Consider the following 72,089-nt stretch of genomic DNA (forward strand, 5'->3'; position numbering starts at 1 on the left):
GCTGGCGTTGTAATGTCTGGCCATTCTGCCTTGATATTCCGCCAGGCGTAGCTGAGCCATTTCTCTTCTTTCTTCCAATAAGTCGAGGTTGAGGAGCAGCTCTTCCCCATTTACTGTGGGCTCGTAACGCTCTACTCTGTCAGATGGCATGCCGATCTCAACCGGGACAACAGCTTCGGAGCCAAAGGCCAGGGAGAACAGGGTCTGACCCGTCGACTCTCTTTGAGTGGTCCGGTATGACCGTAGAACCTCTGGTAGCTCTTCGGCCCACCGGCCTTTCCTAGAGTCCAGTCTAAGTTTGATGTCTCGCTTGATGATTTTATTGACTGCCTCCACCTGCCCATTTGCTTGCGGATGTGCAGGGGACGAGCTAAGGTGACTTATGCCAAGCTTGCTGCAAAAATCTTTGAACTTCACGTTGTCGAACTGCTTCCCATTGTCTGTCACAATGGCCTTCAGTATACCAAAGCGACATATGATATTTGTCCATACGAAGGACGTGATTTTGGATTCTGTTATGTGGGAGAGTGCCTCAGCCTCGGCCCACTTTGTGAAGTAATCCACAGCAACCACAGCGAAATTGGTCTGACCTTTGCCCAAAGGGAAAGGACCAATAATGTCTACCCCCCACTGCGCAAATGGCCACGAGGCCGAGATGGGGGTGAGCAACTCAGGAGGTTGGTGGATTACGTTTCCGTAGCGTTGACAATTGTCGAAAGTTCTAACGAACTTCTTGGCGCCTGGTTGAGAGTCGGCCAATAGTATCCTTGTCGGACCACCTTGGCCGACAGCGACCGGGCGTCTGAGTGATTGCCGCATACTCCCTCGTGGATTTCTCTGAGGATGTATAAGCCCTCTTCAGGGGTTAAACATTTCAGTAGAGGCAGGGAAAAACCACGTCAGTACAACGCTCCACCTCGGACTACGAACCGAGCTGCCTTCCTCGCTAACTTTCTGTGCTCCTTGGGGTCTTATGGTGACTTGCCCCTAATGAAGTCCATAATCGGGTCCATCCATGAGGGCTCTAGAGTGCCAATCTCCATCAGATCTGGCTCCAAGATCGAGGGATTATCCAAGATCTCAACGGGGACCGACCTAGCCAGGTCGGTCTCGTACGCTGATGCTAATTTGGCCAAGGCATCAGCATTAGAATTTTCTGCTCGAGGAACCCGGCTTACTTCGTAAGTTCGGAACTGGGTGAGGTACGATCTGACCTTGCCCAAATACTTCTCCATTCGGGAGTCTTTGGCTTGGTACTCTTCCTTGATTTGGCTCACAACCAGCTGAGAGTCGCTGAAGACCTTAATACAAGAGGCCCCCAAAGCTCTAGCGATTCGTAGACCGGCAATAAGTGCCTCGTACTCGGCCTCGTTATTAGAAGTTCGGAAGCCAAACCGCAAGGCATATTCAAATCGCTCACCTCCTGGTGCGAGCAAGAGGACCCCGGCTCCGCACCCCCTCTCGTTGGAGGATCCGTCGACATAGATTGTCCACGCGAGGTTGGACTTGCTCAGCTCGGAAGGTGGTGTGAGCTCGGCTATGAAATCTGCCACTGCTTGTCCTTTCAACGCAGTTCTAGGTTCGAACTGGATGTCATGCTCACTCAGCTCCATTGCCCACTTCATCAGACGTTCGGAAGCTTCTGGCTTATGGAAGATGTTTTTTAGGGGCAAGTTAGTGAGCACCATCACAGTATGGGCTTGGAAGTATGGTCTAAGCCGTTGGGCCGAGGTGACTAAAGCGAGAGCCAACTTTTCCATTTGAGGGTATCTGGTCTCGGCCTCGGTCATAGCCCTGCTTGTGTAGTAGACTGGGCTTTGCCACGTTTCCTCTTGCCTGATTAGAGCCGAGCTGATGGCGCTGTCAGACACTGCTAAGTACAACTGGAGCTTGTCCCCTGGCAGGGGCTTGGCGAGCAAAGGTGCCGAGCAGAGGTAACTCTTCAACTGCTGAAATGCTTGTTCGCACTCCTCTGTCCATTCAAACGGCCCTTTCTTTCGTAGGACTTTGAAGAAATGAAGGCACTTATCTGTCGACCTTGAAACAAACCGGTTCAGGGCTGCAATCCTGTCATTGAGGCATTGAAGCTGCTTTAGCGTCTTGGGTGCTTCCATCTCGAGCACGGCTTTAATCTTTTCGGGGTTGGCCTCGATCCCCCGATTGTTTACCATGAAGCCAAGGAATTTCCCCGAAGAGACTCCAAAGGCACACTTATCTGGGTTGAGCTTCATTTGATATGTCCTTAGAACCTCAAAGGCTTCAGTCAGATCGGAAAGATGCGACCTAGACTGTTTGCTCTTGACAAGCATGTCGTCCACATACATTTCCATATTCCGGCCGATCTGCTTGGCGAACATTTTGTTCACCATTCTCTGGTAGGTCGCTCTTGCGTTCTTTAAACCGAAGGGCATAACCTTGTAACAATACAGACTTTGGTCTGTTATGAATGCAGTATGATCTTGATCTGGGACATGCATCTTGATTTGGTTGTACCCAGAGTAGGCATCCATGAAGGTGAGCAGTTTGTGCCCGGCTGTGGCGTCCACGAGCTGATCGATCCTCGGCAGTGGGAAGCAGTCTTTCGGGCATGCCTTGTTTAGGTTCGTAAAGTCTACGCACATTCTCCACTTCCCGTTAGATTTTTTAACTAATACAACATTGGAGAGCCACTCGGGATACAAAATTTCTCTTATATATTCAGCTTTCAATAGTTTGTTTACTTCCTCAACAATTACATCACTCCTCTCCTTGTTTATAGGTCTTCTTTTTTGTTTTACAGGTAGGAATGACGGGTCTATGCTGAGGCGATGCGTTATAATATTCGGGTCAATGCCAGGCATGTCCTCATGAGACCATGCAAAGACGTCCGAGTTGGACCTCAGGAAGTGGATTAGCTCCTCCCTGTCGGTGGCCCCCAGCTTAGTTCCTATGCTTACCTATTTCTCGGGACTAAGCAGAGGAACAAGCTCGAGCTCCTCAGTAGGCGCGGAAAACTCCCTTCTCGGCAGGTCGACCTCGAACTCGAGCGGCCCATCCCCACTGGCTTAACCTTCGAGGGCGCATACCGATGACCCTTTGACTGCGGAGGCATAACATTCCCTCGAAGCGGTTTGCTCTCCTCGGACTGTGCCCACGCCATTAGGGGTGGAATACTTCAAAACTTGATGAAGTGTTGAGGGAACGGCCCGAAATGAGTGGATGATGGGTCTCTCAAAGATGACGTTATAGGCCGATCTACCGTCAATCACAACGAACTCGGCCATTTGGGTGACCTGTGTATTGTCTTGCCCGAATGTGACCGGCAAGTCGATGCAACCCTCTGGGGTGACCGACTCTCCACAGAACCCAACTAGCGGTGTCAGGCTTTTCTTCAATTGCGACCTTGTCCATCCCAAGGCGAGGTATGTTGGTAGGGACAGGATGTTAGCAGACGCGCCCCCGTCCACTAGTACCCTTCTGACCACTACATGGTCAATCAAAGGAGCGATCACAAGTGCATCATTGTGGGGCAGGTGGACCTCCTCCAAGTCTACACTGTCGAAGGTGATTGGGCAGGTCGGCCTCTGTTCCCTGATGATGCACACCTCGCGCCTGGCTGCACGGGCTAGCTCCTTTCTTTTATGTCCGGACTGTCCCCCGCTTGGCCCTCCGAAAATGTTATTGATGACCGCAGGTCGGTCAGTGCGTCGAGGCGGCGTCCGCGAACGCTTCCTCTCTTCCTTCTTTTCTGCCGAGCTGGTCCTGGGCTTCCCCACGAATTTCTTGAAGTAGCCATCTTGAATAAGATCCTCAACTTGGCGCTTTAATTCCCAGCAATTCGACGTGTTATGGCCGTGCTCCCGATGGAAGCGACAATACTTGTCCTTGCTGCGCCTCTCCAGGGCCCTCCGAAGCTTCTCAGGTCGTTTGAGGAGTTTTTCCATTCCAGACTCCTCGATGTTCGTCAGGATCTCGGAGATTGGAATCGTGGTCGGAGTGAAGCATTCGTAAGGTCGGCTCCTGGTGGGTCCGTTCTCCGCCCTTCGATACTCAGCTCGACCACTGGAGAGAAAGAACCCTTGTCCTTGAACTTGGGATCTGCCTTCCCTGTATCTTTTCCACCTCTGCCCCGGTCGATCTTTCTCTCTGGTCGGCCGGTTTTGGTTCGGAGGAGCTCCTGCCCGTCGATGACTTTCTTCGCCTTCTGTAGCACTTCGGCGAAGGTGGCTGGAGCCTCCTCTCCAAGCTTCATCGTGAGAGCTTCGTCAGCCAGGCCGGTGAGAAAGTAGCACATGGCCGAGTCGTCAGAGCAGTGTGCGACCTTCAATTGTTCCTCCTGGAACCTGGTGACATACTCCCGTAGCGTCTCACCATCCTTCTGCTTGATGGTGGCGAGATGGGTCGCTGGTTTTTTGTCATAATGCCGAGAAGAGAACTGGGTGAGGAACTCCCTTCTCAGCTGAGAGTAGGTCGAGATCGACCTGGCTGGCAGTCTCCGATACCACAAATGCGCGCTACCAGTAAGCGCGATCTGAAAAGCGCGGCATTTGATTGCGTCTGATGCCGCTTGAAAATCCATGAGGCCCTCAAAAACCTCAACATAATCCTTAGGGTCCTTCGACCCATCATAAGGTTTCAAGGTAGGAGCTTTGAACTTCGGAGGGATCGATGCTTCCAAAACGTCCGAGGTGAATGACGATTCTCCCAAGTCACCATCGTTCAGTGGATTTTCTTTCTGCTCACATTTGAATGTTCTATAGACTAAAAAATAAATTTGATTTATCCCACTCGAATAGGATGTAATTCATGGCTTTTTAGTTCAGTTTATAATATTTGACCAATTTTTTTTAGTCTATTAAACATAGGTAGAGATTGAAATCATCGATTTTTCTACGAAGTAAGAGATATTCTATCTATGGAACCATACCAAAGTTGGGAGTATGGAATGTGCTTCTAGATAGTTGCATCCTAAATTTAATTTTGATTGAATTGAAACAATAATTTAAAAAAATTATTTCCCAATAATTATTCGTGTATCACATTAATTATCTTTCAATTTAAAAAAAAAATTTGTAAATGTGTGACAAAATATTTTCCTATGTCTATCTATCAGTCTATCATTGATGGATATTTCTTAGTATCTATTAGTAATAGCCATTTGTCACGCAGGACGTACAAAATCTAATACTTGCAAAATCTTATTTTTTCGATATAATATTTGTAAATATAGCAAACTATTTCCCATCTATTATTAACTCTCCAATTAAAAACCAGGATATTTAATAAGTGATTGTATAGATGTCCAGAGTATTTATTTAATAAGTGATTCTATAGATGTTTACATTCATATTATTTATTGTTATTTTAAAAAATCTTAAAATAAATTATCACAAAGATTTTCTTGGTTACATCTATTATTTAACTTAGATCATTTGAGTTTGAATAATTTTGTGGGTAAGGTGTTTATAAAGTTTTATATATATATATATAACAAACATAGAAAACATTATAAATATAGTAAAAAATTTAAAAATATATCAATAAGAGATTGTTATGCTTTATAATCAACAAATATATATTGGTCAATCATCAATTCAATAAATTAGCGATAATCATAAAAAAATAAAATATACTGATAGAGCCGATAATTTTTTTTAAAACTCTATATTGAAATTATCTTTATAAAAAATGTCAAATTTGTAATTATTTTGTGTAATTATTCTATATACTCTGATACTACTATTAACTAATTGTCACAGTACCTGATATTCATATTCGTTATTTTTCTTATGAAACATGTAATGGCAAGTATCACTAAATCTATTTGGAGTAACATACGTGCAAACTTGATTATAGTTCAACTGGTTAAGACATATATATGTTCAACAAAAATTTGAAAAATTTTGAATCCTCCACATTCACATGTTGAATTATAAAAAAAAAAACTAATAATAATTATGATGACGTACAAAGGACTTCTGAAATAATCATCATGGTGGCTCATTGGTCCAAAAGAGATAGAGTCAATTGAGAGGAAATGAGTTAAAATCTCAAAATGGCTATCTACCTAACGAATTAATTCTAACTGATCCGAACATTTATGTATATAAAAAAATAAAAAAATAGAAAAAAAGACAAAGGACTTCTAAAATAATTGAACAATCACGTGGTGCTCAAGTCCATGACATGTTTACATCTTTTAGGTTGTCGCAAAAGGACAAGCGCTTGGCAAAAAGGATGAGACAAATAACCTTAATAAACATTTATCACTTTATTTTTTGGATTACTTAATTTTCAAGATAAAGTTTAGGAACAATTTGAGTTCACTTTATATATAATTTTTGTTTTTCCTTTAGGCACATTCTTGTTACTTAAATACCAAAAAAACTTTTTATATTACTTTTCTTTTGTTCTCTTAATTTAATAAATTCGTTTATTACTACTAATATGAATATAATTAATTTAGTGATTAAAGAAATTCTACTTTCCAAAAGAATCTATATATTAGATACTTCACCCTTGCATTTCTTTAAGTGAATATTTCTCAAAAATAATAATAATAATAAATAAATGAAAATAAAAAGTTATGTTGCCTTGTTTTGTTTGTACCAACATCTTTGATATTACTCTAATGCTTGCTAAGTCAAAGGGTGTCTATTTTTCCGTAGGGACATGGAATTCCTGGTTAAGCAGGGAATGGGAGTGTGGGAGGGGTAAAAATTCCCCATCACCTCAGTGGTGACGAGAACGGAGAATATGATTACCATCCCCGCCCCGTTACCCATTTCCACCTTGTTTATTTTTGTTCTACATATAATTGTTGGGAAAATTTACTCACGAATAATATTTTCCCCTCCCACAGTTTTTCAGTGAAAAGTCACGAGAACAAGTTGTCGATAATGCTCTACAAGCCAATGTTTCTCTTCTTCTTCCGTGCCAAATAGCACCACGGCCGCCACTCCCACTTTTGTGCACCAACACAAAAAGAATTCAATTCTCAGAGCCAAAATTGAGATAAAAAAAATAGGGTAACATAAAGAGATTTAGGTTTTTTACTTGGCCCAATAAGCTTCAATTTTATTATTCTTTTGTCTTCAATCCCAATAATCTCCCACACAAAATAACAATCTCGCCTCCCACTGCAACAATAGGGTCCCCCATAACTCAATTCTAACTACACCAACAGCTTTCAACTGAACGACGTCTTCTTGGCACCAACCAAGGCTCCATCTTGCCTTGAGACTGAGCAATCCTATATGGTCTTGTCTCCCAGACGTAAAAGACACAGCCATGTGCTCCCACTCGAACTAAGTGGTCCCTAACACTTCTTTCTTCACTCGCACCCAACGACTCTTGAAGGAAAGCTTATTCATTGGGGACTTGGCACTCCCACCCAAGTCTATTGCCACTCTAGAAACACCACCCTCGACCTCAGCACCAATTATAGTCTTTCTCAATGCACCATTTCACCCGACTTCATCAACTCGCTAATCTGTCTGACAACTAGGGCTTGAAACTGACAATTGGTTGAACGACTCACTGAGCTGTTCCTCTTTCCCTTCATTCTACTTCCTAGTTGTTGTACTTGAACTAATGGCAGATTCTCCTGATCTGTCCCGACTATCAATGCTGCTAGTTCTTTCAAGTTTGCACCTGAACTATCTGCAGCCCTGTGCTAACTTGTCTTTCTGATCCTCTGGCAACACCAAACCTCAACACATACACTGAAGCTTTTTTGTGGCCAACAACCACTACCTCGAATCTCCTTATGAGTTTCCATCTATTCTCTGCAAATTCACTTCTGTAACCTTCGTCATCCAGCTTCCCCGTTGATATCAAATTCATCCTGAAACTGGGTACATACCTGACATTATGCAGTATTAACTCGGTCCCACTGTCAGTCCTCAAATGCACCTCTCCAATTCATCTGACCTTGGAGAGTCTCCCATTCCCTGTTCTCACCATGTCGTAACTGCCCGTAGTGAGAGATGTGAACCAACTCCTGTTTGAAGATACATGCACTGATGCTGCACTGTCCACTACCCATTCTGATGATTGGTCTACAGGTTTCGTGTTACCCTCAATACAAACTAACACCTCCGTTAACACGTAATTTAGAGTGTCATCATTTTTCTGATCCTCTTTAAGCTTCCTGTAGTGTTTCTTAAAGTGACCCTTCTTATGGTAGTAAAAACATTCAACCTCGGAACTCTCACTACCCCTGTTATTCCTATGTTGCTGCTTCCATTGTACTTCATCTTGCCATTCCTGTTAAACTGAGCTACCAAAGCTGATTCAACCACGTTTTCTACCCCTGAAGTAGATGCAGACATTTTCCTTAATTTTCTTCGGGCTTCCTCAGATAAGACGGCATCACAAGTAGCTGCAAATTTCAAGCTATTTTCCCCTAGCGAATTCGACACCGCGATCTTCATCGTCTCCCAAGTGTCAGACAAAGATGTCAACAACCTCATAGCCTTCACCTCTTCCTCAATCTTGACACCCATTCTCTTCTAATTTGTTCAAGATATCGGTGAGCTCATTAATGTGGGAATTCACCGAGGTTTCCTCCTCCATGTGGATGTTAAAATACTTCGTTCATATAAATATTTTTGTATTGACAGAAGGTTTTTCATACCTATCTTGCAAGGCCTTCAACAACCCTTTTTTAGTAGTCTCTTTCGGCACGAGACTGCATACCCCCATTGATAGTGTCATTCTGATATTTGCAACGGCCTACTCATCCATCTCATTCCAAGCCTTGTCTGACATATTTGCTGGTCTCTCCCCCAAAGTCTTGTGTATCTTCTTGCACGTAAAAACATCCTTTACTTGCATCTTCCAAAAATTGAAATTTTGTCCACTGGACTTCAGAACCCTTTCATAGTAATGGTGTGCTTGATATTTGTCTCCCATGACTTTGCAACCTACACTCTGATACCACTTATCGGGAAAATATTATTCGTGAGTAAATTTTCCCAACAATAATATAATAAAAACATTAAATGACTTTTATGAGGTAGTTGAACAAATTTTTTTTCCTTTAAATGATATTTCTTACAAGGATTTAACCATGTAAATAGAGATTCTTATTGGAAATTAAGGATTTAATTATAAATTTCGTTAAAAAAGTTATTTAATTGAGAAATTATTTAAAATATAATAATACTATGTCGGGACTAATTCTGCGTGGAAAATCCGTTCCCGTGAATTCCTTCCATGGAATCTCCGCTCGAATGAGGATGTGAAAATTTTAACGAGGATGGAGATTGGAATGGGGGTAGAGACGGAGAAGACTTCTCCATCCCTTCTCCGTCCCTGCCTCATGAACACTCAAAGCTATCATAGGAATCAATCAAGGATTAAATTAAGACAAACGCGAGGTCTCTTTTACCATCTTTTTTTTTTTAATGATAAACATATATTTTGTATGTAAATATTTAATTTAATATTCAATCTAAAGACAAGTTCTGGTTCTAATAATAATATGAAATTATGGTTATGAGTAATCATGTATTTATATGCAATTGTTAAGTTTGGAAAAAAGAGAATGAATATCGTATCAAATTTGGATTAACAAAAGTAAGGCACTCGTGACAAAAATTGTATAGTTTGTAATAATCATGGGCTATTATTTTCAATAGTTAATTGGTTTTGAGATGAAACCTCATGAATGTTGTTGGAAATTAACTGTATAATTTCTCCTTCCACAGAAAATATCCAACACAACCAAGAAAATGAAAATAGTTACAATATTGTTAAGGATTGGATACAATAACACTCCCAAAATATCATCTAGTGGTCCCAGCAAAAACCCCTAACTTCTAAGTATTTTACACGATTAATACTTAGGAACAGGAATGAAAAACTCAGAAGAATCAAGATCTAATTACCCCAATATGTTGATCTTGATGATCCCCAATGCATCTGCTAATGCTCGAGCCTCTCCCTTGAAACTGCCACGAAACCCTCTGAAAAAGGACTCAAAATCGGCTGCAAAACCCTAAACCCGAACAGCAGTATTTATAAACATTGAAATAGTGCCAGGGCGCTATCCCTAATGCCATGGCGCTACGAACAAAGAAAATCGGAAACGCCACCATCTGGACAGCGCTGCAGCGTCGTGATGTCCTATAGCGGTGCCGCGGCCGTGTCTTCTTGCCCCGAGTGGCCTGTAGCATCTCGCTTCCCCGTTTTTCATCCCCGCTTCGACCCTGACGCGTCTTGGCTCGATCCCGACTCATCCCTAGCTCGTTCCGACGTCGTTTTGACTCCACCAATCCCAACAAAGGTTGATATGACATCGGAGCTTTTTCCAAAAAACTCAATCGAGCATCCAATCCAATAATGAGATCCGACCAAGATTGTTGAACCCAAAAAGAGACACCATCTTAAGAGATCTCACGTTGAATTGTTACGTCCAATTTATCTTTTGAATGTAATATATTTTTAACACCAAGTACTTAATTGATTTTGAATGACTAAAAGATCTCAAAAGTTGGGGATATTGTTGTTCACTCACAATACAATATGTGGTCCAAACTGGGATCATCAGTATTATTACTTTTGTCCAATTCAATCTCTCCAGCTGTGCTTCTTTGTCTATTTCCACCACAATAATTTATCGACTTCTCCATATAGTTTGAAGGACACAAAGTTTTCTCCACGCCCCATAAATATCAGAGCTCGACGGAACTGAAAAGAAGCACCCAAAAGAAAGAAAAAAAAAAAGAAACACCATTAATCTTTCAAGTAGCCATGAATGAGTCGGATGAAGAAGGCAGAAAGTCACTGCCCAAATACTTCACCCTGAAATCGAGGATGAACGGGCGATATCTGCGGTATATACGTGATGATAAGGTCATGAATGGCTTCCTCAAGTTCTCTGGAACCCATGTGGTCAGTCCATTCGCAAAGTTTGAGGTTGAAGAAGCTAAGGACAAAGCCACCAAGAAGGGTCTCGTTCATATCAGGTGGCTTACATTTTGTTGATGAATTTTTCCATATAGTTTATTTTAGTCGCCCAACTTTGAGAAACAATTGGCTCCTTAGGGCTCTCATTTGCTAACATTTTTGTTTCTTGTTTTTTTTTTCTTTATTTTTAATGAAGAAAAATGTATTGCATGGTTCCAATCTTAAGAATTGAAATATGATAAAACAATTTTTTTATTTATGTTTTGAAACAAATTGGAAAATGGAAACAAGAAAGGAAAAACTAGTTTTGGTTGTTTCCAAAATTTCTATACAATTGTGAGAATGTTCCAAAAAAAAATGAGAAAGAAGAAACAAACTTAGTTGAAAAATACTTAGATTTCTTAAGAAAATTGGAAACAAGAAACAAGAAACCGAGAATGTTACTGAACGAGCCCTTAATATCCATCCATAGTTAACAAAATAGAATAAATTAAAAGTTGATCGATGTTAAAATAGGTATTTAAAAAACGTACAGGGACTAGAATGGAACCATTTTGAAATTTTGAGAAGGAAATCTAAACCTAAATGTATTATTTGAATTAAGTTATTTTTAAGTAATTTATTTTGTATTCTAACGTGACTTTTGAGGGAAAGGTTTATAATAAATGTGACTTGGGAGGAAAAATATTTAGTTGTTTGACTTCTAACCACCTATTACTATTACTATTAAGGGTCGGTGATAATCATTTTATTTTCAGTTTTTGGTTTTCGATTTTTAAAAAACAGGATTGTTGGTGACCTATTCAATTTTCTGTTTTTAGCCATTTTGAAATCCTATGTAAGGTTAAAAAAAAATAGTTTTTAAAAACTGATTTCATTAAAATCTAATCTTTTATTGTAATACTCAACTTTTTTTCTTTGTTATATTTATCTCTTACGAAAATCTTTCTCACTTATGGTTTGTCTCTCTATTTTTTATTTTTTTCTAATAGATCAGTTTCATTTCTCCTTCTAAAAATTTAATATTTTCTGAATTTTTTTCGCTCTAAAATTTCATCTTTTATAATTTTTCTTTCTTTCCCTAATCTATTTTTTCCTCTAAACATTATATCTTCTTTTCTCGTTCAATTTTCTTTCACTGTAATTTTTATTTATCTCTGTATTTATTTATTTTTCCTAAAAATTATATTTCGATTATTGTTTTTATCTCTAAATTTTTTCCACTATAATTTTTCTTTTTCTATCTAATTTCTTCATTTTTTATTTATATATTTTTTCCTCTCTACCTTACTTTTTTTTTTCCTAAAATTTTTCTCTTTTTTCTTTAACTAATTTTTCACTAATTTTTTTTTCTAAATCTTTTTATTTATGTCACTAAAATTTATCTTCCAAAAGTTTATTTACATCGGTCTAAACTTGTATTTTCATATCTTTACATCACGGATGACAAAAATTTCCGTAGGGTCAGGTGCCAAAAATAGATAATGCATGTCCGGACTCCGACCCCATCATTATAAAACCGATAATTTTTCACGAGAACATCTCTCGGATCGAAGAACGAGGTGGAGACGGGGATTACAAATTTTCACGAGCACGAGAATGGAGGAGAGCATCCTTACTTGCACCCACACCATTGTTATCTTTACTCTATATAGTGTTTGGTTTTCTATTTTTTAAAAATAAAAAACAAACATATGTGATTTTTGTTTTTTAAAAACAGAAAACCAAAAACCAAAAGCTAAAAACAGAAATGACCAAAAACCAAAACCAAAAATATTATCATCGGGTCTAAATATTTGATAACTAGGAGAGATAAATGCAAAAAAAAAAAAAAAAAGAGATATTTTGGTGTAAAAAAACATGTGCTGTCATTTTTCTAATGGGTAAGCATGAAAAATAACCACCTACCTCTGTTCACACCCTATTTTTTCATTCATCAATAATTTCTTTATATTTTGTTGGATTCCAAATTATCCATTCACAAGCCGTATCCTTGTTAAATAATGCTATCGTGACTACTAATTTTGCTTACAAGCTAACAAAACTACGGATGGTGAAGGTGTTGTTACAACAATAAATACTGGGTTCGTTGGTCAGATAAGTCCAAGTACATTGTGGCGACCGCCAACGAACCCGATGAAGACCGATCAAAATTCTCATCCACGTTGTTCGAGCCCATCTATGATTACGATGAAGAGGTGTACCGTTTCAAACACGTACAGCTTAATGAATTTCTTCAGCTACGAGAACATTTATTGAACCAATTTCAGGATGCTCTGTTCGCCAACAATGACGGATACGGAATGGACGAGTCATATCAAACAACGGTGGTGGATTGGTCCACGCTGTTCATACTTCCCAAACACGTGGCATTCAAAGGCGACAATGGCAAATATCTAAAAGTCCATTCTTCTGGGACTCGATATCTGGAGTTTTCAGGATCCGATGTGGCAGATGCTGCAGTGGGGAACCAAATCTTCATCACTTCCGATGGCCACGTGCGCATAAAAAATGATGATAATGGCAAATTCTGGATTCGTGATCCCAATTGGATCCACGCAAAAGCCACAGAACGTGATTTTGATGATCCCAACACACTGTTTTGGCCCGTCCGAGTTGGCAGCCGCAACAGCGTGGCGCTTCGCAATAGAGGAAACAATCATTTTGTCAAGAGACTGACCAAAGATGGGAAGACTAATTGTCTCAATGCTGCCGAATCCACTATAGTTCCGGAGGCCAAATTTGAGATGGAAGAACTTGTGATGTCGAGGTCGATTTACGACGTCAATTTTCGGGTTTCAGATGCTCGAGTCTATGATGAGACCCCCACGACAATGACCACCAAAGAGGTTAGTGATCAATTGCGTTCGATTGTAGATTTAGTTTATGAACTTTTAAAGTTCTAAGTTACTAGCATGTTACCCTTTTCAGTTTGAACCTATTAGATACAATGGTTAGACCAAAAAGAAGAAGAAAAAAAAGGAAAAATACACATTGTATCTAATAAGATATTGGCCTTTACTTTTTTCAATGATGTGTTTAACAGTTTTGTGAATTAAAAAAGGGATACTTGTAAATAGATCAAAAACATTTAATAAAATTAGCAAGATAGCAACCACATTTAATTTTTTCAAATAGAGTACTTTTTTTAAAGTAAAAAAATTGAGGTCCAATTTTAAAATGACAAGTTTACCGAAATGATATATATATGTATATATCTCTAATATATCTAACTACTGATATATGTATGTGATATACATTGATATATTACTGATATGAATTTCTGATATACTTGCAATATGTATGTGATATACATTCGATATACTACTCATATGAGTGTCTGTACAATATGTATGTGATATATATCTAATATACTACTGTTACTGATATAAGTAAAAATTTTTGCTAAATTGAAAAATTTTAAAAACAAGTGACCATTTTGTAGAGAGAGGAAAAGAGATGGAGGGGAATAGAGAGCCAAACGAGAAGGATGGAGAGGGAAGAAAGAGGGAGAGAAGGGGGAATGAGTAGGGAAGATAGGGAAAATGAAAGAAAAATGGAAAAAAATGACAAATAATTAAAAAAATATAACATTAATAAATATTAGTGTCACATCAGCCTTCTGTTAGTAAATGTTAACTCCAAATACCTTTTAGAACTATTTTCTAAAGATTGAAGACAAAAATGTCACTTTTTAAAAGTTATGGATCGAATAGAAACTTATCTTCAAACTGATCAGACACTAAAAATATATTTTACTCAATAATTTATTTATATTCCTTGAACTATTTTGTGTGGGTTTGGAAACTAGCACAAAAGGTTACGTCCTATTTTGATGCCATGATAAATCACTACTCAAAATTTAAAAACTTAAGTTGATAGGGTTACATTATTAATGATCTCATGTTGAAAAGAGAGGGGACCTAATGTAGGTTTATTATAGACATTGGCTACTCCTTTTATTGTCAATTGGTTATGAAATGGAATCTCATGAATATTAATATCGTATCAGAGCGTAAAAAGCTCAAACGAGCCATCTAACAATAGTTTGTAACAAATATGTGCTTTAATGGTTTATCTATATTGTCAACAGACGGTGAATATGAATAGTGAACCCCAGAAGCAGAAGCTGAAGCTACGGTTCGAAGACACGAAGTCATCGACATGGACGAACTCTGTGGCGACAAAGATAGGGATGAAGATCACGGTCGAGGTCGGGAATCCAGAGATCTCCAGCTCAGCACTAGAAGTGTCAACCGAGTTCAGAGAGGAACGAACGTGGGGAGAAACTAAAGAGACGAAGACTCGGAGGGAGATCGAGCACGAAGTTACGGTGCCGCCGATGACAAAAGTGAGAGCCAAAGTGTTGGCCACAAAAGGGTTCATCGACATACCTTACTCCTACACTCAAAGAGACGTTCTCACCAATGGCAAAGTGGTAATTCAACACTTCGACGATGGGGTCTATATTGGCAGCAATTGCTATAACTACACCTTCTTGGCAGAACAAGAAGCTGTGTGATCCAAGAGATAATATGCAAAATGAGACTCAATCTTATGGAATTAATGTATTGAATAATGCTTGCTATATGCAGCTTTCATTTCCTCTGTGGTTTTTGCTTTTATGTGTGTTGATAAACTCTGTTTTCAACTAAATAAAATTTATGCTCTCTTTTATACGTTGGGATTAATGATTATTGTCCTAGTTATTTCTATTCTCGGTAGAGTTTGATTTTCAATTGCATTATTCTTGCTAAATTTCTTGAAGAAAATAAATTGTTCAATACACTCCAAACCTCTTTGGAAGACTCACATTCCAGTATGTATGAGAGAATTGTAATCAATTTATCTTGTCGATTCCCACTAAAAAATTTGAGATTTCAAAATGGCAGTAGATGAAGATTCATCTTGTGATTGAATAAATTCTTGTGGAATTTCACCATCTGTAGTAACTTGAAGACCTCATAACAGGAAATTTTCATCATTCAACTTGATATCTTGTTTCCAAGATTTACAATAGAAGATTCCTTATTCATCGTGGTTAATTCAGAACTTCTTCCTAACGATGAATGGCATTGAATCGAGTTTAGGTAAAGCTCTGATACCATCAAAGGATTTTGTACTCAGTAAAGAAAACTATTCAGGAGAGAAAATCTTATCACTGAATATCTGACCTCATTCTCATTGAATAAATTCCCAAATAGACCACCATATATATAATCTGTAAATTACAGAAAGAAGATAAATAGCTGCCACGTAACCAAAACAGTTCTGATTTTAAACATATCTTAACAAACTAATGTGCTCTCTTAAACATTGAATAGGGTACTGAATTTCTGTCCACCGTTGGGAAAGGGAGCCAAAACATTAAAAAAGAAGTGAAAGCTAACGGGCCTGGAAAACAAAACAAGTCCAACCTAATGTATTTCATTCTTCTTCAACGAGTTGCACTGCAGCAAATGTTGGGAAATTGATTGACCTGAATGATTTTTCCGAAAATATCCAATATAACCAATAATATACAAATAGGAAGAATAACAGTAAACACAAGTAAACGTCACAACAAATTATACTGGTTCACCCCTAAGGACTATGTCCAGTCTTCCATTCACATGTGGGTAATTTACTAATATTGTTTAGGATTGGATATAATAACTCTCCCCAAAATATCCTCTTGAGGTCTCAACAAAAGCCCTAGCTTCTAAGTATTTTACAGAATTAATACTTAGGAACACGAATGAAAAACTCACAGAATCAAGATACAATTACCCGATAATATTGATCTTGATCAACCCCAAAGCTTCTACCAATGCCCGAGCCGCTGCCACTAATTTGCTGCCAAAACCCGCTCCAAAACGGCTGCAAATAACCCATTGTTTGGCTAGTAAAATCCTAAAACCCAAGGCTGCGTATTTATAAACATCGAAACAGCGCCATGGCGCTACGGACGGAAAGTCCGTGTTGCGCCCCCATTTGGACAGCGTCGCGGTGCTGTCCCCTAGCGCCGCGGCGCTGCCTCCTCGGTTCGAGTGGCCTGCAGCGCTCGCTTCTCTCCTGTTTTCATCTTACTTCGATCCCGACACATCGCAGCTCAATCTTGACTCTTCCCTAACTCGATCTGACGTCGTCTTGACTCCACCAATCCCAACATCAAATTTACAAGAAAAAAAAGAGAAATCATTATAGAAGTATTTTTTAAAGGGATGCGGCACTTCGCAGACTGAGAGAAGAAAGAAACTCGGTGGTGGAAATCTTCGGTAGAGAGTAGAGAAAAGCGAGATCTTGGTCTATAGAGCATGGACAGTATGTTCTCATAGCTCTAGTGAGGTTTTTAATTATGTATTCCTAAATGATAGTTGTTGTGATGTTTAGAAGCAAGGTAACCATTGCCATGATTTCTACAGAGCGGTGTAAAGCGAAAAGAGAAACCCAATGTAATCTTCCTATCGTAGTGGAACCTATACGTATTGCAAAAGACTGGACATAATCCCGAACTTGGGATGAACCAGTATATTTTTTGTTGTTTGTTTTTCTATCCCTATATCATATTTTCTTTATTTCTACTTTATTTTGTGAAGGTAAAACTAGTTACTCTTATTGGAGGACTTGGCATATTTTTCCCAACAGTTGGCTTTTTTGGTTTAGAGTCATTAGATATAGTGAGCAATCAAGCTTCGAAGTAATTATGAGATTTGATAGAGCCAACTTTGGATATTGGGAATGCAAAATGCAGTTAAGGATTTGCAAAAGAGGTGCACAAAGTTTTGAAGGAACAACCAGCTCGAATGGAGAATGAATATTGGTAATAATAGATTGATGAATAGGGCGTTGCTATCATCAGATAGTGTTTGTCAATGAATGTGGCAAGTCTCGTTGGAAATGAGACAACGGCAATAGATCCGATGAATGCGTTGAAGAACATGTATAAAAAATCCTATACAAATAATAAGGTATATCTTGTTAGAAGATATTTGAATGTTTATCTGAAAATTCACATTCAAATGAAGTCACTAATTTAATATCCAGTTAGCTTCTCTTAAGATTAATTTTAGTGATAAAGTGAATGTTATTTTATTGTTACTTATTTACCTAAAAACTAGGAAACGATGCAAATGACTGTGTCTATTTCATTAATAGATTAAAGTCTGAATTTTTTAGAAACACGTGATACTGCAACAGGCAAGGAAATTTGGAGGAAAAGGAGGAAAAGAATCCATTTCTTGTCATTGTTGTGGTTCAGCCTTTGTCATTTCAAAAAATGTAAATAAAATATTGAATATGATGATAGACAACCTAGAAATAGTCGGAGGAATGAGAATGAAGAAATCGAATGTTATTACCACCCCAATAAGCCGTTTCAAGAGGCACTGTAGAAAATTGAAGGAGCATTTAAAAAAAGATAAAGGAAAATGCAAATGTAGTTGTGCACGATGCCCTTATTTGTGTTGAAAGTACCAAGTACTAGAAGACCGATCATTATAAATGAGTAATAGACAACACAGCTTCAGTACAAATATTTTAAGACAATAGATTGTTCACATCTTTCATGGCAGACAACTAATGTCTAGTGATGATGGGGAATTAAAGACTTTCCATAAGACAAAAAGGATTGGAAATGTTAGTTTGAAGATTGACAATGGAGCTGAGTTGGTTATGCGAGATGTCGGACAGTCTTCATGGGACCAGGGGAATATATCCGAGTTGTTTCTGAGGAACTCAACCAGGCGCTCCTTGTGATCGTTGGGCAAAGTCACCCCCACATTGGTGGTATTTTCCGACCCTTTGATGGGTATCGTTTCTAGCTCTTCCGCCGAGGGATGCTCTTTTCTTGCTTGGTAGCTGTGATGGCGATATCGGGATTCAACCCCTTCTGGGCGCGAGCCCTAACGTGAGTGAACCCAGTTTGGACTGTTCGCCTGGAGCACAGATGGCACATACCACCTTGGGTCCTTTCATGGTAGTGATGTAGCATTCCCACGAGGCCCGCTACTGTTCGTCCACAGTTCCTATCCCGTTGGGGGTAGGGAACTTCATCATTTGGTGGCAGGTGGAGAGGACAGCCCTAAAGTGATGTATGGCTTGCCTTCCCAGGATGGCATTATACTCTATGGGGCCATCTGCTACTACGAACTCCTCGACCTGGGTGACAGCCTCCTTTCCATCCTCTGAGGTAAGAGGCAGCTCGATGGTACCCTCGGGGTGACTCGCTCGCCTGAGAAGCCGATCAGTGGGGATGGACATCTTTTAGGTTCTGTGCTGTCCCACCCAAACGTGCGTAGCACTCCTAAGTGAAGGATATTGGCCAAGATTCCGTCGTCCACCAGTATTCGATGCATAGGTACATGGTCTTTTCCTACGACGATGACAAGTGCGTCATTATGCAGCTGAAGTCGGGTGCCTGCCTCCCCATCCAAGAAGGTTATTGCGAGTCCCGACTCTATCAGCTTCGCCCTTAGAACCTTTTACGCCATTGGTGTGCTTCTAGCTTGTCAGGCTAAGGCCTTTCGCTTGTTACTAGACTCCCCCCTACTGGGGCTCCACTAATGATGAGGATAGCCGGCGAGCGTTTTTGTTTTTTTGGGAACTTTGACTTTACTTATCCCCTGTTTCCGTTGTACGTTCACCTGCGATGCCCTGGCTCCGAGCCTTCGCCCATAAACTCCTTCGAGTACCCTCTTTAGACCAAGGATTAGACTTGATCCTTAAGGTCGGGCCAATCGACAATGTCGTGCCCATGGTCACTGTGGAATTTAAAATACTTGCTCTTATCCTTTTTGACATGCTCTTATCCTTTTTGGCGCAGTTATTCTAATAGTGCTCCGGCCATTGCAGTAGGTTGTCGACAGGGGTCCCGTCAATTTGATCTAGTATCTGGTGTAACGGGATGCATGTGGAAGTGTACTTCCAATACCTTTGGGGTCGATCAGTTTTAGGGTCTAGGCGAGCTTCGCCCGCCTCCCTTTTAGAGGCAGCCCTTTCTGTCGACTTTCCCTTTTAGAGGATACTATGCCGTCGTCGAGTAACTTCGCCCGCCTCACCTTCAGTCACTCTGCCTTCGATTGCGTTCTCGTTGGGGGGGAAGATCCCCCCAGTTTAGTCGTCCAGGACGACCTCCATTAACCTCCTTACCTGAGAGGTCATAGAGCGTTAGTGGCTCACATCTCGTTGCGAAACCCCGAGCTTTTGCAGTGGGGTGCCCCACCTTTCGTTTGCCAATATAGTGTTCTGGGCCCCCTTTATTTTTTGCGGCGCAGGAGGGGTCGGAGAGGGCTTGTCAATGGGTTGGTTATGTTGACGGTCCTCGTCGACGGGGTTCTCGTAGGATGCTCATTGTCGGAAATTGTGTTGACAATAGCTTAGTGCGAAGAGCTAGTTTTCATTTTGGCTTGAAAACCTCGTCCCCACAGATGGCGCCAACTGTTGGCGACGAATTCCGATCACAGCCTACATGTCACTCGATGAACAATCCGACCAGGGAATGGGTGAACTTGAAAACGAAGTTACTCGACGACGGCATGGTATCCTCCCTAAAATGCTCCGACGATCAAGTTAGTCATTGAATAAGAATTAGAAATAAGACATCTCAAGGATCCTTCCTTTTATAGTCTCGGGTGGCTGACTGGGGAGGTGGACGGTTAGAGGTGGCAGAGGTACACGTTGTTGGGTGTATTGCCCTAAACTCGTAGTTTGTATTTTGTAAAAACAAATGTCTATTTAATAAAGTTTTATTCAATAAATTTGTTGTTGAATCATAGCTTTGTATTGTCCAAAATCCAATAAACTAAACATCCAAGGTTATTTATGATGTAATCGGGACAGTATATATACTGGGTATATAGTTAATATACGGGGTATATATTTGATATATGAATGGATAATGTCCCGTGAATAACCTAAAGGGTCTATAGTATATGGATAAGGCTGGGTACCTTATCCTGGCAACACTATGGATACGGCCCACTCTGTAAAGGTTACAGACGACTCGATCCAGGTCATTCGTGTGGAGACATGCGAGTGGGGATATCCTATACAATGAGTTTGTATAAGACCGGACCGCAAAATAGGCAATATTTAGTTGTAACACCGTTAACTAATAGATTGTCATTTCTTAGGATGACCAGACAACTCATTCTCAATCCTGAGTGAGCTATGGACTCCTGCCCGTGAGGGCTCGTTCTTTGATCTGTATGGGTGAGAGTGGCCCGAGTCGCCGACTCAACATTCCTACCATTTTGGGGACGAGACCGAGTGGGGAGCTGGGAACATAACTTCACAAGATGGAATTCACTCCTCCCCGACTTTAGGGAAGTAGGTGAGTGTTCCCTTAAATGCTGACTCCGGGACTTGAACAAGGGGCCCCACCCTCTCATTGGCCGAGAGGGACTTCCGGTTATTGGTTGGACCATAACCGGGTTGTTCATTAGAGGAGCAGTGGTGTTTAAGAAGTAAGATGTAACTCAGGGGTAAAACGGTAATTTGACCCAACTTGAGTTACGAACACTTGTGAAGGATTGACTCGTCATTAATGGTCGTATATCCATGGACACGAAAACATTCTGCAGTGAGAAGAGTGCAACTGCGGGTCTTTAGTGGAATGACTCGTAGTTAACGAATCTAGATTAACTCGGTCGATGAGTTTGACCGATTAATCTTGCATCGTTGGAGCTTCGGATCTGTAGGTCAATTAGGTCCCCTTGCTAGCTCATAACGGGTAAAACGAGGATCAAATTTTTGGAAGAATTTGAATTGTTCAAATTACTTAAGGGATTATATGTATATTGATACATTATAATATATATAGTTAAGAGGATAGCGAGGAAGATCCGGTGGTGGTGTTCGAGGGGAATTCACTGAAGAAACGTTCCTCAAAGGTTTGTTTTTCCCCTGTATTTTTCTTCTTTAAAATTCGATTTTCTATCCCAAAAATCAGCAACGAAGATCCGCTTCCGCTCCGGGAATCACATCCCTTCACACGTGCCATTCGGGAAGCCTCTAGGGACAGGCTCCTCCGACAGTAGTGGGTGGTAACGCCTTCTGTGGCCCAAGGACTCCTTCCTTACAACTATAAGGTGTGCCCCTTGGTACCGACAATGCGCGCCTTCCTCTACTACGATTATGAACGGGGCATAACCGCATTTGGTCCCTTGCTTCGTTCAATCGGACGTGTGTCCTGTTCGGTAACAAGGAACGGTAAGAAGTGATCGTATGTGGCCCCGCTTCCACTAGGAGTGGGCACTTGTCTTGCTCGGGTTTTATCCTCAACATTTAATATTTTTCCTCAATATTGCAAAAAAAAAAGAAACAAAAAAACAAAATATCACTAATATGGACCAAATATTAATATTAAGAATTTTAACATATACTTAAAAGTGTGAAAGGTTTATTTGTTAATTTAAATATTTTTTAAAAAATTATTTTTATTTTTAATATTTTTCTTAAAAATATTTTATTGATATTTCTATTTATGGGTCTATAAAATTGAGATCTTGACATCACATGATCAAACTAAGAATCAACCTAAAAGTTTAAGTTGATGGATTGGCTAAATTTAATTCATATATGAGATATCTCAACACTCGCCCTTGTGATCTTAGAAAATTGCACAAGACCCAACAAGTAGAAATCATAATTAATAGAAAAGAAAGAACAATGCAATGGTTCAAACAAGACGACCTTCTACTCCGATACTGTATTCTAGATTAATAAATTACCAATGAACCCATGCACGCTTAACTGCGTAGTTCCAAGTGTATCAGTGTTGATATGATTGCACTCTTGCATTGTTATTTCCATATTATTGATATAGTATTAGAGCCCAAAACTTTAGTTAGCCTCTGGGACGATATCAAAGTCGTGTTTCCTCTTGGTCATTATGACATTCCACCATCTCTCTTAACTTGAGTGCTTTTATCTAGCATCCTCTCTCTATATGTTCTCACATACTTTTTGAATGAACTGTATGATGTATTTTATTAAGAAAAAAAAAGTATCAGAGTCCAAAATGCTCAAACGAGTATCTGGTTAAAAAATGAGATTCGACCAAGATCGATGAGTAAAAAGAGTCAAGATTTTGAGAAGGCATGTTAAGGATTCCACACTGAAAAGACAAGAGACCTTACAAAGGCTTACACTTCTTTCATTATGAATTAGTATCGAAACAAAACACACATGAATATTAATAACATCTACATTGGTTTTTAAAAGCTTGCTTTAAACTAACAGATGAAGTAGGAGAAGATTCCTCGAGCTTTTTTTTTCTTTTTTTAGTTTATTATTGAAGATATTTCACTTCAAGCTGAATCCTCGCACACCCATGTGATTATATATGTTAAAGATGGACAATGAAATTTCATGGATTCTAGTGGGTACCCCTAAGAAAGAAGATAAAAACCTTCCAAACACTAAAAAATAAAATAAAATAGAATAGAATAGAGTAAAAGTGCACTGGTCCTTTTATAATAATAGTTTAATTAAATTATTTTTTTCGAACAAATTTTAATTAAATTAATGAAATCAACTTTTTCACCAATTTCCTACAAATCATACATAAAAATGTTTATAGGTCAACTAGTTAAGATATATATCTCTAACAAAACAGTTGAAGTCTCTCCTCTCCTCCCCTTATTTTTTAACTCAAAGGAAAAAACAAATGATATATGAAACATTATTGAATGTTCATACAATTAAAAAAATAAAAAATAATTAACCAAACTCAAATAATGTCATATTTGTGATATAAAAAAATAATGTCATATTTGTTAATAGTTTTTAGAAAACATATATTTATAATTATTCTATATTCCATGGTACTATTAACTAATTGTCAAAATGCTTGATATTAATATTGATTATTTTTCTTATGGAATACGTACTCACCTGGTACAGGGTACTTGTCAAATGTCAGAAGTTCAAATACCCCATCGTCACGTGTTGTTGAATCAAAGAAAAGAATTATGGATGACAAAGGACTTATATTTGATACTTAAATACCAAAAAAGCATTTTACATTACATTTCTTTTGTTCTCTTATTTAGCTTTTGTTGTTACTACTAATATGATTATAATCCATGTTTTAGAAATTATACTTCCTAAAAAAAGTTATATATTCAAATAGTTCACCTCTATATTTCTCAAGTGAGTATTTTTCAAAGAAAAAGGAAAGAAAGAACTTTTTTTTTTTATTGCTTGTTTTGTTTTTACAGGCAGCTTTGTATAATTCAATAGTTTTTCATGCAAAGGGTGCTCATTTTCTCTATGGAGATCCCATCCCCCAGAAGGATAAATTTTTTCTTGGGGATGTGAGTGGTGAAAAAAAATTTCTCATCACCAAAATGGAGACGGGAAAGAGGAATATGGTCCTCGTCAGGTTCCCAGTCCCACCCGGTTTGTTTTTATTATCTATATAATATATATAATAAAAATATTGTATTGTTTTGTTAGGTGGTTTTGAGCGGGTTTTGGCAGCGGCTTGGGCATTGGTAGAAGCTTTGGGGTTGATCAAGATAAATATTATCAGGTAATTGTATCTTGATTATGTGACTTTTCATTCTTGTTCCTAAGTATTAATTGTGTAAAATACTTAGAAGCTAGAGGATTTCTGTTGAGATCTCTAGGGGATATTTTGGGAGGTGTTATTGTATGCAATCCTAAACAATATTAATGAATTACCCACATCTGTGTGGAAGACTAGAACGTAGCCCTTCGTGGTGAACCAGTATAATTTGCTATGTCGTTTACTTGTATTTACTGATTTTCTTCCTATTTGTATATTTGTGGTTGTGTTGGATATTTTCTGTGGAAGGGAAAATTATTGAGGTAAATCAATTTTCCAACCGATTTCGTCACTACGAATTAAGTTTTAAAAAGTTATTTAATTGAAAATTTATTTAACTAATAATAAGTGAGAAATAATTTTCGTTGGAAAATTGGATCCCCACGAATTTCCCATGAGGAACCTCTGTGTCAATCCGTGCAAATATTAGTGGAAAATTTCACGGGAACGAAAAAATGATAAGGGGTGTGTGGGGACCGAGAAGGCATCGTTGTCCTCGTCCCCGCATCGTGAACACTTTAGCTATGGTATGAAATGGCCAAAGATTAGATGAAAACAAAGATGAATTATTTTTTACTGGTGTCATCTTATTTTATTTATGATAAACATATATTTTGTATGTAAATATTTAATTTATATGCAATCTAAAGAGAAGTTTTGGTTCTAGTATTAATAGTGTTTTTATGGAATGGTCTTAAGTTTGAAAAAGAAAAATGAATATCGTATCAAATTTGGATTAGAAGAACAATGGGAAGCATTCTTTACAAAGTTGAAAGTTGAATATGGCAGGCATTTTTTTGTATCCAATAGACACAAGTACTTATGCACCTCTCTTTGACAACATTTTCTAGACCACTTAAATAAAGATGAGTTAAGGCATCATTTTAATGAGAGGATCGTTAGCCTCACTTATATTATTAAACCCTTGTTAGATTCCTAGTCTTTTTAATGTGGGATCCTTAATAATTATTTCATACCTAATTTCAAGAATTTGATCGAGCTCCAACCTACTAACTCTTGTTGGGAAAATTACCATCTGTTACTATGCGCACAACAAAATAGCTAACTACGAACTATTTTCCCTTCTACAGTTATTCAGTGAATTAACAATAAACTACGCAATAAGGAATAAAATGAAGCACATAAACGACACAAGATTTATATTGGTTCACCCAACCACGGACTACGTCTAGTTTTTCTACTAGGATGTGGGTTGTGCTATATTTGGGATGATACAATGAGCCTCACAAAACATTCTACAAAACTTTTTTAGATGCCACAACAATGGTCATCTAGCTTCTAAGTATTACACTAATAGCTATTTAAGAATACAAGAAATAAAACGCCTCACCGTAACACGAGAATGAGTTGTCGATGATGCACCATAGCCCAAAAGACTCGTTCTCTACACTCTGCCCACGTTCTGCCACTGTCTCTACTCAAAACGGCGCTGTCCACTTAATTCTGCCACTTAGAAACCTAAAAGTCCATAGAATGGACTTTTTATAATTCACGACGACGCTGTGGCGCTATCCCTAGCACCACAGCTCTGCCTCCTCAGCCAGTTTGGCTTGCTGCAGCCCGCTTCAATCTTTTCTTCATTTTTGCCTCGTCCCGACTCATCCTGACTCGTTCTCGCCCCAACTCATCCTGACTCATCCGGACGTCGATTTGGCTCCACCAATCCCAACAATACTAAAAAGCAACATTGGTATTGGTTTTGAATGACTAAAAAATCTCAAAAGTTAGAGATTATTGTTCACTTACTCATAGATCTTCGCTCACAATGTGCGGTCCAAACTGGGATCATCACTCTTGTTACTTTTGTACTCCAATTCAATCTCTCCAGCTGTGCTTCTTTGTCCCTTTCCACCGCAATAATTCATCGACTTCTCCATGAAGTTTGAAGGAAACGAGGTTTTCTCCACGCCCCATCAGAGCTCCACGGAACCGAAAAGAATCCCCCAAAAGAAAGAAGAAAAAAAATAGAGAGCATTAATATAATCTTGCAGGTCTAGCCATGAATGAGTCGGATGAAGAAGGCAGAAAGTCATTGCCCAAATACTTCACCCTGAAATCGAGGATGAACGGGCGATATCTGCGATATATACGTGATGATAAGGCCATGAATGGCTTCCTCAAGTTCTCTGGATCCCATGTGTCAGTCCATTTGCAAAGTTTGAGGTTGAAGAAGCTAAGGACAGAGCCACCAAGAAGGGTCTCCTTCATATCAGGTGACTTAAGTTTTTTAAGATGGTTTATTTAAGTCCCTCCACTTTGAAAATTTTTTCTTTATTTAGCTACCTAATCTCCATCCCTAACCTAGGTGACTTCAATACATTTAGAGAGGATTATGCATATTTGAAGTCTCATTTATATCTTTATCATTTTTTTTAAAGCAAAATAATGGTAATGGCTAAAATGATATCTTTTTAAAAAAGTTTGTGGACCAAAATATAACAAAGTTTCAAATTGAAGGTTAAGAAGATATTTTTAAAATGCATATGGATAAAAATGGAATAATTTTGAATTTCGGGATTATAATGAGATATAAATGGAGGTAAATTGTATTATTTGAATTTAAGTTGAATCGAGTTTATTTTTATTTTTTCCTTTTTCTTTTTCAATCGAGTTAAAAAATATTTTTTTTTCTTTTAGATGGAGGTATCATTCACTCTTTTGCTGAACACTATCATTAAATTTTGTAGTAGTAGGGAATATATATATCAAATTTTTTTCAGCTTGTAAAAAAAATATTTATATATTTTTTGCATTTCTCTTGTAAAAAGAAATAACCAACAATTAATTATTTTGTGGTGGTCATCATGACGTACCTATCTATTATTCCTACATTACTTATTCCATCTGTTTTCACACCATATTGCTTTAATTTATATAAATCATTCTTTAATTTTGTTGGATTTAAAATTATCCTACAAAATCATATCCTTGTTAAATGATGCAGCTACCGTGACTAATAATAAATGAGAATAATATCTACATATACATATACTTCTATTGAAGTAAATTTTTTCTGGTGACTACTCACATCTTGTCCAGCATCTGATCAAACTACATATGTTGAAGGTGTTGTTACAACAACAAATATTGGGTTCGTTGGTCAGGTAACTCCAAGTACATTGTGGCGACCGCCAGCGAGCCCGACGAAGACCAATCAAAATTCTCATGCACGTTGTTCGAGCCCATCTACGACTACGACCGAGAGGTGTATCGTTTCAAATACGTGCAACTCGGCCGAGTTTTGCAGCTGCGACAACGTATCTTGAGCCAATTCCAGGATGCCTTGTTTGCCGACAGCGACGGATACAAACTTGACGAGTCAGATCTAACAACAGTGGTGGATTGGTCCACGCTGTTCATACTTCCCAAACATGTGGCATTCAAGGGTGACAATGGAAAATATCTGAGAAATGGAGAATATCTAAGAGTCCATCCTAGGTCTACAATTCGGTATTTGGAGTTTTCAGGATCCGATGTGGCAGATCCTGCGGTGGGGAACTAGATCTTCACCACTTCCGATGGCCACGTGCGCATAAAAAATGATGATAACGGCAAATTCTGGATTCGTGATCCCAATTGGATCCTTGCAAAAGCCACAGAACATGATTTTGATGATCCCAACACACTGTTTTGGCCCGTCCGACTTGGTAGCGCCAATGGCGTGGCGCTTCGCAGTAGAGGAAACGATCATTTTTGCAAGAGACTGACACTCGATGGGAAAGATAATTCTCTCAATGCTGCCGAATCAAGTATAGTTCCGGAGGCCAAATTAGAGATAGAAGAACTTGTGATTTCGAGGTCAATTTACGATGTCAATTTTCGGGTTTCAGACGCCAGATTCTACGACGAGACCCCGACCACAATGACCACCAAAGAGGTTAGTTTTTTAACCTATTAGACACAAAATTGAATATTATACTTTAAAACGCAGAAACTCAATCACAAACACAGAGATAGAGGGAGATTTTAGATACACGATTTTAAATTAGTTCGACCAATTTTGGTCTACTACATCCCCTATGCAATACTTGGACTCAATGATCTTATTCATCAGAAAGATTGATATACAAGGAGAATAGCATACAAACGAAAGAGAGTTAACCCAATGTGATTAATAATATCTTGTGTGTCACCCTTTTAACATGTATAATAAGACTTTGACATTCACTTATTAACTTTACGATTTTGTGACTATGGTAGGTTTCTAACCTATTAGATATCTTTCAAAAGATGTATTACACACAATTATGAAAATTTAGGGATTAAAACATATAATTTAACTTAAAATCGTTTCTTTATATTACTTAAACTCTTTCTAATTGGTGAGCTTGAAAACTAGCACAAAGTCCAACACACTACTACTTCCTATTATAATACCATATTAAATAACCTCTTAATACCTAAAACCTTAGGATTGCAGTAGATTTAACGATTTATCTATATTCTCAACAGACAGTGAATATGAACAATGAACCCCAGAAGCAGAAGCTGAAGCTCTGATTTGAAGATACGAAGTCATTGACATGGACGAACTCCGTGGCGACGAAGATAGGGATGAAGATCACGGTCGAGGTCGAGAGTACGGAATTGGAAGTGTCAGCCAACTTCAGAGAGGAACGAACGTGGGGAGAAACGAAGGAGACGAAGACTCGGAGGGAGGTCGAGCACGAAGTTACGGTGCCGCCGATGACAAAAGTGAGAGCCAAAGTGTTGGCCACAAAAGGGTTCATCGACATCCCTTACTCCTACACTCAAAGAGATGTTCTCACCAATGGCAAAGTGGTAATTCAACACTTCGATGATGGGGTCTATATTGGCAGCAATTGCTATAACTACACGTTCTTGACAGAACAGGAAGCTGTGTGATCCATAATAAATATGGAAAACAAGACTGAATCTTATGGGATTAATGTACTGAATAATGCTGCTGTATGCAGCTTTTATTTCCTTGGTGGTTTCTGCTTTTATGTGTGTTGATAAACTGTGTTTTCAACAAATAAACTCTTTTATGCTTTATATAATTTTAGAGTATTATTTCTCTACTCATATGTAATTCCCCGGTAAAAACTTGAGAGCTGTTTTTCTTTTGAGACAAAGCATAAATCTCGATGTTTGATCTATTTTCTTGTAGTTATAAAAAAAGTTAATGGTGGTGGGTACGTTATATTTAATATTCATAGGTTTCATCTCGAAACCAATTGACAATGAGAGGAGTAGTCCACTTATATTATAGACAGTTATTAGGTCTTTATCTTTTCAATGTGTGATCTTTAACACGCTACTAATTAATTATAGCTATGTATGGTTCATAATTTTAGGAAGAATTTATGCCTTTTTTTCTTCATATAAAGTACACATCTATATTTTTATAGCATTGCAAAAAAAAAATCTATAAAATTGTAAGAAAAAATACAACATTATTGGTATGCTTAGAAGAAAAATAGGAATGGTAGGTGGTATCTTGTGTAAGATCTCCTCAGGGAGAGAGAAATCTCCATGATAATTTTTTTGAAACATAGTAGATATGGTAGGTGGTAGCTTGTGTAAGATCTCCTCAGGAGAGAGAAATCTCCATGATAATTTTTTTGAAACATAGTAGAACCTACCAGAAGATTGAACATAGTCCCAACAAGATTGGGGCGAACTAGTAGAAACCCTCTAGTATGTGTTAAGTTCTTTAAACTTGTTATTCGAATTCACAAGTGTATGAATTATTAGATATCTAATATATGAATTAAATTTACTCAATCCATGAGTTTAAGTTTTTTGGTTGAGTGGTGCATCCTTAACATGGTATCAGAGTGCGAGGTTTTGTATTTGAACCCCTCATATCTCTCCAGTCTTCTTTTCTCCCCTCTACGGCTGGGGCTAACATGAAGCTTTTAAAAAAATAAAAAGCAAATTTTGTATTTTCAAAACCTCACTTTTCTTCTAATGCTCAATTTCTTTCCTTTTTTCTTTCTAACAAATTTTTTTGTCACTCAAAATTTTTACTACCCAAATTTCTCTCTAACCAATTCAATTTTGAATATTTATTATTATTTATCTCTCTCGTAACTTTTCAAATCTCTATCTAACATATCACTCTTATTTTTCTCTCTCTAAAATTTTAGTTTTGTCACAAACTTTTCGTTCTCTTTATAATCTAGCTCACCAACTTGCTCGTCTTGCTTTCTCGCATCATTTGAATCTCTTTTGGTTTGAAGAAGTGCCTCCTGTCATTTCTAAGATAGTTCTTTTTTATTCTACTATTTCTCTTGTTTAGTTTCTGTTTGTTGTTTCACCTGTAAAATATATATATATATATATATATATATATTTTACTCAATCTTTTTCTCTATCTAAAAATTCTCCTTCAATTTTCTTACACATATATTTTTCTTTCTCTTTTTATTTATTTATTTATCTCTAACAAATATATCTCAAATTTTTTTCACTAAATAAACTAATTATTTATACAAGTAAATAATAATTTTGATATATTTATTGCTCTTCTTATTTTTTAAATTCTAAAAATAATTAAAATTAATTACTAAAACAGTAATTTTTTCCACGAAGATTCCGATCCCGAAACAATGACTCTCGGCCTAGACCTAGATTCCCAGAATTGGAGAATCAGGTGGGGACGAAAAACTAAAAATTTCAATGAGGATAATGATGGGAGGGCCATAAAGGTTATCAGACTTTGTCTTTCGATGAAACACACATTTCCTCTCTTTACTACATTTTTGTGTTTGCACCTTTTCTTTGTCTAATTTATGAGTTACATCTTCTATTTTTATGATATGGTTCAAAAAGTCGTTTCGATAATTTCTGTCGTTTTTAGTTTTTGAAAAATATATTTGTATGTTGGTGTTCTACATTATTTAATTAAGCTCTTCGATTTTAATTTGTTTTTACTTTATTTATTATTATTTTTTTAGTACAATAAATTAGGGAATAGAAGTTTAAACCTCCCACCTAAAAGAAATGAGTAGGTATCAAATTATTGCTGAACTATGTTTCATGTTAGGCGTTTTTAATTTATTAGAGGCATGTGAATCTCATTATTTATTTAATTATTGGTTTATCTAAGACAAGATTAGTTGGGAGTGATTGTTTTTTATTCGTTTCTTATTTTTACAAATTTTCTCTAAAATTTATATAAATTTTGAAAATGAAAAGTTATTAAGTTTTGTTTGTTTCCCTACTTCTAATATTTTCAAAATAATTAATAGAAGCACTAGAATATTACTAGAATTAAAATAAAAGAGCAAGAAATGTGTTTTAACTCTTGTTTTTTAGATTAAATTACAACTTAAGCATTGGTTGTCTATTTTAGTACAATTCAAAAGAAAATAACATGAGTTCTTACGCTTTTGAATTTGATTCTCAAAAATTATTATTTGCATCGTTGCTTAAATGTTAACATATATTAATTAGATTAATGAGTGATAGATATTTATAGGTTTCATCTCAAAACCTTGTTGCATGTGAGATTCTAGTGTAGAAGAACAATATGAAATTGACAGAAATGAAGAGCAATCCGTCTAGGCTGAAGCTAGAACTGCCGATGCTTTGTAATATTTCTTTTTTTTTTCTTCAAAAACTGCTTCATCCATCTCTATCGACGGCTTAAAACTAGGGTTGCCAAAAATATTGGGCCTACAAGAGATTCCAAAAGAAAACAACAAAAAAAGACTTACAACCAAAGAAAGAGGCCCAAACCTTCAGGCCCAAACCTTCAGGCCCAGTTTAAAAGATAAGAAACATAAGGAAAACATAACTTTAAACCTAGATCTTAATTAGATCCCGAATCAGGGAAAATTGACAAAATAAACCTTCTGTAGGTGCCTCTTAAGTTTTCTAATCGCCCTCTCCAAAACAAAGTTTTCTAGTCACTGCTGACATCACATACTTTGTCAAATGACATTTCATACCCCTCCTTACTTTTTCATCTCTTCCAGACTCCATCTCTCTTCTCTCTCCCCTCCTCTCTCCTCCATTTCTTAGATTTGCTTGATCTTGTCCACGATTTCTACACAACACACACCAGTTTTTGGCGTCTCCGCTAGGAATTCAACGAGTGGAGGTCCCGTTCGGTTGTCGTCCGCTGCTTCCATCCCGAGCTCTTGCGCCTCCCTGGTGGCCTCTCCGGCGACATTGTTGAACGATGACAACATTGCCGGCGGCGAGAAAGAGGGAGAGAATAATTTGCATATGAAATAAGATAAAACTTTCCTTATTATTTTTCCCAACTCTTTCACCCGCTCTTCTAAAATCAAATTTTCAAGATTTCAAAAACTTTCCTTCTATATCTCTTGCACGTCCCTCTTGTACAGACTATCTTCTTCTCCATGAAACCAAATGCGTCGAGGAGGGAGGGGAGAAGAGAGAGAGTAGAGAAGAGAGAGGGACAAAGCGAGAGCGACGTCATCGATAGTGAGATCGAGAAGGACAGAGCGAGAGCGAGATCGAGAGAGCGGAAGAAGTGGTGATAATAACGAAAAAAATGGGATGGTTAGGAAAAGAAGGGATTGTTTTCTTTTTCTTTTTTTTTTTCTTTACTCCACCAAATTGAGTTAAATTAAATTTTAAATTTATGATTAAAGGAGCAGATTTATATTATGAGGAAGAAATAGAAAAAACAGGATTTTTTTTTTATACTTCCACCTAATTAGATAAAATTTTAAATTTACTATTAAAGGAGGACTACCTAATTAAATTATAAATTTGAATTCTAATCCTAATCAAAATTAGGGTAGATATTAAAAGAGAGATTTATGTTAATTTTTCAAATGATTCGTTCAAATAATTAAATAGGAAAAAAACAATTAAGAAAACAAATCTAAATTAAATTTCAAATTTGAATATACTAAAATTAATGCGATTTTATAATTTTAAATTTTAGTTAAAAAAATCTTCAATGATTAGTATTTTAAATTTGAGATTTCGTCTCTCCATTCCAATTTTTAAAATCGTTTCTCGCTCAATCTCGCTCTCGCTCACTCATCTCTCGTTTTCTCTCTCTCGCTCAATTCTCTCTCTCTCAACTTTCTCTTATTCAACTCTCTCTCTCTATCTCCTTCCCCATCCCATCATAACTTCTTCCTCTCCTGAGCCTCTTTCTTTGACGAACGACCTCCCTCGTCGGCTTTGATGCATCCGTTGCCGGCAATTGTTGAAGGTCACGAGAATTATGGAGGCTGCTATTTAAAAAATGGTGAGAGATTTAGGTTTTTTTTTATGGTTTAGTAAACAAGAAAAAACTCATGCTTGCGGAAGACATGGAAAAGAGAAAGAAAGAAGAAAAAAATCTGGAAAAGTAGGAAGATGGAGGTAGGGAGAAGAAATAAAGAAAAAGATAAATAAGGGAGGAAAAGGACGAAAACTAAAAACTTTTGGCAATAGAGTAAAGAGGGGCATGGAAGGTCATTTGGCAAAGTAGGTGATGTCAGCAATGACTAGAAAAAACTTAAGAGGGCCTCACAGGAAGCTTATTTTGTCAATTTTCCCGAATCAGCTTGTCTCCCACTAAAAGAAAAAAAAAGCGTCCTCGCTTTCTGACTCCCACAGCTACAACTTCGGCGCAATTCTAAATCTTCCACAACTGCATGGCCTCCTCCGGCGTCGGATCTTCATCTAGGGCGGCTGTCATGTAAGCGGCGTATGGTGCGGCAGTATGGGGTTCGTCAATGAATGCCGAACTTTCACCGTCTTCTTCGATTGTCATGGCAGCATCCGGCGGGTGATAGGCGAATAGATCGGCGACATTGAAGGTAGGTGACGTGTGTATTTCCTGTGGTAGCTCGATAACATAAGCGTTGTTGCTTATATTTTTTACAATTTTGTAGGGACCAATTTTGCGGGGTTTCAACTTCGAATATGAACCAATTGGGTGTCTCTCACGTCGAAGGTAAGCCATGACGAGATCTCCAATCTCAAATATTTTCTCCCTTCGTTTCTTGTCGGCTCGCTCTATGTACTGTGCATTTGCTTGCTGAAGATTATGTTGAACAGTATCTCGGATGTGTATCATTTCATCTGTCATGGTAATTGCCTTTTTACAAGTCTGATATCTTGGTTGTATGAGATCGACGGTATGATTTGGCACTTTTGTATAAACAATCTGAAATGGGCTGAATGCTATAGATCTGTTGGGCATATCGTTATATGAAAATTCTGCTTGAGGCAAAAATAGGTCCCACTGTTTAGGATTGTCCCCAACCAAGCAACGTAGCATATTTCCAACCGTTCGATTTACAACCTCGGTCTGTCCATCAGTTTGTGGATGATAAGCACTGCTGAACTTTAAGGTTGTGTTAAATAGACTCATAAGACTCTCCAAAAGTGACTAACAAATTTTACGTCCCTATCCGATGTTATAGATTTAGGGATCCCATGTAGGCGCACAATTTCACGAAAAAATAACTTTGCAACAGCACTAGCATCAAATGTCTTCTTGCACGGCAAAAAATGTGCCATTTTTTAGAATCTATCAACCACCACAAAAATAGAATTCACACATCTTTGTGTTCTAGGCAACCCAAGAATAAAATCCATGGAAAGGTCCTCCCAAATGTCGTTAGGAATGGGCAAAGGGGTGTAAAGTCCTGTATTTTGGGAAGCTCCCTTAGCTGATTGACAAGTCCCACATCTTTGCACAAATTTTCCAACATCCCTTTTAAGATGTGGCTAAAAAAATCGAGCTTTCACAAGCTGAATTGTTTTGTCTCTTCCTGTATGGGCAGATAATCCACTAGAATGCATTTCCTAGATAAGTTGTGTCCTCAAGGAAGTGTTTGGGATACATAGCAAAGTTCCCTTGAACAAAAATCCGTGGTGAATAAAAAAATCTCCACATCTTTTGTTTTTTATACACGAATCCCATATTTTCTCAAAATCACAATCATTGACATATAAATCCTTCAGGCAATCAAACCCAATAACTTCAGTTTGCAAAGTAACAAGGAGATGGGTCCTCCTACTTAATGCATCAGCCACAACATTTTGCTTACCGGGTTTATGCCGAAAAACAAACTGAAACTTCTGCAAATACATTACCCAACGAGCAAACATTCTTTTGAAGTGCTTTTGAGAGTCAAGGAACTTAAGAGCATGGTGATCACTATGAAGAATGAACTCTCTTTGAATTAGATAGTGCTCCCAATGTTGAAAAGTACGAATAATAGCAAACAATTCTTGCTCATAGGTAGACCAATTTTGCCTAGCTTCACTTAACTTCTCACTAAAAAACTCTACTTGTTTTCCTTCTTGCATCAAAACAGCTCCAATACCCGTCAAACATGCATCAGTTTCAAGCTCAAAGACTTTATCAAAATTTGGTAAAACAAGTATGGGAGCTGAAACTATTTTCGATTTAATTAAACGAAAACTAGCTTCTTCCTCACTCTCCCATTTAAATCTACCTTTCTTCAAACAATTTGTCAAGGGAGCCACAATACTGCTAAAATTGCGAATGAATCTTCTATAAAAAGTAGCTAAACCATGAAAGCTACGTACCTCAGTGACGTTTTTAGGTGACGGCCACTCCGCAATAGCTTTAACTTTAGCCGGATCCATTTGAATTCCATCCTTCCCAACAATGAATCCCAAAAACAGCAACTGTTCAGTACAAAATTCACACTTTTTCTGATTTAGATATAGTTTATATGCCCGAAGTGTCAACAAAATTTCCCGTAGGTGATCATAGTGTTCGGCCTGAGACTTGCTAAAAATCAAGATGTCATCAAAATAGACCACTGCTATCCGACCGATAAACGGTTTCAAAACATGATTCATTAATCTCATAAACGTGCTAGGGGCGTTGCTTAACCCACATGGCATCACCTTTTACTCATATAACCCTTCTCGGGTTTTAAATGCCGTCTTCCACTCATCTCCTTGTCTAATACGAATTTGGTGGTAGCCACTCCGTAAATCCAAGCGAGAAAACAAGCATGAACCCTCAAGTTTGTCAAGTAAGTCCTCTAAGCGGGGAATTGGGAATCGGTATTTCACCGTTATCTTGTTCATGGCCCTACTATCAATACACATGCGCCATGAACCATCTTTCTTTGGAACTACTAAGGCCGGGACGGCACAAGGGCTCATACTCACTTTAATAAACTATTTTTCCAGCAACTCATCAACCTGTTGTTGTAGTATTTCATGCTCTTTTGGGCTCATTCGGTGATGAGGTAAATTAGGAAGACTCGCCCCCGATACCAAGTCAATACAATGCTGAATATCACGAAGTGGAGGTAATTCTATAGGTAAATCAGCAGCTAAAACATCTGAAAATTCCTCCAATAAGCCTTCTATTCTAGTGTCAACATGTTTCGAACCCACATGTTCCTCTACCATGAGAATAAATAGGGGAGATGATATATCATTGAGTCGATATGAAAAATTACTTCCACGAACAGCCAATAGTAAAGGCTTTGGTTGCATAGGTGGTGGGTTAGGTGGCTCAAATGTAGGCAACAAAATAATGCTTTTATTTCCCCACTTGAACTTATAAGTGTTCTCCCTTCCATCATAAACCACCCCTTTATCATATTGCCGTGGCCTCCCTAGCAACAAGTGACATGCATCCATACCAACTACATCGCATTTTATAGAATCTTGGTAAGATTTTCCAATAGAAAATTGGATCTTACACACATCCAATACTTTATGCTCTCCTCCTTTCTTAATCCAACCAATTTTGTATGGTTGGGGATGTTTTTCAGTTGGTAACTTTAGAGCCTTCACTAAGGAACGAGCAACAATATTTTTCGTACTACCGTTGTCCACTATTACATCACAAACTTTTTTCTCAATAGTGCATCTTGTTCTGAAAATTTGATTGCGTTGTGATTTCACCGATTCCTTTGGTAGGAGAAGAACCCTTTGAACAACACATGACACTCTATCCCCTTCATCACCAAAAACCTCCTCAATGTCATTTTGGTCTGGGGTTTAATTACCTGTTGTTCTCTGTAGGAGTCTCAACCTCCTCAACTAAGTGGCCTCACTTGAACGATGGCCTTGTTGGTTACATTTATAGCAACGAATTGGGTTGGCTTTAATATACGGGTTATTACTTTTCTGCTGCTGTTTTCCTATATTTCCATGCTATTTTGGAGGGTCTCCCAAAGTTTTCGCTGCTACTTGCTGATTTTGATTGGCAATTTGTTTTCCTTTATCACTGACACCTTCTCCGAAACCCTTTTTATGTTGAAAATAACGATTGTTTGTTCTGGTGCTAGTTTCCTCTACTTTTCGCGCAAGTGTCACGGCTTTGGACAGGGTGTTCATGGACTTTAAAGACAATTGATCTTGAATAATTGATTTTAAACCCCCAAATATATCTTGCTGCTACTTGTCTTTCTGTTTCATTCAAATTATTTAATGCATTTAGTCGATTAAACTCAGCTGTATACTCACGTGCGCTTCTGTTTTTTTGTTGGCAATGTTGATATTGTTGATACAACACTTGATCATGATCTAATGGCAAGAAATGTTTCCTCAAATAGCGCCTCATCTTTGGCCAAGTACGTATTTTCTCCTTACCATCTCTTCTTCTATTTGCTTTAAATTGTTCCCACCATGCTGATGCTCCTCGTTTGAGTTTATATGCAACAAGTTTAACTCTACTCTCTCCCGGTATTTCCATGTACTCAAAAAAATTTTCCACGTGTTGTAACCAATCTAGAAATTTTTCAATATCTAGTGTGCCATCAAAATAAGGAAGATCAATTTTAATTTTATACTCACTGTGCTCTCCCCTCCTTTGTTGTGCTTGTTGACGAAACTCTCTTCCTTATCGATTTCCTCTTAATATTGCTTCTTCAACGAGATTATCAGATTCGGTACCACTTTAATGTAGAAGAACAATATGAAATTGACATAAATGAAGAGCAATCGGTCTAGGCTGAAGCTAGAACTGCCGATGCTTTGTAATATTTCTTTTTTTTTTCTTCAAAAACTGCTTCATCCATCTCTATCGACAGCTTAAAACTAGGGTTGCCAAAAATATTGGCCCTAAAAGAGATTCCAAAAGAAAACAACAAAAAAAAAGATTACAACTAAAGAAAGAGGCCCAAACCTTCAGGCTCAGTCTGAAAGATAAGAAACATAAGGAAAACATAACTTTAAACCTAGATCTTACTTAGATACTGTATCAGATTCTTAATATGGCCCCTCAAAATTGTGGCTCTTTTAGTATATCGATCTTGGTCGGATCTCATTCTTTAACCGGATGCTCGTTTGAATTGTTTTGGCTCTGATACTATATTAATATTTATAAGGTTCCATCTCAAAACCAATTGACAATGAGAATAATAGTTCGGGTCTATTATAAACCTTGTTACATCCTCTATCCTTTCAATGTGCGGGATCCTTAACACCATGAACCCAAGGAAAAAAAGTTATTAGAAAATAAACGATAGAATAGGATAAAAATTTGATAGGACATTGCTCACCTCTCTTAAAAGTTATATGTTTAAATCCTACCTCCATCTATTACACAACTCTATAAGCCACTTTGTTTCATTGAAGAATTGTTGGATAAATATAAAAGAAACCATATAATTAACAAAGTTATTTGAATATTTGTGAGGTAGAGACGTACAATTATGTTGGAGAAAAAAACATCTTGACAATATGTAATATATAAACTTGAACATATCTCCAATGATTCAAATACGTTTTAATTCATGCATGGTGATCTTCCACACTTGGATCAAGAAGATTATGATTTTGAAAAAATTCTCTCTTAAAAATAAATATTTCCATATCTCCAAAGCATTATTATTTATTTATGTTTTTGGTTTATTTATTTTGATGTTTAGTGGCTATTTTGGTTTATCGATCTTGACTGGATCCCATTTTTGAATCGGATGCTTGGACTCTAATACCATATCAAAATTCATGGGATTCTATCTCAAAAGCAAATCACAATGAGAGGAATAATTCATGTCTATTATAAACCATTATAAGGTCTATTTTATTCAATGAGGGATTCGTAACATTTACGATAAAAGATATGCCCAAAATCTTGATGCATATTAATTAGTAGGGTGATCTTTCTTCTTCTTCTTCTTCTTCTTTTTTTTTTTTTTGTGGAAAGGTACATGCTGATCTCGAACACATGGATCTAGGAGGAAATGAATTTGGACAAATTCTCCCTATAAAACAAATATTTCGATTTCCAAAGCATTATATTTTTCATAAAACTTATCCAATTTCAAAATTATATCTTCAAAACATGTTGAAATCATATGACCAACTTTCTACGATATGATGCTTCAATGATTGACGCACACTAATGATTCACCTTTTAACATTTGGTAGATTGTGGATGTGAAGTGTAACAATTAAAGTCATTCCAAACCTTTCTACTCTACCAAAATATAAAAAAAAAATAAAAAATTAAGTCAATCTGAACATAACTTTCTCTTGAAAATTTACCCTACAATAATGTAATATTTTTATATTAAAAAGAAGAAACTCATACAAAATTAAGCCAAAATGTACAATTTTTTAATTTAAATGTTGATCTCTAAATTTTTAAGTTGGTTCTATTTCTTACTTAGAAGTTTCAACATATTCAGGTTTATCTCTAGGTATAAAATTTTCTAAATATATTTTGTGATTCCAAAACTACAAATATCATAGTCATTTTTATCCCTAACTTTATTTTTCTTTTAACAAATAGATAGTATGTTTAATTTAAATGTGTTGATGTGCTCGTATATTAATACCAATAATTGGCAGAAGGGATTAGGTGGCAAAAGAATAACAAAGAACTAAAAAATTCATTTTCTAAATGTAGGGACTAAATAGTTATTCTTGAAAATTTAAAAGCTAAAATAGACGAAGAGTTGAAGGAGTTTGGGATCCACCGATTATCATTGTAGAAAGGGAGTGGTAATCAATGTATTAATAAACTATAATCTCAGTAAATCTCTAATTGATCTATATATTAAAGTTTATCTGGGTAAATCAGTAATTAATTTATGCAGTGACTGATGCGAATGTCTGATATTTTTGTTTTGGAAATTGTTGATAATTAATGCATGCCAGTGTTTAACTGTAAAGATTATGTGACTGATGCGAATGTCTGATATTTTTGTTTTGGAAAAAGTTGATAATTAATGCATGCCAGTGTTTAACTGTAAAGATTATATTACTGATGACATTTTTGTCTCACAATTGTCTAAATGAAAGTATATATCTCACCGTCAAGAAAAAGGAAAAAAAATTGTACGGTAGGGTGACGCGTTTGAACGTCATCGAAAGTTTTTCCAATGACATTGTAGTGTCACAAAATCTTTTTTAATGATAATTCTCACTACCATAATCCCAAAGTATAATATGAGATTCACATTAAAACTATAAGTCATGAGAGAGATATTTGAATATGATTAAAATAAAATATTAATTAAATATGTGACATTTAATTAAAGTTAATTAATTAATTAGATTAATTAATTAATTAATTAATTAATTAAATATATTTTGATTTAACTTAATTAAATAACACATGCATTTTGCAACGAAATGTGAACGGTGTGAGTGGGGAGGTTACTCCTTCCTCCTCACTCCTCCCCACCCCTCCATATTTCTATAAATGCATTCAATTGAATTTTGAAATGGTTAATGGTTTTAGTGATTTTGGCACAAAATCATACTCTCTCAAACTTAGCTCTCTCTCAAATCACTATTTTCCTCACTTTCAAAATAAGGGTCCCACAAACCGGTCCTTGCCAAGAGAATAGTGGGGAAGGCTTTTTGGTGGCATCTTCGTTGAAGAACGGTCTTCAAAGGAAGGTTTCTCTACTTCTTTTTTATAATTCTTATGTCTTTTCTTTGTTGTATTTCTAAAATAAAATCGAAACACAAGCGTTTATGCACTTCCGCTGTGAGATTCGATCCCTTTAGCAAACTCTTTCAAGGCCAACACATAACAGTTCCAGGAAGATCAATGTTCACCTTTGACAATTCTTGTACCCTTAATACCATGAAACTTAATCATTTGATGATAGGTACACGGGACGACCTCAAGTGCATGGATTGTCGGACATCCGAGGTTGATGTTGTAGACTGAGGGCACTCAGCTATCACGAAGTCTTCCATGTGCATGATCCAGTTCAATCCTTCTCTGAGAACCACTAGTGTCGCGCACCTCCTCAATTTGTCCCTTGTCCACCAAAGGGCATCGAAAGTGCTAACTAGAAGAATATTCGTGGATGCGTCCCCATCGACCGAACCTAATGAACCTTGGCATTGACAATCATCGCAGTTATAACCAAACCTTCATTATGGGGTTGGTGATCTACCTCCATGAACCGTCATTCAAGGAGGACTCATCTTTTGGTTTGTCGCGAACATTGACAAGTTCATATACTTCCATGAACTTGGTGCGTCGGCGAGGAGCGTGGCTAAAAAAGATGGTATGTTTATACATCTATCGGGCGTATATCAGATATACATCCATCAGGCGTATATCAGATATCATAAGGGTAAAACTAGAATAATTAAAATTCCGAAAATAAAAATTCAAATATTTTGTCATATTTGCAAAATACAAAAGTGGTTGACATTTTTGTAAATATGTATAAAAGTTTAGCTACCCAATACAATTTCCCGAAAAAATATAGGAATTACTAATTTTTTAAGTAGGTGGTCATTATGAGATTTGAACTCATTCCTTCGTAATTAACCAAAGCTCTTCCAAAGAATAGACAAAATTTTATTGAGTTAATTGAAAATATTAATAATATATTTCATTTAAATGTAAAATTATATTTCTCTCATTAATTATGAATATATCATAACTCATTAAAATTATTAATAAGTCATAATATAACAAATAAATAGGGTAAATTGCACAACCCACATCTATTTTCTCTCTCCCCATTATTTCCTACTTCCGGCAAAATCTAGGTCAATGAATTTGATTTTTTTTGTTCTTTCGTAGAGAGAGGAACTTGTGAATGGCGTCGACAGTCGGGATGAGAGCAAAACCACAAACAGGTAATATTTTGAATTTAATATGCTCAAACAACATTATTGTCGGAAAGCGATCTCCTATTTCAAAATTTGGAAAAAATTAATGAATTTTCGATTTTTCAAAAAAATTTACAGTAGATTGTAATTCTAGTGTGCTTTCCTATTCAAATTGTGGTGGATGACACACAGAATGAGAATGAGAACTCCGTAGCTGCCATGAACGAGCAAAACCTAAAAACGGAGAAGAACAAAAAAGCTAATAGAAGTACAAAATGAGAGAGAGAGAGAGAGAGAGAGAGAGAGAGAGAGAGAGAGAGAGTGTATGTGCAAAAAGAGAAGACAAATTCATGAAGTCCGCTAAATGGTCGGACCACAAGTAAACTCGCCGGAACCCCCACAGCTTTCAAAATCTGATCGGTGGTTGTGAATCGTGTGATTGCGGTGAAGGAAATATGGGAGAGAAACAGAGTATAATAAAATCCATCAAAAAAAAAAATTTAAGTTCGAGGTCTAATTTTCCTATTAAAAGTTCAAAGGTCCAATATTTTTGTTTATGAACTTTGATGATTTAATTTCCACAATTAAAATTTAGGGGTGAAATTGCAACGTGGTTTGTACAATTTGTCCAAATAAATATTATAAAAAGTAGTATATTAGAATATTATTTTTATTATAGTAATGTAATATATTTAATAATTAAATTCTCAAATATGTAAAATTAACTTTTAAATGTGAAATTACGCGTATCTATTTATTTAAAAAAAAGTTGATAAATTAATAATGCTAAAAATTAGACTAAAAGTTCATTAAAAGTTTTTATCATCAGTTTATTCTCTGAATAAATTAAATTTAAATACACCATTAAATTCATAAATTTATAGAATTTCAGAATGTGTACAATTTTTTCTTTTAACTTTTTTATAAATATTTTATCTATAATTAATTTTAATAATATTTTATCTTTATTATAATTAGTTATAAAACTTTAATTCAGTTTTAATTTCAAAAGCATCCTAACTTCTTAATCTCTTTCTAGTAATTTTCTTTCATGGTTATTTTACCAACAAACTTGAATTACATTTATTGTCTGTCAATTTATAGACACTTAATTTATTTTCTTTTTGTTATCATTTTTTCAATAAATAATGATATTTTCTAATCTTTTATTATGTTAGTAAAAATATTAAATTAAAAAATAGGCAGGTGAGTCATAGACCATCTATGATAGACTAGTACTTTTTTTTATATATTCGGGAGTATTCGGGTCACCTTACGGGTGCATCTTGTGTAATCTCACACATTTAGTATTTAAAGTGTCAAGTATGGGTTGATGCATACACGTACACATACATTTACATATAGATATATAGATATTATCTAATAATGGTGTAAAAATCGAAAATAAGTATTTTAAAATTTCTCTCTCACATAGTATAAAATTGATCATTACATTCAACCAAATCTACTCAACACAATATTTTATAAAGACCTTCCCCTAGAAAGAAAAATAAAATAAAATAAAAAACAATCCCAAGGTCCAAAACAGCACAAGTTGGAAAGTGGGTGTTATAAAAAGGGCAGTGTTATTTGGGATTGAACATACCAAAGAGTTTAGAGAGCATTACACACTCGCATCAACAAGATGCTGTCGACAGCGCTAATGAGGGCAAAGCAGACGGAACGACAATTGGAAGACAAGTACAGAAAGATAACACAAAAAGAAGAAATCCTGTCCGAAGATGGCCAAAAGATAATCCCAAGGTACTTCGGCCTCAAATCCAAACACAACACCAACTACCTCCGCTACATCAACGAAGACGACGACCGAGTCGGCGGGTTCCTCCACTTCTCCGGCCAGAGAATGATCAGCCCGTATACCAAATTTGAGGTCGAACACTCTAACCTCGGAAAGGGGTACGTGCACGTAAGATGCTGTTTCAACAACAAATACTGGGTTCGCGAGTCTTCAAAATCAAACTACATCGTCGCAGCTGCCAACGAGGCACACGACGACCTCTCGAAATGGTCGTGCACGTTGTTGGAGCCGATCTACGACGACCATCAGAAGGCATATCGTTTTCGCCACGTTCAGCTTGATGCTATCGTTTATCTATCTCACTCTAATGACCAATACAACGATTGTCTTGTGGCAAAAGCCAAGCGGAATGTTAGTGTTATCCCAATAATTGTCAACGTGCAAGCAAAGGCTGATGATGATATTTATGCACTCTCAACCATCGTTGATTGGGACTCCATCTTTATACTTCCAAAACATGTGGCCTTCAAGGGAGATAATGGCCAATATTTGAGCTTTTCAAGTCCCTATTTGAAGTTTTCAAGCTCGAGTATTACAGACTCATCAGTTGTGCAGGAGATCTTTCCTACCAAAGATGGTAATATTCGTATAAAGAATGACGAATCGGGTAGGTTTTGGTATCGTGATCCTAATTGGATATGGGCGACGTCGACCAACGGCAAGAGCAACAATCCCAATAACTTGTTTTGGCCTGCCAAAATCGACGACGAAACTCTGGCTCTTCGCAATTTAGGTAATGTTAAACTTACTAATAAATCCGAAAGGTTAATTTGGTGGGTTACAATAAATATATTTTTCTATTCATATTTTTGGTTAGATACTCTCACTAATTCATGCTTTTAATATTGATAGAAGGACATAACATTATAGAAATTTTACACCAAATCAATTATTGTTAAATTAGTTTAATCACACTACATTGACAACATGAGCATAGTTTAGCGATAATTGACACTTACTCCTTCCATTGAGGTAAGAGGTTCGAATCCCCATACTCCCAATTTGCACTTTACTAAAAAAATTTAATTTGTATTATAGGTAATAATCATTTCTGCGTGAGATTGTCCGTCGAAGGGAAGACAGATTGTCTCAATTCTGCTGGAGTTCGTATTACCGATGAAGCACTCTTGAAAGCTGCAGAGGCTGTAATTTCAAAGACCATCGATAACGTGGAGTATCGACTTAACGATGCTAGGATTTACGGTCAAAAGGTGGTATCGATGGCGAAGGGAGATGCTGTAAACAAAACTAAAGAAACTGACACAGTAACTTTTAAATTCACGTACGAGGAAAAAAAGAAGAAAAATTGGAGTTCCTCAGTCTCATCAAAGATTGGTGTGAGTGTGAGTTCAAAATTTCAAGTCGGGATTCCTCATGTTGGAGAAGGGAAGATTGAAGTTTTAGCTGAGATGGGAGCTGAATATGAATGGGGAGTAACCCATAAGGACAAAAATGTGAGGGAATTTACTTACCCTGTAACTGTGCCTCCAATGTCAAGAGTGAAGATTAATGCTGTCATAAAGCAAGGCATCTGCCAAGTTCCTTTCTCGTACCGTCGAACCGATGTTCTTAGGACTGGACGACAAGTCGTTCATCATTTAAATGACGGACTTTTTACTGGTGTAAACTCCTATGACTTCGAGTTCAAGTCTGAAACTGCAGCAATCGCGTCGTAAAATTACTCGAGGGACTGGAACAATGTGGTTAACGATTTTATATCGTTTTTACTTCATACGACTATTACGGAGCAGCCATATTGTGACAGTCAGCTTGAGTAATCTTCTGTGAAAAGAGTAACTATCCATGTTGTTTGGAGTGAATCCAGCGTTGAATTTCAGTTTCTAGTTAAGGTTTTTTGCTGTCATTAAGAATAATGGTTGGAACCCAGCTTGTGTAGTTGTACGTTTGGTGTTTATTTACTTTTCAAGTGTAATTATTGTCTATGGAGTATTACTATAATATGTTATGAAACTCTCTCTTTGGTTGAAAAACACACCTTTCCTCTCTTTGTAACATTTACTAATTATTGTCCAATTTTTTTGTTTCTTGGTTTAAAACTTCTAGAGAGTGGAATATTGTAATACTTTTTATAAGTTTGTTTTTCCTAAGAATCGTTTTAAAGAATATATTCTCATATGTATCTAAAAAGAAATTGGTTGGACTTTTGAGAAGAAAAAAAAAGTTAGAGCTCATATTTTATCGCAATTGGTGAGTTCTAATTTTGCCAAGTTATTTAAATGGTTAATTTTTTACAAATTATCCGACTTAATTTTGTATAAAGCTTGATTTTATTGATATTAATGAGGGTGTTTTTGATATTTTTATATTGAATTAGCAGAAATTGAATAGAGGTAAAAATTATAAAATTATCTAAGTAGTATAAGATCTTATTCGATCAAATTGAAAATTTTTAGTCAAATTTGATCGGACATTAATCACCTATCTCAAAAGTTATAAATTTAAATTTTGTATGTCCCTTTTATTAGATGACAACTACTTAAAGATCAATCTGAACGTATTTCGACTGGTTAAGGTATCTATCTCTTTAAAAGATCGTGAGTTCGAATCTCCAACTCTAAATAGTGTAAATATATATATATATATATATATATATATAAAAAAGCTCCTTTTATCCATTAAGAATTTATGAATAATAAAAAAAATTATTTTGGAGGCATATTAGCATGCGTTGAAATGGTTGGAAATTGGTGCATGGTGATCTTCAACTAGGAGAACATGATTTTGGACAAATTCTCCCTTATAAAACAAATATTTCGATATCCCCAAAGCATTATATTTTTCATTTAAAACTTATCCAATTTTTGTAAGATTGCCCACAAAGTGACTCATGATGCTTCAATGATTGACACACACACACTAATGATTCACCTTAACATTTGGAACATTGTGGAGGAGGGAAGCAGAATAATTGAAACCACAAACTTCAACTCAAAAGAATATTTTTTTATTTAAATTTTATTCTAGTATCTAAACTTTCGAGTTTTCATCCGAGAGTTTCTAAAATATTCATTTTAGTCTCCAAATTTTAAAGTTTCTTATTTTTTATATATTTGTAATTACTTTTTGAATGTGGTTTTTTTTTAACATTTCGTATAAATTATACTAGAATTACAATGTGATAAATTAAATTTTTGTAAAACTAAAACGTCCTTTTATGAAAATTTAAGTGAGATGTTTATCAAGCAGGATGAAATTTAAACCCACCCATTAATAATTTCTAAAATTGCTTGTGGAATCTTTATGGATCTAAGATGATAATTTAGTGAATAACATATTTATTAGAATATAAAACCTCAATACTTTTATTTTTTAGAATTAAAAAAGAAATTGTGTTATTTGTCATAATGCCACGACTATTTTTTCTTCTTTTTTGCAACTCTGATTTTTTTAATATAATAAAAATGGATTATGAATTAAACCTCCTAACTTTAAAAAAAAAAAATAACAAGATATGTTAATCTCTAACTTATACTTTAAGTTGACAATTAATTTTGTCCCTTTTAAAAATATTTCACACAGCTCGACGAACAATTAATATTTTTTTTGTCCTTTTCAAGATATTTATTAATTTAACTCAAATTATACAAATTTCTTCTCACATTCTTATCGTTCATGTTGGGATCACGATAACTATTTCAAACATATTATGTCCTTTTGTCAATTATTTCACACAATCTTAACTATTTAAATTTATTTGTCCCTTTCTAAGTCATTTCACACAACTAAATGAGCAACCAATATTTTGTTCTTTTTTTTTTCTTTTTTAAATACTAGCCTCTTGCATCTGATATTTCTATTTTATTTTATCATTTTTATTAAAATTAATTTATCTGTTTAATGAATAGGTATCAAATACTATGACCGTGAACTGTAGCAATAATAAAAAAGATTGAATTATATATATATATATATATATATATATAACTTAACTTATATATCTATATATCTATATATATATAGTTTAACTTATATATCTATATTAATAATATATTTGAGGTTAGTTTTTTCCTTCTTCTTCATCTACGTTTTTTTGTTTGTTATTATTTTTACGTTCTCTATCACAATTTCTTATTTTTTAAGTTTCTTAATTAGTGTAGTGGATCACATTCCAATTTTTCAGATTATAATTGATAAACGGTCATGAACCTAGATGAAAGGTATGTATAAAATTCATTATTCTAATATCATTCACCACATTTATATATTTCAAGATTTTTTTATAGAGAATATTAACAATATGTTTTTTTAATAGAAAAACGTTAGATTTCTTCACCCAAATAAACTCTCTCTATTCTTCATTCAAAATATTCACTTTTAAAATTTATGATTTTTCATTTTTCACTTATAACAATTAAATAAAGTACAAATACACATTGAAACTAATAATTTAATTTAAGAACATCCATAAAATTAACAGTAAAAAATAATGTAAAAAATTTGAATATACATTTTACCAATTTATTTCTAAAAATTAATTTAAAAATCTATAATTTTATCTATAATTATAATTAATACTGAAGTTTTAAAAGTCATAGTACCTTGATAGTTAAACCATTTTTAAAAAAATAAAAATATATTAAAACTAATAATTAGATACATTCATAAATTTTTCATCACCAACTAAACCTCTTTATATTTTTTATCTAAAACATTGACTTTTAAAATTTATGATTTATGATTTTTCACTTTTTAATAAAAACATAAATTTTAAAAATTTATGACTTTATCTCTAATTATAATTAAAAATAGAATTTGAAAATTATAGTGCTTAGTAGTTAAACAATGTTTAAAGAAATAAAAATATAAAAAATTTTGAAACTAATTGGCATATACCAAAGCGAGCATAATTGGCATATATCTCCAACCAAAAGGTTGTGAGTTCAAATCCTATTATAATTATTGACGATGAAAATTTAAAAATTTTTAGAATTTTAATAGATCTGCAATCTCCCTCTCATTTTCTACAACTATATCAAAAGTTCTCCCACCTCTTTCTAAAAATTAAAAAAAAAATCTCATCTAGTTGGTTTTTATTTCTCTTTTCTATTCCCCTTAGAGAGCATAATAGACTAAGTATATATATATTTTTTTAATTTGAATTGCAAAGTAGTGTTATCTAACAATTAATTTGATCTAAACAATAATGAGAGACAAAGATATGCTTCAAAAAAATAGTCTAAAATACAGGAAATATTGACTTAGATTTAAATTAAACTACAACTACAATACACATGTTAAATTACTAGTAAATTTAAAATTCTCATGTTAGTACTTTTCAAATATAACTTAAAAAGTTTCTTGTTTGATTTTTTTTTTATGTTCTTTTCTTTCAAATATTAAATAATAGGGTTGTATTTTACCATTGAAATATTTAAAGAAAAGCAAACAAATAATCTAATAAAAAAATTTCAATTTTATAATTTACGTAAACACATCTTTATTAATTAGAATTTGAAAAGTATTTTTAATAACTATAATCATACGTGAAATTGTAGCAAACAAAATCCGCAAACTGTTTAGCTTACCCAACATAAGACTTAATAACAGATTATACTGCTTGACACTAAGACCGCTACGTCCAGTCTTCCACTCAGATCGGCTAATTCATTAATAAAGTTAAGGATTAGTTACAACAACTCTCTCTAGAAATATCACTATAAGTTCTCAACAAAAGTCCCCTAACACAATTAATACTAAGGAAAAACTCACAAAAATCGAGATCTAATTACCTCGAATATGTTGATCTTGATTAGTACTAATGCCTCTACCAATACCTGAGCCGCTGCCACTGATTAGTTGTCAAAACTCGCTCAAAATCGACTGCTAATAACCCTTTTTCGGCTGTAGAAATCCTACACCCGAAAAACTGCTATTTATAAAGATGATACAACGTTAGGGTGCTGTCCACAGTGCAATGGCGCTACGGACAAAACAAATCCCGTAGCGCCTTGGGGCCCCATGAGGAGACAGCGCCGCAGCGCTCTGCTGCGGCCCTGCCCTCCTAGTTTGCTCGACTTTATTAAATTATCTCTAATATATCTAATAATGGTGTAAAAATAAAAAATTAGTATTTTTAAATTTTTCTCTCACATAGTATAAAATTGACCATTACACTCAACCAAATCTACTCAACACAAACATTTTATAAATACCTTCCCCTAGAAAGAAAAAATAAAGAAAAAAAACAATCCCAAGATCCAAAACAGCACAAGTTGGAAAGTGGCTCTTATATTCACTGTATAAATAGTGCAGTGTTATTTGGGATTTAACATTCCAAAGAGTTTAGAGAGTATTACACACTGAGATCAACAAGATGCTGTCGACGGCGCTAATGAAGGCTAAGCGGGAACAAGAAATGTTGGAAGAGATTTACAGAAACGCAACACAGAAAGAAGAAGAAAACTTGGAAGACATGTACAGAATGATAGCACAGAAAGAAGATGGCGAAAACATAATCCCAAGGTATTTCGCCCTCAAATCCAAACACAACACCAACTATCTCCGCTACATTAATGAATACGACGACCGCATCGGCGGGTTCCTCCGCTTCTCCGGCCAGAGACTTGTCAGCCCGTATACCAAATTCGAGGTCGAGTACTCCGACCTCGGAAAGGGATACGTGCACATAAGATGCTGTTACAACAACAAATATTGGGTTCGCCAGTCTTCCAAATCTAGCTACATTGTCGCCACTGCCAACCAGGCAGACGAGGACCTCTCGAAATGGTCGTGCACGTTGTTTGAGCCGATCTACGATAACCGTCAGAAGGCCTATCGTTTTCGCCACGTTCAGCTTGATCAAATCGTCTTCCTATCCCACTCTAATGACCAATACAACGATTGTATCGTTGCAAAAGCTGAGCGTGAAGTTGAGGTTCTACCAATGGTTACAATTAGGAAGGCTGATGATGAAATTTATGCACTCTCAACACTCGTTGATTGGGACTCCCTCTTTATACTTCCAAAACATGTGGCCTTCAAGGGAGATAATGGCCAATATTTGAGCTTTTCTAGTCCATACTTGAAGTTTTCGAGCTCGGATGTTAAAGAGTCATCCGTTGTGCAAGAGATCTTTCCTACAAAAGATGGTAATATTCCTATAAAGAATGACGACTCGGGTAAGTTTTGGCATCGTGATCCTAACTGGATATGCGCCACATCGACCCACAAGAGCGACAATCCCAACAACTTATTCTGGCCTGTCAAAATCGACAACCAAAACCTGGCTCTTCGCAACTTAGATAATATTAAGCTTAAGCCAATGGATTGCCATAAATTTAATTCTTTTTTTTTATTTTTATATTCTTAATTACCAACGAACTAATGTTGACTCTCTCTCACCTCTGATCTTCTGGTCAATGATATGTTTGTTAACCAGCATGAATGAATTACATTACATTCATTCTTTATAGGTAATAATCATTTCTGCCAGAGACTGACTATCGAAGGAAAGACGAGTTGTCTCCATGCTGGTGCAATTACTATTACCAAAGAATCGCGCATGGAAGTGGTAGAGGTTGTAATTTCGAGGACCATTGATAACGTGGAGTACCGAATTAACGATGCCCAAATTTACGGCCAAAAGGTGGTGTCGATGGGAAAAGGAACTGCTGTCAACAAAACAAAAGAAACTGACACAGTAACTTTTCAATTCAAGTACGAGGAAAAAAATAAAAAAAACTGGAGTTCCTCTGTCTCGTCCAAAATTGGTGTGAGTGTTACTACAAACTTTCAAGTTGGGGTTCCTATGGTTGCAAAAGGAAAGATTGAAGTTTCAGCTGAGATGGAGACTGAATATGAATGGGGAGAAACCCATAAGGATAAAAATGTGAAGGAATTTACTTACCCTGTAATTGTGCCTCCAATGTCAAAAGTGAAGATTCATGCTCTCATCAAGCAAGGGATGTGCCAAGTTCCTTTCTCCTATCGTCGAACCGATGTTCTTAGATGTTCTTAGGACTGGACGACAAGTCGTTCATCATTTACATGATGGACTTTTCATGGGCATAAACTCTTACGACTTCGAGTTCAAGTCTGAAACCATAACAATGACATCATAAAATTATTTGAGAGACTGGAACAATGTGATTAGTGGTCCTATACTATTCGAACTTCAGAGGTTACTAGAGAGTAGTCACATTTTGACAGCCACCTTGAATAATTTTGTGTGAAAAGTGTAATTATGTAAGTTGATTGGAGTGAATCGAGGGTTATTTGCGAATAGTGGTTGTAAAACCAGTCTGTGTTTCTGTTTGTTGGTGTTTATGTACTTTGTGTAGTTACTAATGTGTTATGAAATTCTCTCTTTGGCTAAAACACACATGATTTCCTCTCTTGGTAACATTTTCGTGCTTCCAGCTTTTCTTTGTCTAATTTAATGAGTTTGATGGTCCGTTTGTAGAGGATAGAAAAGTGTTACGGCTCCCATACTGAAAAGAAAAGAGACCTTACAAAGGTTTATCTTATACGATACATGCTACTTCTCTCCTTGTCAATTGGTTTTGAGATGTAACATCATCTCAAAATGAGTATCCGATCCAAAGTATTGATATGATATCAAAGTCCAACCAGTTTAAACAAAGCATTCAATTCAAAATATAGGATCCGACCAAGATTGGTGAGCCCAAAAGTGCCACCATCCTAAGGAGTCAGGTTAAGGATCCAACATTAAAAAGAAAATAAATCCTATAAGGTTTATAATAGATATGGATTGCTTCTCTTCATGTCAATTAATTTTTAGATGAAACTGATGAATATTGATGGGAAGAAGGTAACCCTTTTTATAAATTTTGTTAATCAAGAATTGGGTCATAGAAAAGTGTATATATGTTAATGAACTATGAAGCATACCATGTCTAATAAGAAATTGATAGGATTTTAGAGAAAAACAATATTTAGAGCTGATTTACTATTTTTTTTTTTTTTGAGTTTTTTTCAAGTTATTTAATGGTTCATTTTGTGCATCGATCCAATTTAATTTTGTGTAAAACATAATTTCATTGAAACGAGTCAATTCGTATAGATTTTAACATTGCTTATTGTTAAAATTCACAAGTGAACTAGTAGAAATTTAACTAGATGATAAAAAATGTAAACTTATATAAGTGTATGATTCAATTTAATAAAGTTAGAAGTTCACATTGAGAATATCTATTATGTTTGGGAGTTCTCAGTTAAAAATTAGGCAAGGAATTAATCAAGGGGATAACAGTACCCATTTTGAATATTGAGACAAAAATTTTACAAAATTAATAATAAATTAGACAGAATATAATATTACCAGAGGTAAAATAAGAGAAGAAGAAGTGTGTTTTAGTAATTCTGTTCTTGGTTATATTCCAAACTTAATCAATCAATTTTTTGATAGTCTATTTTTGATTTGGAAGGAGTCATTATTATTTACATTGTTTAAATGTTGATATGATATATTAATTACCATTATACCAATTAGATTAATGAGCGATAATTTAATGTAAGGTGACAATAAAAGAATGATAAAAAAGTTAGCAGCCAATTTCAATAAATATATTAGTCGTCATCATTCTTAAAAGTTATAAGTTTAGTCCGTCCACTCATTTTATTACCTAACCACTAACCACTCATTAAACCTATCTAATTGAACCTAACTTAATTGATTAAGACATCTAAACTCTAACTCTGTTGTTCTATTAAATAATATTTTCTTATAATAAAAAAGAGCCAAAAGAGTCTTTGTGCCTATTGCATGTCTGAAATGATTGGAATAAGTGCATGGTGATCTTCAACACTTAGATCTAGGAGAACATGATTTTGGACAAATTCTCATTATAAAACAAATATTTCGATATCTCCAAAGCAATCTATTTTTCATTCAAAACTTATCCAATTTCAAAACTATCTTCAAAACATGTTGAAAATTGAAATCATACGACCAGTTTTTGTAAGATTGCCAACAAAGTGGCTAACGTGCTTCTTTAAGACGCATGATGCTTCAATGATTGACACACACTAATGATCATTCACCTTAACATTTGGAACATTGTGGAGGACTAGACATAATAATTAAAGTCACGTCCATCCTTTTTATACTCCACTTAATTCTAATTCTAAGTCCGACAAACTCAAACGATCATGCAATTGAAAAATAAAATTCGATTAAGATCGATGAGCCAAAAGAACTACGATCTTGAAGAGTATAACAGACATGGACGACTACCCCTATTATTGTCAATTAATTTTGAGATGGAATCCCATGAATATTGATATGGTATAAGAGTCCAATAAATTCGAGTTGGAGCTCGAACGAGCATTCAATCTAAAAATAGGATCCGACGAAGATCGATGAGTCAAAAAGAGCCACAATCTTGAGAGACATGTTAAGGATCTGACATTGAAAATATAAATGACCTAACAACGATTTATAATATACATGGGATACTCTTAATTTTTTTTGGATTGTTTTTAGATGCTACCCATAAAAGTTGATATAAGAGATCTCTACTTTCTATAAAAAGATTGTAACTTATATTTTTCTGAAAAATATTATACCATCTATCACATAGATAATATAATATTCCTTTTAAAAAAATACCAACAAATTATTTTAGTAAAAAGTGTATTTTCTAATTTGAATTTTAACTCTAAACTTCCAAATTTATTATAATTAAATTTCTTATATTTTAAAATGAACTATCAAATTTGGTCTCGAATTTGTAAAGTTTTTTATTTTTTTGTATTTGGAACTATTTTTTTAATGGGACATTTTTTCAACATTTCAGATAAATTATGCTAAAATTAACATTATCTCACCAGCATGAGTTTTGCTCAGCAATAATTGGTACTCATCTCTAATCCAGAGATCATAAGTTCAAATCCTCATCCCTATTTGTCCTATTAAAAAATATCATTATCTCCACATTATTTCTTTTTTTTAGTGTGAATAATGGCGAAGTGAGAGCCAAAGTGAACATAGCTCAACACTAAAGGGTAAAACGAGAAAAAATATAAGATAATTAAAAGAAAATATAAGATAAATATAAGACATTTTAGATAAACTCATTTTTATAAAAGCACACCAAAAGATAAATGTAAACTAGAAACTCTTGATTTTGGACTTTCCTACACTAATGCTGAAGAGACATTTGCAAGATAAAGAAAGAAATCCTTTTATTGGCAATGTTAAATGACTTTCTTTCTTTCTTTTTTTTTTTTATAAGTTTCAACAAATAATGGTGTCATTATAATGGAATTTTATTATTAAAAAAACCCAGCCAGATTATTGATAATATTTCTTTTAGTTCATTACCTCTTTTATTGATGGTATACTATTTTTAGCATGCTACTTTTTTCTTGTGGATATTATACTATTTTTTCTTTTAAAATATGTTTGAACTTTCAAAATTTATTTTGATCCTTCAATTTTTTAAAATGCCTAATTACGTTCTTAATTTAAATAAAGAACTATTATCTTATTTTGTTACCAAATTTTAACCTATGGGTATAACATGAATTTTTTTTTTAACTACTGGACACAGGAGGGCTCGAACGTGGATCTTGCAAGCCTCCTGCCATTGCGCCAACACCCAAGGGTGCAGGTATATAATATGATTATTTCAAACATGTGTATTAATACGTTAGTATGGGCAACACTAAAGTTACATAGGTTTGGTTGATGCAACTCTTGATTGGGCATATATAAGATATAGTAGAATCATAGCAAAATCATTCGATTTTTTTTATCTTTTTTCTTTGAAAATTCAATGCAAGAAATTAATAAGATAGACATTGTAAAATAATTTAAGGACCAAAATAAAATAAAGTAGTAAAACGGGATTAATTTAAAATTCAAGCACTCAAAATGTGACTTAAATGTATTATTTTAAAAACTAATATTATTTAAATTTAATTTAATTGCAATAGATTCTCAAAAGGTTTCACACTAATAAAATTGTTGCCTTTAATTTATATATATATATATATTACAAAAAAACAACACTGAATGTTAAAATTAAATAAGACCACTAAAGTTACATCGGGAAAGTGGTGATCATGCCCCACAATCAGAATCCATAAGAAAAATAATTATCCTCATTATTAGTGGAGAGATCTTGTCAATTATGACACTCCTATTTAAAATTGGAAGGAAAATTATTGTCTTCAAAGTTGTATTATTCTCTACATGGCAGGTAAGGAAGGATTAGACAAATTTGTCAAATCATGCTAACGATTCTCAATACAATAAAGACTAATAGTCTCAACAAATTCCAAAATGGTGTTCAAGCCGATTGCTCCTCATAAGAATCACTTAGGGTCGTTTATTATTTGGTATGTAAATGTCTTTAAAGTCTAGAATTTCAGATGCTCAAAATTTTAGATGTCTGACACTTTTATTAATTACGTTTATTTCCTAAGAAAATTTGTAGGGATGTCCATAAATATTTGGAGATCTATGTTTTTTTTGCCAGATTTATTCTTGATAATATTTCAAATTTATATAATGTTCATAAAATGTCTTTATAAATATTAATATAATTTATATATTAATTTAATATAATTTATGCTTATATGATAGAATTGTTTTTATTAATTTAATATTTTTTTATATTTATTTTGTATATATTAATTTTTATATGTTATTTTTTAGAACAAATTATTTATTTAATATGAATATAAGATTTTAAGAAATAATTAATATTAAATATAAATTTATTATCAACTTTAATATTTTTCCAAAAAGATAATTACATCATTGATGTTATCCTGAAATAAATTTATTTATGATATTATAAAATTATATTAATTTAAGAAGAAAAATATCAAATATATATATTGATCCTTAGACAAATGTTGCTTTGAAAAACTTGAGATATTATATTAGATTATATTATATTATTTTATATGTAATTGTAATATATAAATATACTTAATTGCATAAAGTTTTTTATTAATACATGAGCATAATAATTTATTTAAATTATAAACTTAAATTAAAATAAAGAAAATTAATGAAAAAATAATGAAGTTAAAAAGTATAAACAAATCATGCCTCAACATGGGAAAACTCAAACAAAAACTTTTAAAAAATTATTTTTATTTTTAAAAGGTAGAACTTTGATTTCTTGGTTTATAAGTTTTTTAGAATAAGAATAATTTGTTACAAAACTACTATTTTTTTGTTCAATAAGAGTTTTGAGAAATAAATTTCTACTTTTTTTGGTTTTTGTAATCGTAAATGAAAATAAAAATAGAAAGAGACAAGATTTTTTTTAATGTCAAGGACAAAATATTGCAAGAGACAAAATTGATTATAAGTGTTATCAAAACAAACTATAGCAAGGACAATTTAAAGTCAGGAGCTATGCATATGCTAAAATTTAATGAAGAAAAAATCTAAAACAATTTTTGATAAAACTGCAACACCAAATTTAATGGGAAAAAAAGACCTAAACGAACTCTAAACCCAAAAATTATTTTTTTCTTTTTTTAAATAATCATGTCGAGGATAACTGTACCCAGGTATTTTGAATTGGGCATAGCCCTCATAGCTTTGGTTTTGGTTTGACTCAAAAGACCTATTATTATTCTGTCTTATATACCATAGATTATGCTCTTCTCTAGTCAATGTGGAATCCAACAAATCGTCTCCTCTTACAACTTTATCATTCAAATTGAGAATACAATAAATATTTCACAACTTATTCCTAGCTAACTATATTAAAAAAAACTATTATTTCAAATTTTATTCAATAGTAATTGACACCTACCAACCAGAACACAGTTCAGCGAGTTAAGATATATATCTCCAATCATGAGATTGAGAGTCTCATTCTCATCTCTCATATTGTACTAAAACAAAAGAAAAACAGACACCTATCTTTGATTGAGAAATCATGAGTTAGAATCCCATGTACTCATTTTTTATACTAAAAAATTATTTAATTTGTCTTTTGTCATTTTTATGTCACAAATAATCTCTAATTGCTAACTATTTTATCTATCTTAAAAATATTTCACACAATTCAATGACCAATTAATATTTTGTTTGTCCTCTTTAATATATTTATTAATTAACACATATTATATTATTAAATTACTTCTTATATTCTTATCATTAAAATCGATATCATTTCACAAATGCCAACTATTTTTTAAATTATGCGACAACTAATTTCTTAATCTTAACTATTTTAATTTAGTTGTCCCATTCTAAATTATTTCACACAAATGAATGAGCAACTAATATTTTATTTGTTCTTTTAAAAATATTTATTAATTAACCACAATCAGTGAAAAAATATGTCTGAGAATCAAATTGACATTATTATTTGAGCATAAAAAAAATATAATATTCATTTATGGTTAGAAAAAAAAAGGGTATCAGAGTCAATTTGAAACGAAACACTATTATTTCACACAACTCAATGAGCAATTAATATTTTGTCTGTCCTTTTCAATTTAACCAAAATCATAAGGATTGCTTCCCACAATCTTATCATCCATTTTTTCATCTTTGAAAAAAAATCTTATCATCCAAATTGAAATCAGGATAACAATTTCACATCTGATTAATTGCGAACTTATTTGTCTTTTTCTAATAATGATACATTCAAATTGTATCACGGGTAGCTTATGATTGAAATGAAACAATCACATTTTCTACCGAGATTATTAGATGTAATGTTTGATTTTAAGAAGACATCTCATTTAATCTAGGTCTTCCAAATCAAATTTTTCTTTTTTAATTATTCTATAGCTTTTATTTTTATGTAATTGGACTGCCTTTTTTTAGCTAGGCTCTTCCTTGTTTGTAGGGATGTTCCTCATATATCTCTCAATGAAAGTAGTGGAGAGAAAAAAATTGGAAACTATTTTATTTGCCCTATTTTTTAAAAAATATTTGACACAAGTGAATGAATATTTTGTTTATCCTTTTCAAGATATTTCTTAGTTAACCATAATTAGTGACGGTATATAAGTGTTAGAGCCAACCATACTATTAAGCATTGAAAAAATAATTTAATATTCAACTAGAAAAAGGTTATAATTGTTCATTTAACGCAGTTTTTTTAGTACGTAGCTTGAATGGTTGGTATTAAGTCCTCGAGTCAAAAAGTGAACATAATTTAATGGTAGTTAATATATAATCCTTATCAAAGAAGTTCGATCGGAAAATAATAAAATAAAAGATATTAAGTTCTCAAAAAAAAGAGAGAGAAAAAAAAGGGAGGTTAGATATTAATGTCTCTTTTTACCTTTGAATTAGAATCTAATATTGAAATTCTTCTTTTAAATGTGATAATTGCCTTTCCTCTTCTTGTTAACATCAACATCCCAAATTCGATCATATTTATCAGGAAAATAAAATAATTCTTCACATTGAGAACATATATTTTTCCAAGTAGCGTGAATCAATTAATAGAAAGGATATAACAACGGCTTTTAGAACATGTTTTGAAAATGAATAAATCATGGAAGAAATAACCAAATTTGACGTACATTGATGTAATTGATACTAATTATATTAATATAACTGATTTACCTTATATGAAGTACTATAGGGTACATCAAGTACATCAGTGATATACTTCGTAATGATTTACTGCATAGGAAGCAACTACAGAGATATCTACCTTCTTTGAAAGGTATTGTAATTAAATTTGAATCTCTACCATACAAGAATGTTAATAAGATTATTATTATTCTTTTTTAGTCTCTAAACTTTTAAATTCGTTGTTTGATCAGAAAAATGACCAATTCTACGAACATCGACATGGGAATTATGAAGACTAGGTGTATGAGCTGGAGAAGACTGGACATGTGACCTGCAAAACAAAGAACACTCCGATGTCAAAGTTAGGAACAATCCGAGTCACTTTTCAGAGAGAAAATGGGTGTTCATGTACCTTTAAACATAGTAAAGTGAGTTCTATTTATAGGTGAAACCCCCGATCGTGTTCTCAGCAAGGACTCAAAGGCTCTTTAAGGTTGTCGTGAGATGCGGCGTGTTGTTGTGAAGTCTGTCAGAGATTATACGGAGCTGAAGCGAAGCAATCGATTGAACCAATGATTTGGGAGCGTGATTTTTCTATAGCTTGGTCGGCTCAGCTATCCGAGAGATCGGCTCGCGGCTGATTTAGTGAACATTTTTGGACATGTCCACTATGATCCAATCATCTCATTCCACGTGTGGGAGCTTAGACATCCACCTCCAACATTCATTCCAGTTCTTACTTTGATCTTTCAAAATATTCATTTTAGTTTTTAAACTGTTAAGTTTATTTCACTTGAATTTCAAAATTTATATTTTTGTCCTTAAACTTTAAATCATAGTATTTTTTTTCTTAACCTTATTTTGTTTCTAACAAATGAATAGCATGTCTTCAAATTCGTATATTAATGTGTTGATATGCACATATATTGAAGCCACGTAGATTTAACTAAGATGAGTATTGGACAAAATGATTAGGTGAAGAATAACCAAGGTTAAAAGAAATATTTTAAAAGTTTAGAAACTAAATAGTTTTTTCCCTAAAAATATGTAGAGGCTAAATGGAAAAAAATTTAAAGTTGAAAGGCCGAAATAGTACAAATCTAAGAGTTAAATAACAAAAAGAAAAAAAGGTAAAAAAAATAAGCTTAAACATTTTTGTCACAAAATATTATTTTTCAAAAAGAAAATAACAAGCCAACTACGAAATTTCTCATGATAAGAATCATTTGTGGCCAATTGGCAATTTCAGAGGTCTAGAATTTTATTAGATACCCCAAGTTTTATATGTCACACTCAAAGTCATGTTTGTTCAAGAAAATTTATGAAGATGTCCATAAATATTTAGAAAGATATGTTTGTTTTCTAGGATTTATTTTTGAAATTTTTTTAATTTATATAATGTTCTAAAAATGTTCTTACAATTATCCATATAATTTATACATTAATTTAATATAATTTATATTTATAGTATAGAATTGTTTTTATTAATTTAATATTTTGTTTTATAATATTAATTTCATGTACATTACTTTTTATTTGTTAATTTTTAGAACAAAATAATTATTTCAGATTAATTCAAGATTTAAAAATAATTAAGATGAAATATAAATTTTATTTTCAGCTTTAATATTTTTTCAAAAAAGACAGTTATATAATTGATGTTATCTTGGGTAAAATTTATTGATCATATTATCAAATTATATTATTTTAAGTAGAAAAATATCAAATTGTAATTAGAAAAATGTTGCTTTAAAATTATATATTTAAGATAACAAATATTATTAATAATAATTCATTCAAAATATTAAAAATAAATGGGGATATTATAGAATTCAAGTGAATTTTATTTTATAGGTAAATCCAATATATAAATATACTTAATTGCATATAGTTGTTTATTAGTAAATGAGTATATTAATTTATTTAATTCATAACATTAGAAATAAAGATAAAGAAAGTTGATGAGAAAATATATGAAAATAGAAGGATGGGTAAAGATTCAAACTGATGATACCTATTAAGCTTCATGAGATACCAATTTTACACAAGGCGTTAAAAGGGAAGACCTAGTGAAGGTACTTCTGAAAAACTAAGTAATGATGGTGGTCCAATGGAGTCCAGCGGTGATTCCAATAGAGGCTCTAAGAAGTCCATTATGAGTGATGAAGATTAGGAGGAAATGGATTTGAAGGCTACAAGTGCGATACAGACGGGTTTAGCTAAGAATATTCTTGCGAATGTGCATGGAATGTCGACAACCAAAGAACTTTAGGAGAAGCTCGAAGCGTTGTATCAGGCAAAGGACATCTCAAATTGACTGTACCTGAAGGAGTAGCTTCACACGTTAGGAATGGAGGAAAGTATGAAAATTTCGGATCATTTGAGTAATCTCAATAGCATATTCTTTAAGCTAGAGGAAGGGAAGATAGATGACAAAGATAAGGCCCTCAGACTCATCTTGTCACTTCCACCTTCTTACTTCCACCTTCTTATGAACACATGAAGCCGATCTTGATGTATGGGAAGGATACTTTGAATTTTGTCGAGGCTATTAGTAAACATGTTGTCAGAGAAACAGGTTGAAAAGTGAAGGGCGCTTCACATGAAGATTTAGTATTGATAGCTAGCAATTGGAAGAAGAAGAAAGACTCCGTACAAAAGAAAGCTTATTGCTGGGGATGCGGACAATCTGGGCACATGAAGAAAGATTGTCCTAAGAGAGCCAGTTTGTCAAAGGGCTCTAGGCCCGATCCTGACAATATTTCTCTCCTCAGGGGAGAGGATGATCATTATCTTTGAAGAGAGATAGAAATCATCCTCATGGTATGTTCGCTTTAGGATGTGATATTAGTTTGGTTCCACAGGTTTTCACACGGACATTGTCTTGGCGATTATGCAAGGTGTGTTTGTATGGTGGAAGTTATGTCGATGGTGGAAGAACTTCCAAGTGAGCCAAGTAGGTGGAAGTTGCACTGTAAATTTCAGCAGAATTTATCGACATGTGACGAGGAAGAAAAATATTGGAAGACGACATTTCAAGTGATCTACTTTTATGGTGTAGGCTATAGTTCTCTGAATTGAGAATTATGATTGTCGGTGAAGACAATGAGTGGAGTAGAAGCTGTGAGTTTTTCAATATCTTGCTGTGGAATTTGTTGGGTTTTAGCAAAATATTTTTTGGTATTATGGAGCAAAAATAGGAAATTCTTGTCCTATGAAGAAAAGGATACTAACGTTAGTCATTTATAAACAATGTGGGTTGACTAAATGATGTCGGTTTTATGGTGAGGTGCCTTATTTTTTAGAAATGTCATATTTAGTGTCGGTTAATAACCGACATTGAAACATACGAATTAATGTCGGTTAGAAAACGTCATGGTAATAAAAGAAAAATAGGCGCGCACGATATGTTTTAAAATTACGTAATTTTAGAATTGAAAAATGATGTCATTTGCATTTTAAATTAAAACAAACATTAAATACATTATACAATGTCGATTAAAAACCGACATTAAAAGCCAAAAAATAATGTCGGCTGGGAAATGTCATGGTAATAAAAGAAAAATAGACGCCCTAAATTAACCTAATTTAGGAATTGAAAAACGGTGTTGTTTGCATTTTAAATTAAAACTGACATTAAATACATTATACAATGTCGGTTACAAACCGACATTGAAAGCTAAATATTGATGTACTGTTTATATACAAAATACGACTCGTTTTGTCGACATTAAATCGTGAGTGTTTGGATTCAATGACGATTTAGGCTATAATGTCAGTTTTAAAAATATGGGTATTTAATGTCACTTCAAAATCGACATCAAATATGGAGATACGGGGTTGGTTGTCAAACCACATTGAATGTCAAAAAATAAATAAATAAAAAATGACAAGACCTAGAGATACACAACGACATGAAATATTAAAAAATTAATTAATTAAAAAACAAATACAAAAACCAATTAATTAAACAAAAAGAAAAATAAAAAAAATAAAAAAGGAAATAGATGTAGCCCTAAATTTCTCTCTCTCCTTCCTTCCTCGTCGTATCTCAACCGCCGCACCCCTTCCTTCCTCTTTGCTAAAGCCCGAACGACACTCTTCGACGGCGTGACTCTAGCCGCCATGTCGAATCCCATCCGACGAACCACGAACGACAACATCTCTCCGATGGGTTTCATTCAAGCAGTGGTACTCCTTGACAACGCTCCTTGCACGAGCAATACCCACGTTGATTGGGATGCTCGACCGCGAGGATATCCCCATTCAGTAACATTAAACGATTTATGAAATCAGGCCCATAAGCTACAACACCTTCAACTCAAGAAATCCCACATGTTTAGAATGTGATGCTGTAACATTGAATCACAAAATTCATTTTGGTCTAAAAGCTATATTTTGTGGTTCAAAACTAGATCTAATCTTCTCTACATCTTCCTTTAAGTTCAATAAATCTCATTTTAGCAGTACCAAAATCTTCCTTGTTTTGGTCTTAGCGTTCACCGCGAGAGAAAATTATGGGTTCTGAGACTTTTGTGGAGATCATGGCAATTCTTGTACCATCTGTTGGAGTTTTCCTTTCTTATGGTTGTGGGATGATGTCTTGACTCAAGTTCTTCCTATTTGTTTTTTCAAATAATTTTGCCCATTAGTTTGTTACTTGTTTTTGAATTTGAAAGTGCAGGTGGAATTATAGATTTGTTTGTTGCTCACCAGATTGGGCTACATACTTGGAATCATATATTTTATTATTTTTATATAGTAGCTAGTTGGGTAGAAAAGGGAGAGGACAAGAAATTGTAGCTTTGTGAATGTTTCTTAGCAATTTTTAGCTTGTACAAAGTTGGTGGTAAGTTTCTGCTACAATAGTAAAAATAGGCATATTATCAAATGTTGAGAAGTACTTATCCTATATTCTAAGTTGGTGGTTCATCTAGCTTTTTGTTTAAATCATATCTCTGTCCCTCTCAAAATGGAAGTAATGTTTCAAAGATGTTAAAATTGGTATGAAATTTGCCCCAAGTTTCTTTTTGTTTAAATTGGTGTTTCCTTTAGATAATAATTGAGAAGTTGGCACCTCTAATTAGTTTGTAATTTGCATTCTATATTTTCAATTCAATACGTTTCTTGCATATGCCTCATTGATATTTTCTTTTGGTTATGTGTTGTTGCTGTGCATAATAATATGATTTACGTTTTAGACTCTTTGCACATTGCTATAAAAGAAGACATTAAATATGTTGTCAATACGTAAGTATTATCTATATTTTTAGTTTGACACATTATGTGTAGGATTGATAACTTTTTTTTTAAAATATATTTAGGACTCTGAAATACTGTTACACAAGGTAGAAAAAATCCTACTTGGCTTCCTGTACGGGTAAGTATAACTATATTGCTTTATGTTATTATATTTTAATAAGTCTAAAACTTAACATTTTTATATATGTATAGTGCCCACATCAATCAGGATCGATAGAGTGTGGATATTATGTCATGAGGAACATTCGACAGATAATGCATAATCTAGACACTCCAATATCTAATCTTGTATGTCTTTCATGCACGCTCAAATTCCAATTCTACTTTTCATATTTGAATTAACATTATATAATTTATACTTTTTTACATGTAGTTCAATTCAAAAAAATCGTATACTCAAGTCGAACTTGATGAGGTGCGGGATGAATGGGTTGGATTTGTTTCAAACTTCACTTAGTTTGGGATAGATATTAAATATAGTTTATCATTTTAGCCTTTTAATATGTAAAACCTTGAGCTACTCATTTTAGCCTTTTATCATTTAGCCTTTTAGTATGTTTGCAAATCATTTATATGTTATTTCAATATGCATTGGTTGTATTAGTGAGTTACTCGACATTTTACTCAGTTTGATCATTTAACACTTCTTAATATTGTGGTTGCTTAATTGTTGAATTCTATTGGATGTGTATTAGAATTAATGATTGTGTTGGTGGTGTGCTAATATTTGTGTTGGTGGTGTGCTGATAAGGTGCTTTAATTATTCATTTATTTTTGTACGATTGTTTAGCTGAAAATATTTTGTTACAAGTCTTTTAGGTATTATGGTATGTACAATATTTTATTAATATTTTTGTTTCAGGTTTTTACTAAAACAATGTCAGTTCTAAACTGACATTGTAATTGTGAATATAAACAATGTCAGTTGGCTACATAACGATGTCGGTTCTATCAATGTCGATTATTAACTAACATTATATGGACAATCAATGTCGGTTTGAAATTGACATTACCAACCAACCGACATCGTAGGCTACGATGACACCCGGGTTAATGTCCGTTTGGAACTAACATTTAAATAACCGACATCAAACACATACAGTGTCAGTTTTATTGATGTCGGTTGACAAGCGCCATTGTATGAGAAACGACATTGTGTGATACGATAACACCCGAGTTAATGGCAGTTTGGGAACCGACATCTAATATGTATGATGTCAGTTGACAACTGACATTATAGGCCAATTTTGTAGTAGTGAGATTTTTAAACACTATTACCAATTTCTACCAGGAGTAGGATATTGTTGTCTTATAAGAATTACAATATTGTTTTCTTCTAAGAATTAGGATATTTGACCTCTTATAAATAGAGATATGTTAAGGTTTCATTTGTACATAATCCAAATAAAAGTTTTGGGCAGTGTTGAAAAGAATTCTGTATCCCATGAGTTTAGTGAGTGTTTTTATTCCTGTACCTAAGTATAGTAGCTTATAGTATTTAGAAGCTAGGGGGCTTTTATTGGGACCTCTAGGGGATATTTTTGGGGAGAGTTTTGTATTCCACTCCTTAAACAGTTATTAGTGAATTATCCACATCTGAGTGGAAGACTGGACGTAGCTCTTATAGTGGTGAACCAGTATAATTTTCTATGTCGTTATTGTTGTGCTTTTACAGTTTTCTTCCTATTTGCATATTTTTTGGTTGTGTTCGGATATTTCTGTGGAAGGGGAAATTATTCAGTATTCTTGGGTTTGTAAAGAGTGCAAACAAAGTCCCACATTGGCTAGCGAAGTAAATGATCATGGGTATATAAGAGAGGACAATTATCTCCATTGTATGAGGCCTTTAGGGTGAAACAAAAAACAAAGCCATGAGAGCTATGCCCAAAGCGGACAATATCATACCATTGTGGAGATACTTGGGGTACAAGGGGTACCATTGTCCTTAACAAGTGATATCAAATTCATGGAAACCTAGCTGTGTGGGGTAGGAATCCTTAAGGGGGCTGAACAAGAGTGATTGGGGTAACTTGTGGATGAATCTCTAAATCGAACAAAGAGTGCTCTAGTGGGGGAAATGACATGCTCTGTGCTTGAGTGACGAGCAATACATGTGCCCTATCAAGTCGGGGTAATTGATAGGAAGCCTATCACAGTCGGGTAGACTGTTCCCAACCGGGAGTAGAGTGCATGACTATTCGAGGCAAGATACAAGTAGCACTTTGTTTGAGGGGAGGATTGTTGGGTTTGTAAAGAGTGCAAAGAGAGGACAATTATCTCCTTTGGTTTGAGGCCTTTTGGGTGAAACCAAAAGTAAAGCCGTGAGGGCTATGCCCAAAGCGGACAATATCATACAATTGTAGAGATACTCGGGATAGTAGGGGTACCGTCGTTTGTCCGCATTGGAAAGATACAAGGAGAGTATGCTCACCAAGTAGTAGAAGTTGTCCCACACCAGTAAGGCTTTAAGAAGCATAGTATACTACCTTTAGTTAACTGAGCAGTATTTACTTTGAGAGTGTTTTGTGTAATTGGGGTCAGGGAGAGAAATTTGTTTAATTGTAATAATGTTTCACATAGTGGATTTTCCTGCGATAGAAGTTTTATGTGTTGTAAACTTATAACTAGCTACATATAATATATATTATCGGGAAAGTCCAAGATGTCATCTCGAAGCACAACATGCCACACTATGTGTCAGTCTCACACTCTTGAAGTCACTCTTTCCAACCACAACAACATTTCAGCATGATATTCATAGCATCCAACCACAACGTCAACATTTCATAAGCAATTTATCAACATTAAATTCATAAAAAGTCATTACAACGAGAATCCAACAAGTTTTCAACAATAATAACGTAGCTAGTTAAGTCACACATACATGAATCAAGTTTGAAAGGGTGTTAAAAGGTCTTGTTACCTACTGACACTTAGTGAATCAGTGCTAGTATCAAACTCTAGGCACGAGAGTTGCAGATTACAAAAAGTGCCGAAGTAACGTGGGGCGTAACAGTGGGACTTGAATCCTTGCAGATTTCTCGAATCATCGTGGAGTCTTATTGTCGGGTCGTTGCTGCATGTCGCAAAGGATCGCCACCTCGGCATCATGGCGGTGTATGGGTTGCAGCACATCATCGGGGTAGTGCTGTCAAAGGGGTCACATCGTTAAAGGGTTGTAGATTTACTCGAATCGAAAATGGGCGAAGTCACGTGTGTGGGGTTGTACTTTTATTTATTCAAACCTTTCCAAACTAATACCCTTGGTTATTCTTCAAAATATTATATTTTTGCTAAAAAACGTGTGGAGGGCTTCGAAGAAATAAAAAATAAAATCTAAACAAATTTTCAGTTAAAAAAATAAATAAAAATTAAGAGAAAGTATGGAATTCTAGAGACTAATATAAATTAACTCATCTAACTAACGATCACGTGTTACTGGAATGTAATGTATGTTTATCGTTGTTTGTGGTAAGGGAAGAATTTGAATACGTAACTTAAAAGTAGTGTACCCTAAAAACAATATGCAGCATTATAGGTGGGGCAAACGTAGCGGATCCATTGAAGCTCAATAAATGATGCGTACAAATATCATAATAATCCTAGAATAGGAAAAAAAAAAGCCTCAGAAAAAACAACACAATTCGAAATAAATAAACGAGATAATTTTGAAAAATGAAAAAAAGAACACCATGTGATTGTCGAAGTTTCCTGGCCGTATTGACAAATGCGATATATGATTGGACTACTACGTGAGGTATTTGTAGGACAAAAGACAAGGGTTGGAAGGGAACGTGAGAATTTCAAAAAGTGTGAAAGTTGAAAAATTATGACCCTTCGTGACACTTAAAAAAATCATAACCTTGTGATAGATTGTCATTAATGATGAAAAGGTTGTTAAATGTCCATTTTTTCTTGCCAAAATCGTGGCTCCAACATTTAGTGAAGATTTTTAACTTTCATTGAATGAATATATATATTTTTTTTTTCAATTTTCATGACAGCTCTAAACTGTCATAAATTTTAAAAATTCATAAGTTACGGTTTTTTTCCTACCAAAATCACGTCTTAATTATTTATGACCTTTCGTGACACTTAAAAAGTCATTACCATGTGTGTTCAACAAGAAATTAAACAAAGAGAAAATTTGAATTAATGAACTTGTATTTGTATTTATGTATGTAGGTATTACAATTTCTAATGTATAATTCTCTGATTAATTCTCTCAAATGTAAACTTTAATTCAATGGCTTGTGAGCTTGTTCTTAAATCAATGGTTGATGTCTTCAACTTCTTGCTTGTTGAAGGATCTTTAAAGTCTTCCACGTTGAGCTTATTGAAGACTTTGACATCTGATGAAGTTCTTTGGCTTGTAGTTTTATGAAGACTTTGCGAAGTCTTCGGCTTTAAGCTTATTGAAGAATCTTTAAAGTCTTCGGCTTTGCGCTCATGAACTTCTTTAGCTTTGCAGCTTGGTGAGGTTGTTTAGCTTTTTCGGCTTTGCAGCTTGTTGAAGTTATATTTGGTCAATTTGATGAAGATTTTGTAGTTTGATGGAGTCTTCAAGTATTGTTACTTGGGGAGAGAAGATTCAATGATTCTTGAAGTCTTGTACTCTTCAAATCTCGAATTCTTCAAAGTTCTCTAAATCACCAATTCTATTTATAGGGTTTTGGTGGGTCTTATATGGGTCATGGGCTTAATGGGCCATGAGTTTGGGCCCAATCTTTTCATGGGTTTTGATCCAATTAGTTGACCATAAGAAAGACACATGACATAATTAAATTCGTCGATTTAAAAATTAATTTAGGGCACGTGTAATTTTATCATTGTTTCAAAATATAATTTTAACTTGTGACGTGGAATTTAATAATTTGCAAAAATTTCTCCTTCAACAATGTGAAAACTAAAAAAAATGTCATTATGATGAAAAGTATATGTCGTTTTTCCTGCTGAAATCGCACCTCCACCGATTATGAAAATTTTCAACTTTCATTGCATGAATATTTTTTTTTCAATTTTTATGACAGCTTTAAACTGTCATAAATTTATAAAAATACATAAATTACCACTTTTTTTCCCGCTAAAATCACGTCAAAAGTATCTGTGATAGTTCTTTTTTTCCGTCTTTTTTACTATTTACAACGGTCATAAAACCATATATTTGTTTTTGTAGTGCGTATGTTCAAAATCATGTTTATACAAATTTAAACCTCCGACATAAAGTTCCCGATCGGGCTCCTGATATTGATTACAAAATATTAATCACATTGAGTTGTGTGACATAATAATATTTCAAATCGACTCTGATATTGATATATATATGTTTTTTTTTTTTGCTAACCATAAAATGAATCTAAATTACTTTTTCTATACTCAGATAATAATGTATGGTAATTTGACTCTGATACTTATATATCTTCACTAATTCTGGTTAATTAATAAGTATTTTAAAAAGAACAAATAAAATATTGGATGTTCATTGATTTGTGTGAAATAATTTAGAAAACAAAAAATGAATTAAAATAGTTAGTAATAAGAGATTAGTTGCGACATAATTGAAAAATTACAAATAATACAGTTGGCACTGGTGAAGTAGTTGTTATTGTGATCTCAACATCGGAGGCAGTTTATATATAATTTAAGTTAGTTAACAAATATATAGAAAATGAAAAAAATATTAATTTCTCAATTAATTGTGTGAAATATTTTATAAGAGATACAATAATTAGCCATGAGAGATTAGTTGTGACATACTGACAAAACATAAATAATACAATTTTTTAGTTTAAAGATAGATATCACACTATCAACTTTTGATATGATAAAAAGTCTCTAATTTATCATTTATTAAAAGAACAAATATATATCTAATTTACTACTTTATGTTTGGATTAGCCACAAATAACATAATTAACAAAATAGTCAGGATCTGAGAGGTAATTTATATATATATGAATGTGTTAATTCTTTGAAAAAAAATGGTTGATTTTTAGTGCCATTAATAGATAACTTGAAAATTAAAGAAGAAACGAAATATGAAGTACTCATTAAGTTGTGTAAAATATTTTTGAAAAAAGACAAAATAGTTAATAATTAAATATTAGTTGTGTGACAAATAAAAATAGTTAAGAGGATGAATATGTAGTGAAATATTTATTGTGATCTAAATTTGAATGATAGGAGTGAAGACGCAATTTAAGAAATCTTATTATTAATTTGTGGATTTAGATTTATTTAGTTTATAAACCAAGAAATCAAAGTTTTACTTTTTCAAAAATAAATAAATAAATAAATAAATCTGCCATTTTTTGTTTTTATATTCATTACACATTTTAGAGTGAAAATTTATAAACATGGTGTTCTAATAAATGCCTTAAAAATATCGGGAGGACAAAATAAATAAAATTTCGTAACTTTTGTTTTCAAATTGTATTTACAATTTTGTAGATTTTTTTAAACGAGGCTCTTTATTTTTAGGAATTAAGTCTATAATACCGACCAAAACATTATGATCAGTTTGAATATGTGTGTTATTATAGTTATGTAAGTCAAAAATTTTTAGTACAATATGTTAGGGAGGGGATTAGAACTCACAACTTATTCGTTAGAGATATATGTCAATTACCGTTGAGCTATGATCGTTTTCGCATAACTATCTACGTCAATTAAAAAAAAAAGAGTGTAGAACCATGAATTTTGGGCCAATCATAAACGGTCATGTCATTATCTATTTTATTTAGGGATTAATTATATATTAATCATAAATTAAAATTAAAGATAAATTGACATTTAAAATATGTAATTGGGTCCTATGAGTACTGGGCTTGGTTCACAAACTTGGCCCAAAATCCAACTTACCATAAAATAAAGTGGATTAATATTTAAATTTAAATAAATCCATTTAAAGAATTGGGCTTGACCCAAAATTATCTAAGCTCAATGGCCCACCAAAGCCTATGAAAACCTCTATAAATAGAGAGGACCTGAGTTCAGATTCGAAATTAATCAAAGGTCCAACTGATCACCGCGTTTGTATTGTAAATATGCAGTTACGCATAATCAAACCAAAATAA

At 34.5% G+C, this 72,089-nt stretch overlaps 4 protein-coding genes, 2 long non-coding RNA genes and 1 pseudogene across 7 annotated transcripts; 6 read left to right on the forward strand and 1 right to left on the reverse strand.

Annotated features, from left to right (window-relative positions):
- The first annotated feature begins 10,647 nt into the window (after positions 1 to 10,647).
- On the forward strand, positions 10,648 to 15,572 carry LOC111024286 (uncharacterized). Its single transcript, XM_022301933.2, has 3 exons — positions 10,648 to 10,952; positions 12,953 to 13,742; positions 14,987 to 15,572. Exons 1-3 carry the CDS (start codon positions 10,738 to 10,740, stop codon positions 15,413 to 15,415), a joined length of 1,434 nt encoding a protein of 477 aa, XP_022157625.1. The 5' UTR covers positions 10,648 to 10,737; the 3' UTR covers positions 15,416 to 15,572.
- A 9,999-nt stretch (positions 15,573 to 25,571) lies between these two features.
- LOC148209982 (uncharacterized) lies at positions 25,572 to 26,346 on the reverse strand. The gene is made up of 2 exons (XR_015792153.1): positions 26,213 to 26,346; positions 25,572 to 26,140 (listed from the first exon to the last, which is right to left on the reverse strand). It is a non-coding gene; the product is annotated as an uncharacterized LOC148209982 (long non-coding RNA).
- LOC148209983 (uncharacterized) lies at positions 26,247 to 29,487 on the forward strand (annotated as a pseudogene). Its single transcript, XR_015792152.1, has 3 exons — positions 26,247 to 26,679; positions 27,533 to 28,343; positions 28,919 to 29,487. The product of XR_015792152.1 is annotated as an uncharacterized LOC148209983 (transcript).
- Positions 29,488 to 33,571: 4,084 nt separating this feature from the next.
- On the forward strand, positions 33,572 to 38,201 carry LOC111024280 (uncharacterized). The gene is made up of 2 exons (XR_015792295.1): positions 33,572 to 34,224; positions 34,300 to 38,201. It is a non-coding gene; the product is annotated as an uncharacterized LOC111024280 (long non-coding RNA).
- A 5,744-nt stretch (positions 38,202 to 43,945) lies between these two features.
- Positions 43,946 to 46,232, forward strand: LOC111024282 (uncharacterized). Its single transcript, XM_022301930.2, has 2 exons — positions 43,946 to 44,994; positions 45,300 to 46,232. Exons 1-2 carry the CDS (start codon positions 44,088 to 44,090, stop codon positions 45,935 to 45,937), a joined length of 1,545 nt encoding a protein of 514 aa, XP_022157622.1. The 5' UTR covers positions 43,946 to 44,087; the 3' UTR covers positions 45,938 to 46,232.
- A 4,197-nt stretch (positions 46,233 to 50,429) lies between these two features.
- On the forward strand, positions 50,430 to 52,603 carry LOC111024281 (uncharacterized). Its single transcript, XM_022301928.2, has 2 exons — positions 50,430 to 51,400; positions 51,695 to 52,603. Exons 1-2 carry the CDS (start codon positions 50,596 to 50,598, stop codon positions 52,237 to 52,239), a joined length of 1,350 nt encoding a protein of 449 aa, XP_022157620.1. The 5' UTR covers positions 50,430 to 50,595; the 3' UTR covers positions 52,240 to 52,603.
- Positions 52,604 to 63,773: 11,170 nt separating this feature from the next.
- On the forward strand, positions 63,774 to 64,513 carry LOC148209984 (hydrophobic protein RCI2A-like). Its single transcript, XM_088126724.1, has 2 exons — positions 63,774 to 64,357; positions 64,447 to 64,513. The coding sequence occupies exons 1-2, from the start codon at positions 64,269 to 64,271 to the stop codon at positions 64,511 to 64,513; spliced, it is 156 nt and encodes a 51-aa protein (XP_087982850.1). The 5' UTR covers positions 63,774 to 64,268.
- The last annotated feature ends 7,576 nt before the right edge of the window (positions 64,514 to 72,089 follow it).

The sequence above is a fragment of the Momordica charantia genome (genome assembly GCF_013281855.1).
Source record: "Momordica charantia cultivar OHB3-1 chromosome 7 unlocalized genomic scaffold, Mcharantia_2.0 BLBB01000007.1, whole genome shotgun sequence".
NCBI classification, from domain to species: domain Eukaryota; kingdom Viridiplantae; phylum Streptophyta; class Magnoliopsida; order Cucurbitales; family Cucurbitaceae; genus Momordica; species Momordica charantia.

Coding starts and splice junctions, on each gene's coding strand:
- LOC111024286 (XM_022301933.2), top strand. CDS start 10,738: ATGAATGAGTCGGATGAAGAAGGCAGAAAGTCACTGCCCAAATACTTC. Junction 10,953..12,952: donor AAGGGTCTCGTTCATATCAG/GTGGCTTACATT, acceptor CGGATGGTGAAG/GTGTTGTTACAACAATAAAT. Junction 13,743..14,986: donor CGACAATGACCACCAAAGAG/GTTAGTGATCAA, acceptor TATTGTCAACAG/ACGGTGAATATGAATAGTGA.
- LOC111024282 (XM_022301930.2), top strand. CDS start 44,088: ATGCTGTCGACAGCGCTAATGAGGGCAAAGCAGACGGAACGACAATTG. Junction 44,995..45,299: donor TCTGGCTCTTCGCAATTTAG/GTAATGTTAAAC, acceptor TTTGTATTATAG/GTAATAATCATTTCTGCGTG.
- LOC111024281 (XM_022301928.2), top strand. CDS start 50,596: ATGCTGTCGACGGCGCTAATGAAGGCTAAGCGGGAACAAGAAATGTTG. Junction 51,401..51,694: donor TATAAAGAATGACGACTCGG/GTAAGTTTTGGC, acceptor CATTCTTTATAG/GTAATAATCATTTCTGCCAG.
- LOC148209984 (XM_088126724.1), top strand. CDS start 64,269: ATGGGTTCTGAGACTTTTGTGGAGATCATGGCAATTCTTGTACCATCT. Junction 64,358..64,446: donor GGTTGTGGGATGATGTCTTG/ACTCAAGTTCTT, acceptor GGTGGAATTATA/GATTTGTTTGTTGCTCACCA.